The 52,625-nt window shown below is 28.4% G+C and overlaps 1 protein-coding gene across 7 annotated transcripts; it reads left to right on the top strand.

The window, feature by feature from the left end:
• Window positions 1-905: 905 nt before the first annotated feature.
• Window positions 906-42,272, top strand: LOC147817057 (uncharacterized). 7 transcript variants are annotated; one of them, XM_087154310.1, is made up of 8 exons: window positions 1,129-1,249; window positions 2,660-2,769; window positions 18,908-18,996; window positions 24,059-24,192; window positions 28,028-28,139; window positions 30,513-30,634; window positions 30,800-30,984; window positions 33,040-42,272. In XM_087154310.1, exons 2-5 carry the CDS (start codon window positions 2,707-2,709, stop codon window positions 28,039-28,041), a joined length of 300 nt encoding a protein of 99 aa, XP_087010436.1. In that variant the 5' UTR covers window positions 1,129-1,249; window positions 2,660-2,706; the 3' UTR covers window positions 28,042-28,139; window positions 30,513-30,634; window positions 30,800-30,984; window positions 33,040-42,272. The 7 variants fall into 7 exon arrangements, with proteins under 7 accessions (XP_087010435.1, XP_087010436.1, XP_087010439.1 ...); XM_087154309.1 differs by lacking the exons at window positions 1,129-1,249; window positions 28,028-28,139; window positions 30,800-30,984 and adding an exon at window positions 906-1,087; XM_087154311.1 differs by lacking the exons at window positions 28,028-28,139; window positions 30,513-30,634; window positions 30,800-30,984; window positions 33,040-42,272 and adding exons at window positions 11,094-11,214; window positions 23,902-23,972 and having other exon boundaries at window positions 1,132-1,249; window positions 24,059-24,193.
• The last annotated feature ends 10,353 nt before the right edge of the window (window positions 42,273-52,625 follow it).

Raw genomic sequence — 52,625 nt, forward strand, 5'->3', positions numbered from 1 at the left:
TTCGCTATTTCAGAAAGGAAAAATAGTTATTTCTATATACAGAACACTTGATTCACGTTAAATTGTCGAAAAGTATATTAAAAAACATAATATAAAAAAAAAAAAAAAATAAATAAATTAAAGACGACATTGTGCAGGGTTTCGATCCCAGGACTTCCGGGACTACGTATCAACCTTGCCCACAGCGCTACCAACTGCGTCACGCTTCACATATCTGCCCCGCGTATATTTAGCTTAAAGCACCTCCTCCCAGTAAGTCAACAAAACATATTTTGGCCATGTTTCCCAGACCGTCACCAATTCGCGATCGCTACACTCGAATACGCCATCTGGGGAGAGACCGGATTCATGCCTTTAGCCCTTCTCCCTTCCCTCTCCTCCTCATTTTAGTTGTATAGGAATGTACTACGATAATTTCCCTTTTCTTAATATTTTTCCTTTTTATTTAATAAAAATATATTTTAAAATTTCTATGATACTTTTCTTTAGAACTATGTTTAATGTAGCTTTCAGTTCCATATAGTTTTTCAAGTTAAAAGACTTTAATCTATGTCAGTGTTTCCCAAACTTATTACTTTTGCGTACCCTTTCTAAATTTTTCGTAACGCTGTGTACCACTAATAAAAAAATGAATGTATTTTTTACTATAAAAAATTGCACACATGTTAAAAATCACAGCTGACTGTAGACATCACTAATTATTAACCGTTAATTCTGCAAAAAATATCCAATAGAAAAATACGTAATCTTAAATTTTCATAGCTAGCTTTGCTTTTAAATAAATTTTTTTGAAATTTTCGTTTGTTGCAAGATATTTCGCATAGAAACGTGTACCCCCGCTAAACTGTTCCCGTATCCCTGGGGGTACGCGTACCACAGTTTGGGAAACACTGATCTATGTGAAAATCAAGAGAGAAACTGACGTACTTCCTTCGTCTATGACTTTCCAGACGCTAATGGGGAAAGCATGTGAAGTGTTGCCATAGGAAAAGAGTTCTGCTCTACGCCACCTGCAGCCCATTGTGCAACTCTACTGCGACGTAAATGCGACTACACCCAAAAAATCTAAAAACGTCATAGAAAGCAAGTAAGCTAAGAGCGTAAAAATATTTTCACACAATCTTTCGAAATTAATTCAAAGCCAACAATTTTTTTTTTATTTGCAGCATTTGAATTGGCTTTTAGCGTTGGTTGATATAATTACCAAAAGAGTATTTTTAAATCAAAAATTTGACTAAAATTAAGAAAGGTATTTGAAACTTAACTAAATTGTAATAGCTCTGCTGATGTTGACCCGTGTTAAAGTTCTTGTGCTTGTCCTGCTGGATGTTTCTTGTGACTGCATTGTTGATCATGAATTTTTAATACGCTAATGAATTTAATTTATGTGAATGTTCGTGAAATTATGTAAACATGTCATTTAAGCCCAGCAAAATTAGTTTTTAAGTAAAAGTGCTATTTTATATTTCATCATTTCGGTTGTTTCAAGTAGCAGTTTAAATTATGCAGGGATATATTCGTAATCTGACCTGTGAAGCCAACTAAATTTGCCAAGACCCAGGTTATCCAGGAAATACATCCAGAAATAAAAGTATATGCTGGGATAGGGCGTATATGGATATCATCAGATCGAAATAGTATTTCGATTTTTTCTTTATTTAGGTCGATAGTATTTTTAAGCTAGTTTTAGTTTAAATTTATTATAACTGCTCTCTTTTATTTTGAAGTTTTATTTGGGGGTAAATTACCGAATTGTGTAGAATATTATAAATGGTGTAAACCTATTTAGTGTGATCTTGGCAAACAATAATATAATACCTTAATTCTGGTGGCCAAGGGTGTGATAAATATGTATTATATTCTGTAACGATGTAAACAAGAAATTTACTCAATCCGGAAGGATAACAAAACTCAAATAATTCATTTGCTAGTTTAAGACAGTGCTAAACATTCAAGGAACTAGCTCATTTGTTTATTTTTTTTCTGAATAAATTTGTGTGTATTCTGTAATACTTAGCTTTGTTAATCTGAAATGTTCTGATGTTTTTAAACATTATTATTTCTCAGAATTCCAATTGCTATTTTTAATTGAAAGATAATCTATATTTCATTGTTCTGTAACTTTTAGGGACCTATATTAAGATACTAAGAAAATGTTCATTCTAGACCTTAAAAAGGGCAGGGCACAAGAAGCTTGAAAGAGCCCCTAAAAAAGGGCTCACATCATAAAAAAGAGCATTATTTAAAAATATTTACTTTACTTTTAGGACACCCAAAATATAAAAAGTTTTTAATTTTATCACTAAAAAAATTTTTTGTTGTTGAGGTAATTAGTTTAAAATAATTCCTTTAATTCAATTGGTACATTCTATAAGTTGATTTTAAAGTGAGCGTAATTATGAAATTTTGAAGCGCATGATAAAATATCTATATGGTTCGAGAGTTGGTGCGAAATTTACATTTTTGTAAAATCCTAATATTGTTTTTCTTTTCATGTTGCTTATTTATACACTATTATACTATGCTTCTTTATACACTTAATTTAAAATATATTTTTCCTTCCTATCTAGATGATGAAAATCAGATTTTTTTTCTTTTCATGTTTATAATTATGCTTATTCATGCTTTCAATTGAATGTATTTTTTCTTTCTTATCTAGAAGATGAAAATGTTGGACATCCTTTTTGGAAGCTGAAGATTGTAAGCATGAAAAAATTGATGGTGGTATCCTTGGTTGTCAAAAACAAGAAGCTATCAGCTGATATAATGGTTAGTCAGTAATTAACAATAAATTTAATTTTTACATTCATTTTGGAGTACTTACCCATTGCAAGAGTAAATACCCTACCCACTGGATATTTACCTGACCCTGATTTATAGTTGCAATCTCAATAAATCGAACCTCATCTTAACTATAAGAGTTTTTGTTGAAGATTTTTCTTTCAAAGTTTTTACTACAAAATCAAAAGATTTACCCATTGTTATAAATTTAAGAAAAATTTATTAGTTACAAATTTTATGAATAAAAAACTATAAATTAGTTAATTTGAAAGAAATAATGTAATTTTTTTTTACTGAAACGAGACAAATTTTTTTTTTTTGGTGTTTTCTTTCTTTTTTGAATTTATTTGAGACATTATTTTATTTCGTATAAAAATTTTTTTAGGTCCTTATTTTTAAGTACTAGTTCCCTAAACACTCATTATTTTAGTTCAAATTTACTTACTACCCTGTCATTAAGGTTGGTAAATTTAAGCAAGGAAAAATTAAAAATATTATTACAATCAAACGAATCACTATAAAGGAAACTTGGACTGAAAACATTAAAACACATTCGATTGCTGGAGCTAGAGAAAAAAAGATTTAACATTATGAAAAAAACAACTCGATTATTATTTCTGCTAGCAATCATACAGATCTTTTTGTACATCTTTAAGCACAATTTAAGAGTGCTTTTTGTTTCCTTTTTCCTTAAATATTAAGTTGAAATTCCTAATGCGTACTTTTTAGCATTATGTTTGATAAGCGTTACAAAATGGCTAATTAAGAAAAAAATGTATGGTTAATCTTGCTAAATTTTTGTGATACAGTAGAGAACCATTTATACGGTATCCAGATAACCGGGAAACCAGAAAACCGGGAAAAATTTTGCTCGATTTTCCCGCCATTTTAAACTAGAACAATTTTAAACTAGAACGAAAAAAGCGGAAATTGGACTCATCCTCGAAGTTGAGTAGAGGAAAATGTAAGGAAGGGGAAATTTTTTTCCCCCGTTTACCCAGAGAAACGTCATTTCCTCCGTGACCTTGAAGGCAGGGAAGGGAGGAATGTTTTATTTTTTCTTTTAGGCCGTCAATCAAACTCAAGGGTGTGGCATGCTGATTTCGTTTTCTGCTTGATTTACGAGGGGGGTGGGGAAAATGCATTGCATGCATATCAGTGAACAGAAAAAGAAAAGAGAAAAATATATTTATTGGACTTCGACTAATAAAAATGAAATCTTTTTCTTTTGAATAAATTGTCATTCTTTGGAAGTGCGGTATGAATTGAAGTTTTTCTTGGTGTGGAATCACATCTGCTGTAATTAAAAATCTTGTTTTTATCAACAACAAAAAAAAATAAAATAAAAGGAGAATTGTTTATTAATTTAAACATAGAATTATTTTATGAAACAGATTGCAGTTTTGTTTTTCTGATTCCACTATGTTTGACTTTTTTTCTTTTCGCACTCAATAAATTAATTCCTTTTATTCATAAATTTTATCATTAGGTTATTATTTTTTTTTAATTCCGTTGATCTTGCCTTGTTCCGGGTTTTAATATTTATGCTAGTGCCTTTTTTAACTATCGTTTCGGTTCGATAATTTTCAAGTGTTTTTATTTAGATTAATAAGTTTTCCTTTTATTTTATTGTTTCCCCCCGTATAATTAGGTATGAAATATATTGCGTTATTTAATCATTGGTTTTGTTTATATTATTTAATTTAGGAATTGTAATTATTTTAAAAAAAATAAATATGAGAATTTTGTATTTTTTAAACTTGATTTTCTTGTCTAAACTTGCAAATTTTTTTATTCTTTTAAATGTTGTATTTCTACCATTCTTTTTTTTCTTTTTTCTCTTACTTTATGCATTACACTTTTTCCTTGTACTTCGCGTTCGATAAAACATCGATTAACGACACTTTTTGGTCGATCCAGAAAACCGGGAAATTCAGATATCCGAGATAGCGATGGTCCCGAGCATCCCGGATAATTGGTTCTCTACTGTACCACTTTTAATTGTGTAAGAATACTTTTTTTAATTCCTTATTTTCATATAAATTTTTTTTTGTCATGGAAAATTTCTTCATTAGAAGCATTCTTTTTATAAGGGTAAGCTAAGTAAGATCCAAATTGGAGTAAAGGTGTAGGAAAATACATAAAGGTGTACAAACTAGAGTATATTGTGAATGTACAAAAATAGTGTCTTATCGCTGTTAGGATGCAAGGTATGTTATTTTTAAAAGTTAAACCCTATTCTAAATTTATAAATTTCACAATTGTTTCAAATAAATTTCAAAGGACAACATCAGGCAAGACTTATAGCTAGCTTACATTGCAGCATTTATGATCAGTATAAGAAAAAATGTACCCTAAGCATTAACATCTTGTTTCTATTCATTATTTTTGAAATAACTTGCGAATAATTACCTTTTCTATTATGAGACAATATCTATAGTAACTGAAAGCAAGTAACTAAATATACTGACATTATTCGCATGATTTTGAAATTTTATGTAATTTTTTTATTTCAATAGAATGAAATACATAAGATGACTATACTCTTATGTTTTTCTCGACATAGAATAATATAATTTTTCGGTATTTCTCGGTGAAGTTATTTTTTTAAGAAAAAGTGAAATATTTGTGCCAGATTCTTGCTCTTTTTCTGATTTTCTGAAGTCATTTTTCAAATTTTAATAAATTTTTTTTCCTAGATGGAGAGAATGCTTTGAAAAAACTACTCACAAGAATTTACAGTAGATAGTTAAAGGTATTTACATAGGAAAATATTTACATAATTGAAAAATACAGTACCGCTCAAAATTTATCAGTACACCTAGAAACTTATAAAAAAATGGCAAAATTCAAAGTTTCATAACTTCTTTAAAAATGATCAAAAATGCTTATGCTTTAGCTCATTTTGAAGCTTAAAATCTCTACTTTTATGTATTCTAATTGTTTTTGATTAATATATTTTGCAACTATGTACAATTACACACTAAACAATCATAGAAAATTGTATTAATTTTTTGTGAAGTTTGACGCGATGTACGGGTACAAAGAGGTTAGATATTGTTAATTTTTATTATACCATTGAAAAATTTGGACTTTTAGCTTTCATTAAAAAAAAAAAAAAATTCCAAAAGAACATGTTTTTTGACGAAGTTATTGTCAAATAAAAAAAAAAGTTTTTTTTTCGGAATTTAATGATTTTTCAGCTGTTATAATGAATTTTAGTGTAATTATAATATGATATGAAAATTTTTTAATTAAAATAAATTAAAATTTAATATTTCTCAATAATATTATTTCATAATTTATTATAACAATTTTAACTTTTTTTTTTGGAAAATATAATAATGAAATAAGAATCAACGTTTACAATTTAATATTTTGAAATTTATTTTTTCGTATTTTTCTCAGAAAAAATTTGAAAACAAAAATGTAATAATGAAAAAATATTTTACATCATATTTTGCTTTCTTTAAAATATCCTCCCCATGTTTTTATAATTGCAGCACACAACGTTGTAAACGTTGATTCTTATTTAATTATTATATTTTCCGAAAAAAAAAGTTAAAATTGTTATAATAAATTATGAAATAATATTATCGAGAAATATTAAATTTTAATTTATTTTAATTAAAAAATTTTCATATCATATTATAATTACACTAAAATTCATTATAATTGCTGAAAAATCATTAAATTCTGAAAAAAAACCTTTTTTTTTATTTGACAATAACTTCGTCAAAAAACATGTTTTTTCGGAATTTTTTTTTTTAAATGAAAGCTAAAAGTTCAAATTTTTCAATGGTATAATAAAAATTAATGATATCTAACCCCTTTGTGCCCGTACATCGCGTCAAACTTCACAAAAAATTAATACAATTTTCTATGATTGTTTAGAGTGTAATTGTACATAGTTGCAAAATATATTAATTAAAAACAATTAAAGTACATAAAAGTAGAGATTTTAAGCTTCAAAATGAGCTAAAGCAGAAGCAGTTTTGATCATTTTTAAAGAAGTTATGACACTTTGAATTTTGCCATTTTTTTATAAGTTTCTAGGTGTACTGATACTTTTGAGCGGTACTGTAACTTAAGCCAATAATTCTCTTTCGTGTGTGTATTTATAACAACTACTGAAATCAAACTTTAAATTTTTTAATTGATAAAGAACGAGTTCATGTGCCAACAATATGAATTTTTAACATGTGGGTAATTTATTTTTGTAACATAATAGACCTGCTAAATGTAACTAAGGTGCTGGTTTTCAGTTTTGCTATCTAAATTTATTAATTTAATATTACCTTCATTACTACTTACCTTTAACTACCTTAAATAACCTTTTATATATTTAACATTCTATTATGTAAACACTTTTTGAATGGTATAGTTACATATTGATCAATTATTTTGTTAAAAGTTTAAAATCATCCTATCATTAATTTTACTTAGTGTTAAATTTTTCTAGTCTATTTCTTATAATTGGAATATGAAAAATACTATGAATATTGTTGTAAGTAGGGTGTCAGCTCTGTGAAATGCATATTTATCAACAATCTTAATTTAATAGAATATAAAGTCATATCTGTAAAATAGGCTACAGCAGATAAAATACTGTAAAATTTATATTTCAAAATTGGTTGCTTATAAGTTATATTTTCTTACATTATTTAGATTTTATATTTTTTTCAAAAACATAAATATTTAATATGCATATAATGAATATTTATTAACTAGCTTAAATAATTAAGTAATTTCAGGTCAGATCTGTGTACTGTAAAATTTCTATTTTAACCCACTGACGGTTCTGCACGTAAAAAATCGCATTTTAACCTGCAGTCTTCTCTGCATAGCAAAACCGGTTTTCCCATGTTAACTGATAGGGGAACTGTGTGTAGGGGAGAAACATTCTCCCAATTTTGCCCATTTCCTTAACTGCCAGTGGGTTAAAATTAGTTGCTTATAAGTTATATTTTCCTGCATTATTTAGATATTATATTTTCTTCTATAACACAACAATTAAAATGTATAGTTAGTTACTAAATTTGCCGCAGATATAACAGTCTTAACTTTTTTTTATGTGTATTTTTTCAATCCTTTTTTTCATTCAATTATTTTTTCTTTTTCTTCTTTTTTACTATCCCATGCTTTTAGATTTTGTATTTTGACAAATACCCTGGGTATTTACCCAGGTGAATACTTAAAATTCATAAGTGCCTGGGTATTTATGAATTTTATTGAAAATTCTATTATCATGTTCTTTTGGGTGTTAAAAAATTATATATATATTTAAGGTACAATTAAGTTTTACTTACATTGTTTGAAGTTAATTAGTTCTTAACTAAGAAAAAAAATTCCTTCATAAATTATTGGAATCATTGTATTTTAGTTTTTATTTGAGAGTGACTATGGTTTAATCATCCTGAAGTTCACAGTTTGATTCATAATTCCCAATGTTTCTCAGCTCAGAAATATATTTTTAAAATATAAAGGAACGCTTAAGGAAAACTCAACATACATATATTTACATATTGATATAAATATATATCACATAACACCACCTAAAAAGTGCATCCACCACCCTCCAAAATATTCCTTGTCCATCCCTGACTTCCATAATTCTATAAACAAATATTGAAGTATTTTATTATAAGCACTACAATTCATTTATAAAAGGAGAAAAAAAATTACTTATTTTTTAACATCACCTTTAGCTTTGATCACTGCATATAAACAATTACATGGAATAAACAAGTGTTTGACAATTTTCTTTCAAGTCTTAGTAGTCCTAATGCTTTTCGCTTTTTGTTAATTAGAGCAACTTCTTATAGTTCTTTCTTTATTATCCATAAACTATCAGTTGGGTAAGATCTGGGGAATTAACTGGCTATGGTGCCGTTGTGATTTTGTATTAAGCAAGATCTTGAAATATTTTAGTGTATGGTGTGAGGCTAGTTGAGAAATAAAATCATCTTCATTTGTGCTCATGCAATTCCATACTATCACACCAGCTTCACGCACTTTTTCCGATACTATTGTATAAATGCATATCCAAACTCAAATGCCTTGATTTTCATAAGAGGCACAGTACATAGTTTCGTCACTAATATTTTCTTTCAGTCTTTCAATCCTCATAACAAACTTGATTTGTATCATCACTTTCTTTTAAGGTTTTGTTTTATGGTCTAAAGTAGTTTTGTTTGAGAGAAATATGAAATTGAAGGTGCTGAATTGATTTTTTTTTAACTTCACCATTCAGTTTTTTTTTTTTTTTTTCAATTTATGTTTGATTTTTGGTAACCATTAAAATTATTATTTCTTTTTCTTCTACTGATACTGCTATATGATTTTTGGTGAGAATAATCTGAACTGTTAGCTATATATATTTGAATTTTACTTGTTTGATATGAGTTATTAACTCTAAGTTTTTTATTGATTCTGAAATATCAGGAAAAACGTTCCCTTTTGAAACAAGCATAAAACACAGAAAATCAAAATAATCGTTTAACAAATCAATAAATTAGTTTTTTTCTTGGATATTTAATATATATTTCAGTAAAACAAATTTTTTTTTTTTTAGTTTGCCCTTTGTCTTTTTTAAACGTAGTCTGGCATATATCTGCTGTTATAAAAAATTTCCTTATTTTTTTCTTTAATTTTTCCTTAGCCCATTATAAAGCCTGTATTGTATGACATATTCTGTTTTTCTATGTTTTAATTTATTTTTTCTCGAGTGCAGTCTCACTTTTCAAGTCAAGATCATTATAAATAAAATACATCGTTCATATCGTTATAAATAAAATATTAAGAAACTATTCCAACATAAAATTATAATAACTATGTATTTGACTAGTAAAATAAGCTTATTTCGCAAAAAATATCGACCTTTAAAAGAAAAGTTTATTTGAAAATTGACTAACCCTGAATTTTTATTATAAAAACTTTTTGTTCAACTTCTAAACTTATAAGTCCATATTCAAATACTAACTAAATGTATAACTTTAAATTTATAATTTTTATTCAGTAAGGGTCAGATATTCCATTTAAATGTTTGACTTATGTTTATTTTGTCCTAAATTGAAGTACATCAAAATCAGAGGAGCTTCATTATAAAGTAATAAACTAATGCAGTATATATACCTGAAACTCAGTAAAGTTGAAGTCTCTATGCACTCTTTTAACTTTCAAACAGCTGCAGCTATTTTAAAATGTCTGTGGCTATTATTGTGTCTAGGTATTGTAAAATAGCTAGTACTGCATGATTATATTATTTAGAATGCCAACCCGAAGAAAGTTGGGGATTTGTCTCGACAAGATATTAGCTCTATCCTTAAGAGATTAGGGGAAAAGTAATGATAATGTAAAGTCTTTGAAAATTATTTCTCATTTTGATAACATATATAGTGCTTAAAAATATTTTTTAAGTGCTTAAAAATTACTTTTACTTATTTTTGTGTGATTACGCTACACACTCTGGAAAAGCTCTTTGAGTACTTAAACTGATCATAGTACAATAAAAATTGCTAAATCCCAACTCTTTCATAAAAAGTAAATATGTTCAGTTAAACCTATTTGCACATAAAAACCCTTATAACTTCCAAACTATGAAACTTTCAAACTTCATTATCTTTGCTTGTCTTTATGTCTGACTTTACTTGTCTGCTGCAGAAACTCACTTTAAACTTAAAATATCTGCATTTTGCTTTAAACTATAACTTTTGAAACATTTAACAGCTTTGTTCTAAATATTTTTATGTTCACTTATTTTGGTAGAATGATTCTAGAATTTATTTTTCTTCCAATTTTAAGTAATAAAGTCTCCTAGTTTTACTAGTTCCTTAGCTTTGTGATTACATATTTGAGATTAAAGGAGTAAATATGATGTAAGTACTCATTTTTCCAAACATAGAAGTTATTTAAAATTTTAATAATGTCACTGGGAAATAAAATTATATATATATAGGAATGAATGTTTGTATGTCTTTGTGCTAAGTCTGTGTTCCAAAAATAATGAAATTTGGCATATTTATAACTCGCAGCACTAAGAAGGTCAGTGTCATAGCATTCTATGACGAACTGTTCAAGCGGGATAAGCCAGCGACAAATTTCGTAGTTAATTTGTCTTGCAAGGCACAAGAAACGTTACTGTTATAAATGTTAAACTGGCTAATAATGAAACCCAAAAACCATAAGATAGTGTGATTCTCCAAAAATGCCTTTTATTTAAAAGTATTCTTGTTCTGAAGGTTATATTTTTCTTCAAATTGTATTTTCATGTATCTGACATTCATTGCTTGAAAATATTTTACGTTTTTCAGCAGGCGAGCTACACTGATTCGCTTCTAACAGATCAGCATTTGAATCCCAGCCCTCCTTCTACCAGTTCCTCTTGCTGGTCAATGTCTTCTTCTGTATCCTTACCTCCAGGCAGAGTCAGAAGTAAGTTAGTTATTTGTCTATTTTTTTTTTAAATTTAATTCTAAAGGCTTTTTCTTATTCCATTATAGAAAAAAAAAATTTCATACGATTTTTTTTTTCTTATTGTAATTTAAACAATAGCTTTCTTGATTTTTTTGGTGGTCAGCCAACAATTATCTAATCCGAATTCAACTAAATTAAAGAGCATTTTTACGCTAAATTAATTTATGCATTTTATAAGGTATTAATCATAAACTTTTGTAGAGAAGAAAAGGAAATTCTTACTTTTACGTATTTCACCATCAGTCTTAGAATTTTTTAAGCGAATTCAAAAGTTTTTGCTTATAATTATGTTAAAAAAAAATTATGAAGATTCTATACAAAATACAACTTTTAGTATATGTAACTTTTTTTTAAAATTTAATAGTAATAGTCAAAAAACTATTGGATTGTAAGGTATATAAGTTTTTAGATAATTTTAAAGAATGCAGTTGTAAATTGCGAAATGCAAAAATTTAGCAAAATTGTTCGATTAGTTTTTGGGAAATCAATTGCATTACTGTTAAGTAATATTATATATTATTTGTGCAATTTAGAGTTCAGATTCTTAATAGTTAAAATAATTTAAAATAAAAAATCTTATTGAAGTAAAATTTATAATATTTAATATATATATCTTTCTTTTAAACAAAATCTGATTTTTATGTACCCTGATAAATTTGTCCTCCGATGTTTCGTTCAAGGCTGCTACAACCCTAAACACGAAATCACCTGGTATATTTCTTTGCTTAGCAAGTTAATAATTTGTTTGCTAAAACTACTTCGGCAGAGAGACCTTATAAAAAAAAGTTCTTTATATATCATTGTTAATAAGTCAGGTTGATTTTGGTTAATTAGTTTTAAATGGTTTGCATTAATTAAATAATATTAACCTTTTTTTTATTACTAATATTAAGAATTTTAGTGTAGTTTTATAGTTAAATGGTATTTAGTATTTAAGATTTTATAGTTAAATGATATTTAGTATAAGTTAATTATTATTTTCTTTTTTTTTACTAAAATTACTAATGCAGAAAAATCTTAAATACTAATTTTGTTAATTTGTATAACAGAACAGGAAAACTTAAAAGATAGTTTATGTTTTCTCAGAATTAAGAAGAAACTTCGAAAAACCATTTTTTTCAAAATAGATTAAAATAAATGTAAAATCTGCCTCATTGATTTAGATTTTTTTTAAAACTCAAAAGAAAATGTTTTTGTTCATTATATATTTGATTACTTGATTATTTATTTCGTTATTTATTTGATTTGCTGATTAAACAAAGTATTTTTAGTCATCAAAATTTAATTTTTGAATGATCAAAATGTAAAAATAAAAATTTAAAATGTAAAATGTCAAAGTGAAGTGTACATTGATGTACAGTCCGCAAAAAAAAAAAAAAAAACGAATCACCCTGAATAACTTTCGTTCTAATGATTGGATTTTCACAAACTAAGTGTCAATCTTAAAGGTTCCGGGGGGTGACCTCAAATATGCTAATTAATTAGTGCTAATCAATTAAGTTACGAAATCAGACACAAAAACGTACTTTCTCTGACTAAACATAAATTTTTTTTTACATATTTGGATTCTTAACCTTCGAAATATAGAGGGTAGCCGCAATCTGGGAAACATGGTCCCCATAGTTTGATCAGGAGAGCGATTCAAAGTTCGTACCCCTTAATGTTAATTTCACTTTTTACGTTTTTAGTCATATTTTTAAAACTAATGAAGCAATTCAAAGAAAATTACACCCACTCATAAAACTCACTTACCCAAAGATAATTTCATGAAAAAAATAATTTTTAATAATTATTAATTATTTTTTATTATTTAATTAAATTGAGGATGAAAAAAATTTTGAATTATAAGGTATGAATTTTTTTATGCCATATTAATCTACATATTTTTCAATTGAAAAATCTAAAGTTTCAACTGTTTTTATTTATTAGAAGCTGAGAAAGATTAAAATTAATTATTTTTAAAAAAACAATTTGGCGACGATAAAGAAATGATTAAATGAGGCGATTAATATTAAAATGTGATAAACTTGCGAGGAACTTGACTTCGCGCGCATAGCGTAAAATTTCATTCATATTTTTTTCCCTAATAATCGTTTGCTAATCTTTTTATTTTAATTTCTTTCAAACCATAAGATATAATGTTTCTTTTTTATTCGTTTAATAATTTATTTACAATTTAGTAAAGAAATTTGAATGAAGCATTTTGAATAAAAAACACTTTATTCAACGAATGCCTAGGTTTATAAAAGCGTGCATCTGATAGAATATGATTTTACATCAGATTGTGCTTATTTAATGTGATTATTTTTTATTTTTTGATTTTGTTTTTCAAACACTGATACAATTTCAATAATATACATACGTATGCATAGATTTGGAATAATATATTTATCAATATCTTGAATATATATTTCATAAATACTAATAAAAATACACAGTCAACATTTTTAAGCATCTCTCACATCACAAATTTCTCAACATCTTATAGGGTAAACTAACCAATGAAGGAACATTTAAGCTTAGCTTGCCTTTAAAAAAAATCATGAACATTTCAAAATTTTTAATTTTAGCTAAATGATGTTGTCGACATATTTGTTATTAAATGAGAATTAGGTAAAAAAAAATTTTATAACTTACATAATATTGTTTTAAGCTTTTGGTGGTTTAAATAATAAGTAGTAAGATAACCAAGTGAAGGAACAGTTCTTACCAGTGAATAAACACTAAATTTTCCAGTGAATGAACACTTAATTTTGAGATTGTTTGATGCTCGTTAGGAATTCATAGGCCACACAAGTGTCTAAAAACAAGATTTTACTTGGAATTACAACATGTAACCACAGTTAACGTGGAAAATGTTACTTTTTTTTTCAGTCATGGAATGGAAAGTAAAATATGTTTGAATACATAATTTAAAAAAAAAATATTTCATTTTTTTTTTCTCACAGTTTAATAGTCTATTCTAAATTATGAATGTTTATTTTTTTGTTTACTCTTTTCCCCATATTTTTTGAAGCTTTTTTTTAAATCTTTTTAAGTATTTTTTTTCTCTTTGTCATACTTTCTGCTTGAACTTTTTTTCAGCTCTTTCAATCTCTTTAAATTTTCGTTCTTTTTCTGAAGTTAATGCAAAAAAGTAATTTATTTCTTTTTCTTTTGATTTAACCTTCCTCTTTTTTCAAAATTTTTGGCTAATGTAAATGTATCCTCGAAATTTCTTTTGATTTTTCAGTACCATTTCTAGAATTCCTCACTGGATAATAAATGAGAAAAAGGAGTTTCGAAGTTTGAGTAAAATCCATCTCTCATTGACTTATATCTAGTAGGTCTTCAGCAGTACTTACCATTTACTTATGGAACCAATTGTTTTTGCAACTAACAATGCCTTAAGAGGACTTATCTCAAAATCAGTTTTCAAGATACTTTCATTATCAATGCTAGTTGTATCAGCTTCAGTGCCAAAATTTAATTAACCAAATGTTCTTTTTGAAATAAATTGTTCCATATGGAGAAAAGCACAGGCTATTGGATATTTGGGAGATTAAACTTTTCTGTCAATGTTCTTTTAAAAATTTGCAACAGAACTTGTGAGATTTCCTTCTCAAGCTCCTGAAGAAATAGTGCATCGTTACTCTCGAAGCACGTGTTTTGTTGATAAGCTGTCTTGCTCATTAAATCTTGGTGTCTGTTTTGCATGCATTTGTTAAAGTCAAAGTTTTCTACATCGAATGGAAAAATATCGCATTTCATAAAAGCATTTTAACTTCATCAGTTGATGCCTCAAAATCTTATTTAAAAATGGATGTAAAACTTTCTCGACATATTGTTTTACAATTCTTTTGTTTTCAAGATCTAACGGGAAATTTCCATGAATTAGGTAGAAAACTAAACCAGAAAATTTGTTTTGATGAACGAAACTTGCTCAGTTTCAAATTGATATTAGTTTTATACCTAGGGAATAGGGAATTTAATAGCATTTTTAATTACCCATGGGTAATAACATTTGCAATATATTTGTAAAATGTTGCTTCAGTCATCGTTTTATTTCATGAATCGCTTTTTCCAATGAAATATTTAGCAGGGACTGATTCTGTAATATCTCAAAGGATTCTTCAGTAATTCTTTTATTCTTTTGAATTCTTTTCTGAAGTTATTCAAGCCTGACAAGTCTTGAGAATGGGTGATTATATTTGAACTCTCGAAACATGTTGACTTTTACTTCCCTCTTCATATTCTAATGCACATTCGTAAGGTTTTCTATAATCTACGATATTTCTATAACTCAAAGAATTGCTGAATGCTTAGTGGCATTTTAAAAGCATTGAAATATGTTATGTTTAAGAATAAGATATTGAAATATACGATAAAAGCCAGATGAGTTTTTATCGTCAATTATACTGTTTTACATTTGGATCTTGATCATTATTTTGATAAGGATTTTACACTCGTTAAAGTAAACATATGCATTTCAATATTTTAACAGGATTCATGTGGTCTTTGAAAACGTAAGAGCACCAATATTGTAAAAGTTATATTTAACTTAAAAATTAAAGTTTTGAGACCAGATACTTTGAGTTAATGAAATTAAATATTTTAACTTTTAAGTTTTTGTGCCCCCATTTCAGTATCTTAAGGATCTTACGAGCTCTGTTTAAAAAGAGAGTATCAGATATATACAGGGTGATTCTAAAAAGATGGGCAAAATTTTAGTAAGTGATAGTACACACCCAAGCAAACAATTTTCATCAAAGGATGCATGGTCGAAAACAAAACGCAAAACTGCTAAAGGGCGTCAAAGTTCATGTTCTTATATGAGGCAAAAACACACAAAGAACGATAAAATTAAGTTATAAAAGCAAATTTAATGGCATGTGATTACAATAAATGTTCAAAACAGTGGCCGGCAGCGACTATGCACGCAGTACAACAGCGAAGAAAAGATAGGTGAACATTCTGAAACACACCAGGCATATCACGAACTTTCCCTGCAGCGGCCGAAAGCTTGGCGACAAGTTCTTCTGCAGTTTCAATGGGAGTCTTATACATAAGACGTTTGCATCAAACAACTTTCCAAATGCGCCAGCACCTTTGCGTTTTGTTTTCGACCATGCATTCTTTGATAAAAATTGTTTGTTTGGGTGTGTACTATCACTTCCTAAAATTTTGCCCATCTTTTTAGAATCACCCTGTATAAGAAAACGAAAATAATCATAGTAGCAGTATTTGGTGGTAAATGTAGCTTATCGTAATTGAAGAATATGCTGTGGACATTTTATGGTGAATTTACAAACGTAAGTTTTGGAATGTAGCGAAACATGAGGATGCTATTTGCTAATCATCTTTATCCAAAGAAAACCATGTAACCTAAATATCTAGCAGAATGAAGCGATTTTTTAAACAATGAATCTTACAATATGCAACATTATTTCAATATCTTATTCTTAAACATAACATATTTCAATGTTTTTAAAATGCCGCTAAACATTCAGCAATTCCTTGAGTTATAGAAAAAAGAAATATCGTAAATTATGGAAAACCTTGTTAATGTGCATTAGAATTACTATACAATCTACATTTAATTTTCAAGCACTTTTTTCCTTCAAACTTTCTTGCCTCGAAGACTCTATTAAAGCTGTAAAAATGATTATCCCTAAAATTTTGTATATAGCTATAATAAGTTATGTTAATTTGATTTTAGTATGAGATCCTCTAATAAATATAGCAAAAGCAGCATAATCTAAATAATATCAGATAAAAAGTTCATGTATTTAAATTCTAAAAACTTAGAAAATCATAAATAATTTATAAATCAATTCAAATTTTCTTTTCAAATAGGATTAAAAAATTATTTTTTTTGCATTTTGGACAGAAATCAGCTTAAAAATTGTCTATTGCCTAGAAACTACGAGATATTTACTATTAACAACTAATTAAACCTCTCCGAGCAATCACGAAACATTATTTCATTTTTTTACAGTCAGGGATTGGTTGCCTAGCAATCTAGTAAAATTAAGCATTCCTCTTTTGAATTAGTCAATGGGTTATCTTAAAATAATCATTTGCGCAGGCGACTTTTTTTGGCGGTTTTCTGGACTATCGCCAAATATATAAACCTTTATTGCGACCCAATTTACTACTCAATTTTTTTTAAATTTTATCTACCCCCCCTAATTTACATGTCTAGATTCCAAATATGTAAAAAAAAATATATGTTTATTCAGAGAAAGTACGTTTTTGTGTCCGATTTCGAAACTTAATTAATAGTTAGCACTAATTAATTAGCATGTTTGAGGTCACCCCCAGAAACCATTAAGATTGACACTTAGTTCGTGAAAATCCGATCATTAGAACGAAAGTTATTCAGGGTGATTCTTCTTTTTTTTTTGCGGACTGTACACTTCCATGCAATTGTAAAGTTAGACTGAATATTTTTGTTTAAATTTGTAAAAGAGGGTTTTTAAGGTGCAAAAGAAACTTTTATATTTTCTCTTTTATAGCATATTTTATTTTCATTATTTCAAAAGAGGTGCCAATAAGTTTAAAATTATACATTTTTGCCTATTTTGATATTACCTTTTGCTCTGTATATTTTCAATTAATCAGTATTAAGCTTAAACAAATACAACATGTCTTCATGGTACTAGTGTAGACAAATGGTGGTATGGGTAGTGTGGACAATGACTCTGTTCAACTTCCAATGGAATAAATGTTTATTGGTTAAATATATAATTCATTTGATATTGGTTAAATATATAATTCATTTGATATTGATTAAATATATAATTCATTCATTTCCTAAATCAAAATGATTTTGCAAAATAATATACCTTTACAATTAATGATTTCAATATTTAGCACAAAACCTTTAGATTAATTCATCCCTTAAAAGTTTTAAGAAAATTTAAAGGTGGTGTTTTATCAAGTTTGATAAAAGAATACCATTCAATATAGATAACTTAAAGAATTTTTGCCATACGTTAAATTAAAACAACAAATGGTTCTCTTTTGCCAGTGGTTTTCATTATCCCAGTGAGGGAAATATCACTAAACCATGCTCTCCTCGTGTTATCCATTCAAACCATTACATCATCAAGTTAAAATTATGGTTATTAAAACTGATTCAATTTTAAGTTGATTCAATGCTATCAAATAAATCGAATTAAGTAGTAATTTTTAATGTATTGATTTTGTTTAAAATGTCTTTTTTAGTTAAGTGAAATGCCCTCCAATAAGGCTTAGATTGTAATTGATTTCATTTTTGCTTTAGATATACCATTCTGAGTCATGATAAATGACTACTTAATAAATTATCAAATTCGTAACTAGCACCTTAACTTGTCCACATTAGTCCGGTGTAGTAAAGATAGCGAGGGGGGAAATTACTACAGAAAACTTAAACAACTTTGTAATTCTAGATATAAACCAGAATACAGGTTCAGATTATTATTGAAAAAAATTCTTGACTAGTTAAAAACTATATTTAATTAGATTTTTAGACAAATTTGTAGGAAATGTATCTCTCCAAAACTAACCACCAGAAGGGTGTATGTTAACACACATAACCAAACCCTCACCTCCTATAAAATATTTCACCTTAAAAAGTTCATTAATAATGTTTGAATTGTAAACTAAAAAATTTTTATGTTTTCAGCACAATTTGGACACTCCTCTGACACTCCTTCTGGCGTTCTCTTCCCTTTTTATGATCACGATACTTAAAAGGTGTATCTTGCTGGAAAGGTCAAATATTTGCTTGATTTTCTTTCTTTTAAAGTCTTAAACAAAATAATGCTTTTTAATGAATAATATGCTATTTTTATAACTATTAAGAGTTTGGAACATCTCAGGGTTCTTAGTTGTCCTGATATTCTTGATATTTTTGATCATATATTGTCCTGATTTTTATCTGCTTTGTCATGATATTCCTGATTTTTGTGTGTTCAGAACATTCCATTTTCTACAATTCAAGATAGATTCAAGTTAACAAGTCTTATATACTAGTGCTTTGGTATTTAATATTTGTAGTGGTAGTTACGCCACATTATTCCCCTTCCAAAATTTTATCTGTGATAGAATTCTATTAATGGATAATACTAGTTGATTCATGCTTTTTTTTATTTTTATCAATTTGCATTGATAAAAATATTCTTAATTTTTTTTTGTTTATAGCATTTCGCTCATTCAAAGATTTAATAGGCATTTTAATTCGTAATACAATAATTTATTGACGATCTTAAAATAAATTGGTATTAATTTAGAAGTTTAAAAAAAGTAGCTGAGTATTGTTCCCTGCAGTATATTATTCGGCTTAACCTAATATTCGATTTGTACTTTGAATACCGAAAACTATCCTAAAATTTTTTATATCACACTTAGGAAAAAAAATTACATTGTATATTGCATGATTGACATTATTTAAAAATTGTAATATGAAATTTAAGATTGAAATTGTCTGTAAAAATTGTAAAAAAATTAAAAATTTTATGTAAAAGAAAAAATATTTTTTACTCCATAACATTGGTACACATTACAAATGAGAAAAATATGCTTCATATATTACATATTTGTTTATTCAAGAAATAGGTTTACAGAACTGTTTGTTAACAGAATGTCATTATACTTTCAATCAGAGGCTTGATAAATTTATTTAATTACTATTATTTATATGTTTCCCATTTTATGAAGAAAGGATTTAGTACAATATAGTAATAAGTAACTTTTTGTTCCAAATGTGATATTTTTGCTGTTTTTGTTAACTGTTTAAAAGATATTTTCAACATGCTTCCCGAAGTTCCAATAAATGACAATAAATGTTAAATATATTTTTTTACCTAAACAGAAAACCTTATATGATTAGCCCAACGATTTTAACCCTTGACCCATTAACAGTGATAATCTTACACTTAACTTTCTGGTCGGTGCAAACCGGGAGAAAAACCCACATAGACCAATCATTGAACCCGGGACACCTCATTGCGAGGGGAATTTCTTTTCCGCTGCGCCATCGTGATTCCTCCTTGACAATTTTATTTTATATTGTCATTTGATACAGTCATGAAACAGCAGATCCAGTCTTGGATTTACGACTATCAATGTTCAACTACGTAGATTTGTAATTTTGCGCCCAATCCAGAAAACAAGATATCAAGTATAGGGGGAAATTGCCTCCATCGAGGACTTTTTTTGATAAAACTAAACCGCATTTGCGTTACACGGCGAAGAAAACCACTAAAACCTCCCACTGTTAATCTGGCCGCAATGGGACTCAAACCAGAGTGACCACCCACCTCGAAAACCTGGAATTATGAGGGAATTTTTTTATACTGGAAAAAAACTGGAAAAGTCAGGGAAATTTGGATTAAGACCTGGAAAAATCAGGGAATTCCAAAGAAAAGCTGGAATTTTTCTCTTAATTAAAATTATTTTACCATCCATTACATCCACGCTTATTTAGACGTAAATTTATCGTAAAAAAGTTGAAATATCATCAACTCAGTAATACTTTTCTTGCATTAAAATTCCCTTCATTAAAATTCCTGCGAAACTGGAATACCATTGCAAACTCTTTTGTGTTGGGAAATGAATGGAGAAATCTTTTTCCTCTTTGGAGATTATGGGACTATGCAGTTTAAGAAAGGCAAAAATGTGGAAGAAAGGATTAGGATATTTGCTTCTGTTTATAAAAGTAGCGTTTAATTTTTTTTTCTTTAAATCTTCTTTTAATCTGTGGGCTGAATTCATTAATTGTTCAAGTTTGTTCCGATACTTTGGGAGTATATTTTTCTTTTAACAAAATTATTCAAAATGTTTTAGTATTTTTAACTTTATAAAATTCTCCAAAAAATAATTGTTCATAATTTAATTAGAGATTTTATCTTGAAAATTTGAAAAGTTAAAAAAGATGAAATTGAAATCTTGAAAAGATTTTAATCTTTTTTTGAAAGCTTTTGTCCATTGAATTATTTTTTTCTGGATTTCATGATAAATTTTATTTTGATATTTCCGAAATTGTTTCTCCTTTTACCCTGTAAAGCTGCCAAAACCAAGGAATGTATGGAAAACATGTTAAATGACATATAAACTTAGAATGGAATTTTTATTTATTTATATTATATTTATTTATTTATTTATATTATTTATATTATATAGGAAAACAAGACTTTGCTTTTTTGTTCTGCACTGTACAGGGACAGGTTTCAAGTTGGGCAACCAGATGACTAAAATTTTAAACTTAATATTAAGTGAACTAAGTATTATTTCCAAGGTAAAAAGTCGAAGATTTAGAAATAAAGATTTTTAACTTATAAATATCAGTTTTCAATAAGTCATAGGCTGTTAAATGAAGGGCAACATCATTTGAAATTTTCATCCATGGTAAGAGAATCTGTAACAAAGTACAGTTTTTTTTAAAAGAATTCACACTAATAGGAGAAAATAGGGACGCCCGGTGGCTGAGCGGTAGCGCTTCGCGCTGTCGTGCCACAGGTCCCTGGTTCGATCCTCGGGTCGGGCAAGGTTGACTCAGCCTTTCATCCCTTCAGTGGGTCGATAAATGAGTACCAAGCATGCTTGGGAACTAAACACTGGGGGTTCCGCGTTCGGTTGACCACCTGACCGGAACATCTGCTCATGCACCCCAGAGCCCAAGGTCAAGAAAACTGAGATGGGCACAGTAGGCCTTGGCCCTCTATGGGCTGTCGCGCCGCTGAGTTTTAGGAGAAAATAGGAATAATAATAATTAAAGTAAACTATAACAAAACAGGTTATCTTGCACAAATATGTAGAAACATTTCTTATTTTGATTTACAAAAAAATTTCTCAAGACATACTTTTGATGTTTTTCGTGTTATACCAAAACACATCATTAATTGTACTGTAGCACTAGGATTTAATATAATAAAATTATTTTTTCTGTTTAAAGCAAGATTTGATAATAATATATATGTTTATTTTAAATTAATAGTTAATTATTTTTACGCACCACTCAGACACCACTGTTTTTTTTTTTCATTACATTTGTTTTTTATTTATTTTCATCTTTTATTTCACCTTTTCTTTATAAAATGAAGTAAAATATGAAGAGAAACAATATAAATATTCCTTAAGGTTAATTTAAAATAATGTATTTCACCTCAGTAACCTAATTTTTGCAACTATGTTGTACTTTGAGTTATTTATGTTATAGCTTAAAATTGATCAATGAAGTTTTAATATATTTTTTTAATTTAATTTAATTTATTTATTTAAGGTAACTATCTCAGTTTTAATTTAATTTTATTTATTTATTTAAGATAAGCATCTCGGTTTTAATTTTTTTAGTAACAATTTAATTTCATTTAGAACATTTTTAATCAATCATTTTGCTTAGAGCTTGAATAATGTGTGTATTGAGAGAAAAAATAATTTCTGAACATTCTATAGTTATTTATTTATTTATTTTAAGTAAAGAAGAGAAATAATTTTATGGGGGGGGGAAATATTAAACCTACTTGCATAGCAAACTACAACAATAACTCATATCCTATTCAATCTTTAGGTAAATGGGGTAAAAATTATTAGTTATTTATTGGGCCTGTAATTGGTCAACAAAACTGGAGAAGGGGTATTAAAAAGAGACAAAAATTTATTCGGGAATTCATATAAAAATTTATTCCAAAAATTTGACCCATCTTTTATTCTACAGCCGGACATATGTTCTTTCTTGTTCAATGCTAGCTATGCCACTAAATGGAAGTAAAAGCCATATCGGTTAATATTGTCTGCTACAAAAAGATTATTTAATTTTATGCAGGCAATAAATAAAGCTATGATTATAATTTTTCCTGTGCCCAGAAAAATTTGTTATAGGCTAACAATACAGTAAAAAAATTGTCGTTTTTTTTCCTTTTAATGTACAGTGATTTTTTTTTTCTTCAATATAATTATTTTTATTCCAATATAAAACTAATGAATTTTTTCAACTTTTTTTCCCATATTTAAAAAAAAAGTTTTTTATTCCATGTTTTTTAAAATGATATTGCTTAAATATGAGTTTTATTTATATTGCTGTTAATATATTACATTGATGTTAATATATTACATTGATGTTAATATATTACATTGTTGTTAATATATGTTGCATAGCTAAAATGAGTGATTTTTCAACTAACTTTTATAAGGTGGAAAATGTTATAAAACATATTAATCTGACCATTCCAACAGGAAATAGAAGACAATTTAAGGAAGCTATTTAATTAAAAAATAATATTTGTAGCATTAAGATTAAAATTAAAGTAATTTTCAGTCATTATAATGGTTAGCATTGATTTAAATTTCTATCCAATTTGAGTAATTTACGTCTGGCACAGAAGTAAAAAATTTCAAATTAATTATGTATCCTATTTCACAAACAACTGCATAAAATTTTTTATTCAAATGTCAGTTTCAAAATTCAGACAAGTTTACATTTAAATTACAAACAAATTCAGAGTTTTGCAAATTAGTAATAATTTTTGCTTTTGCTCGATTCACATCTGACAGCAACAATTTAATCCATTTAATTTGAACTGTTAATAATCAGTTTTTATAAAACAAATTGTTTTTTGATAAGTTATGATATACTAAATATTTAATGTAAAAGTTTGATTATAAACTTTTGTTTTATAGGATAGTTTTTCTAAGAAATTTATGTAAATTTTTTTCTGACACCATGGAATTGCCCAGATTCCTTGCCACCGGTAACATTCAGAATTAATTATCTTCTTGCTTTTATAATTGTGAACATACATTGTTTATATGATAAACTTTATTATATTTCGATTAGCTTTGAATGTGATTGGAAAGAAGCAGCAAAATGTTCTGATATATTGAGATTAGAGTGGTCTCCGGTGGTTTATACTTATGTTCATGCTTCAATTCTCTCTATGATGGTAGAAGAAGGAAAAACAGAATTACAAGGTACTATTTCAGAAATCATGGAGTAAGATTTATTTTAGTAATGATTATAGAAATGCTTGTCTTTATCTGTAAATGTAATCTATTAAGAATTCTTGCATCTTACATAGTTTCTTAGATATCTTTAGTTAATAAATGAATAATATTTTCAAATTTTCTTGAAACTGCTTAATCTTTGTTTTTTTTTTTAAAGAATTAAAAAATTAAAAAAATTTCTAACTATACAAACATAATTAAAAATGTTAAAATAATTAAAAATGTTTTCTAATTATACAAACAGGTTCTTAGGACACTCTTAATGACATACATAATTTAGAGGAGCATGATTCTGATGATCTTTTTTTATTTAAAAAATCATTTTTGTTCTCAAATATTGTTTGTTAACATGCGTTCAGTGATTATTTGAAATTTGAATAATTTAAACTGAAAAAAACATTAAAATATTTTTAGAATTTAATTTTTTTCTGTTTGTTTTTTATGTTCATAAATTACCAGGCTGATATGCCTTCCAATTATACCTTTATAGCTGTGTTATAAATAAAAGAAGTTTGAGGAAAAGTAAACTACTACTGCTGTGTATATTTTATGTATTTGCAATGTTGTTTATTTCGTCATATCCTTACTTGTTCATCATTTATTATGTGGTCATCAACAATTTATAATTGATAGTAAAGTTTAAAAACACTATTATTTAAGTTGGTTAGGGCTATTGTTTAAGAACTGAAATATATATTATGAAGCAATTATTCAGGCAGTTACAAAAATAAGTGCTTATGTTAATTATTTTTTTAATTTCCATTCTATGTTAGGTTATTCTTATTTTCCATTAAAGGTCTTGCTTATAAAACAAGACTACATTTAAATATCATTGCGGAAAACTTTTTATGATCATAAGTTTTTAAAGTAATATAATTTTATCTCATTTTGGAACTTTAGCTCTTTTTTTCTGCAACGTAGCATTTAAATTATTTTTCTTGAATTTTAAAAATATTAAGCAGTTTATTTTATGTGCTGTTTTAGGAAAGTTCCAAGCTTAAAACAGCGATTAGCTGGTAAATCAATACCTTTAGAAAAGTATGTAGTATGAAAATCTGTCAAGTTTGTGTCCCAGAAAGGTCGTCTGATTGTTCCAGCATTATTAAGTTTAATGACTTAAAACATTATTTTCATTGGTAAATCCAAAACCAGTATTTGATACACATGATGATATTAATATCTGATGCACATGATATTTGTATTTATAATTTAATAATAAATCAAAATTATAAATAAAAAATAAATAATTATAAGTGTATAAATAATTATGAAGTATTCTACTTCATTATTTGAAAGAAAAAAATTTTTGAAAAAAATTGAAGTTTAGTTTTTATATTAAATTTTTGAAAATAAAAGAATATAATCTTTGACCCAGTTTTTTTTAAATTCTTTTTTCTAAATATCATTTAACCATATTCCTTTGTTATAAACTCTTTATTTCTTTATATTGGCTATTAAATTACTAGTCAAAAATATTCAATGAGTCTGTTTATATTCAGTTTCAGTATTTTTTTAACATATATTCTTCATGTGATGTCAATTTATATGAAAATGTAACAATTATCTTATGTTTATTTTTAGCTTTTATTTTAATTATACCATATTTCATAAATTAAATTTTTTTGTTAAAATCAAATTGAAATATCAAAATTAAAATCTGTTAGTTATTAATTGTAATTGTTAAGATTTTATTGAATTAGATTTAAAAAAAACTTGTTTTGTTTAGTGAAAGCTTATTTATTATTACTTTAGTTACAATCTAATTTTTTATTTTAATATTTGGTACCTTTCAAATAATGGCAAATTATTTTGTTTTTAAAAATGAAATTGATTGCTTAAGAAAAAAGTGAAAATTAAATATTTTAAAATTAAGTGTAGTATAATGAATTTCTTTGAAAGTATATTTGCCTAAGTTAAAATAATTTTTTGTTTACAAACATTATTTTTAAACTTTTAAGTTTAGCCTAATTAAACTTTGATTATTTTCTGTTACATTCTTAAAATATCAAACAATTTTAAAAAGTTTACATTTTACACGTTCTACTCTCTTTATTTTCTACTATCATTATTTAAATAAAGATTCTTGATATCAATTTTTTTTTTTAAATAAATTGATTATTTACTTATGAGCTCATTGTTGTAAAAAAATTTGTAAATTGAATATTTTACACACATTCTTTCTTTTAAACTAAGTCATTTATCTAAATGTTGTAAATATTTTCAATTTTCGTTTAATAACAAGTTTTTATTTCTAAACACAAATAAATATTAAAATGAAAATGTAAAGAAATATTTATTGCATTTCTAAATTTTTAGTATATCATGAGTTTTGTTAGTATACCATAGGTATCACAAGTTTTTCATATCATCTTTGAATTATATCACTTATTTTTTTTAAAAGAAAAGAATCTGTGTTCTTAAGCTTTATAATTAGTTTTTTTAAAAAAATTTTATTACCTACTACTTGTTAGTTTCTAAAATTATTTTCATAATTTGTTTTTCAATGAGAAGTTTCATATTCTGTATTTTGTAAATTTGGTGTTTATTCATACGTGAAGAAGATGGCGTTTTGGCTAAAGTTTTCAGTTTTTCACCTGCCTAATATTATACCCAACTACAATTTTTGTGTTGATGAATTTTTTAACAAAATATAATTATAATTTAAATGTAAGTATAATTTTTAAAGATAAGTTTTAATTATGGAAATAATTACTTTAAACCTCAGTGATTTTAAAACAATATTTAAATTGCAATTTTTATTCTGGTCATATGATTCATTTTTTATGATTGGCCATGAGAAACATGAAGAAAATATTAGGTGTTACAACTTTAGAAAATTGAAGGAAAAGAAATTTATGTTAGGAAATTTGTTAATAAAGACTTTTTAAACTATAATCTAAATTAGCTTTCAGATTTATTTTTGATGTATCTAGAAAAAAAAAATCTGAAGTCTGTACTTTGAAGGGAAATTTATTTCAAAAAACAGTAATTATTTTGACACATTAGTTCACTGAGTTCACTTCATTGCTCACTGAGATCTGTATTATTTATTTTAATGAATTCATGAATTAAGTATAAATAATTACCTTATTTTTATTCAATATGTGATTTAAAACTATCCATTTTTTTGTTGTAAATGTTTTACATAATGAATGTAAATGTTTAGTATTATTTTAGTTATAAATGAGAAAACAAGATAACAAAGAGTATTATGAAAATATTTCTAAATTTAATATACTTCTATTTTTTATGAGATAATGGCAAAGTTGATATTTCCAAAAAAAAAATGTTCATTTACGTAAAAAAAAAACTTCTGGGGGGAACTTTTTCAGAAAAAAAAAAAAACATTATTTGGCGAAATTTTTTGCATGCTTTATGTGTATTTTTAATAGGTTATTTGTCTTAATTAAGGACAATTGCTTGTTACCTAATCTTTCCCCCGGTGGGTCAATATTATTTTTGAGCTATTTTTTGTTAAATTGAATATGATTTTTTTTGTGCAGAATTTATTTTTATTATTGTACTTTTTTTTATTTAAAAATGTTTAGCAAAAATCTGCATTACACACAAAAAGAAATCTTAATGTGTCTAGAGCTGCCGTTTTTACTAAATATTCAAATTGCATTTTTAATCTCTAGAATGCAATTGTTATATATATATATATATATATATATATATATTGCTGATTAAATGTGTTAAACTGTTTTATTCATTACACTATAAATTATTTTAACATTTATTCATAACATTATAATTTTGTAACTTGTAATATTTCATTACAGCTATATATTGTTTCTTTTAGGAATTGGTGTATAATTGGAACAGTTTTCCAATGATAGCAAAATATCGCGAACTTACTGAAAATATTCTTTGTAAAATCAAAACTATATTTTCTAGTCTTTGAGATGCCAAAGGTATGTTTTTTTTAAGATAAATTCATTGCAGTTTTGAATGTAAACAGTAAGGGCTAATAATGTATAGGTAGAATCCTTTTTATTTATCTACTATTAATTTTTTAATATATTTGACTTATTCAATTTGATTTTTAAAATTCATTTTAAATTGGGATTATTTGGAATTTTTGTTCTTATTAGGCATGTGTTTCTTCTGTTAATTTGCAGAATTCCGCGAATCTCAAGATTATTGATTCACGGACTTTCGTAAATCAATAATTTATATTTCAACAAAATTTTCTCGGAATTTCGCTAATCAAAAACTTAAATTTTACCACTTACACAAAATCTAGTTAACATGAAATTTATATCTCCTTTACAAGCACCTCTTTTTTTCTTTTTGAGTACTTAATGAGATCCAAAAGAACTTTTTTTCAGCAGATTTGTTTGAGTTTCTATGCTTTATATCTGTAATAACTAACTCTTGTAATAACTAAAACTTTGCATCTGTAATAACTTCTTCGGTAAAAATTAATGAACCACGGAGGCGAATAGAAAAATAATTAAGTTGACGGTCTTCAAAGTAATTCTGAAATAGAAACATTTCAACTATCGTTCCCTAGAAAAAAAAATGGTGTTTTTTTTTCCATTTCTTTTAAACTTTGATTTTAAATATGTAATAAATTCCGATTTGTAATAAAGGAATTATTTAGTCAATATTATATATTTGCTCTCATTTTTTAATTGGATGCAATTAGATTGAATTTTTCATATGATAACTGTAGATGGAGATTTCAACTCGCTGGATATCATTATAATTCCTGATTTCGATGTTTTATTTTTTCTTTTGCAGTTACTGCTACTGATTTTCTCATGGTTTTTAAAATTCCAATATTATTGTGACATGCAAAATTCAATTAATGTATTTATTATTATCGTTTGTTTTACGAGGACACTACCAAGTTTTAGTTGAGGTTTTTAAAGTTTTTGCTACTTGATATCGTCAGGATTTTGTGAATCGTGATATTTTCATACAATATTATTAAGAAGCGAGAAATTCTAATCACGTATTTATTTGTGTAATTGATTTTTCGCAGACTTGATTTACGTTTTTTTTTTTTTTTTGAGTTATTGCTGTTGATTTTCACATGATATCTTAAAACACAGATATTACTATGATACAGAAAATTCAAATTGCACAACTGAATATTATTAATTTTATACGATAATTCTACTGTTGTTTTTCTATCAATTTTTCAGCAGTTGTCACTGCTAAATTTTGAATATTTTTAAAGTCTCAATATTTTTAGTACAGTATTATTAGTTATATATGTGAATCTTGAAACATACATTTGATTAACTTCTTTTTCACCTGCTCAATTTGTGCGATTTCGTAGTAAATACTTGAGGTTTTTATCATCAATCTTTTTTCAGTTATTGCAATAGATTTTACAAACTTTAATATCTTTTCTTCTTTTTTTTAAAGCCACACTTAGTTCAACTATGGAGGAATTTGTTTGTTTTAATGTTTCTTTTGTCTGTAAGTCTTTTATTTATTTTTTATATAAGAAAAGAAAAAAAATTAAGCACTAAAAGAAAAAAACATTGAAGAAAATTCAGATAATTTCTTCTTTCAGGAATCATTTGTCTATCTTATAAATAAAAAGAAATACACTAACATTTATCATGTCTGAGATTGATACTTTGGTTCCTCAGTGAAAAATACAGTATTGTTATCAAGTACTAATTTCCATTCTTTGGAGTCTGGTGTGGGACTCATTTTTTTTAAAGTTCTTATTCCTTAAAATCTTTCTTCATGCATTCTTTTTAATTTCTTAAAACATTTTTCCTCCTTGATTCTTATTTTTATTAATTTTTTAAGTACTAAAATTGTTTTATTATTTTTAATTTTCAAAAATATTTATGTGTAGTCTATTGTACTGTCACTTAGTTTTTGTGCATCGGAAATTTTGCCCCAATAGGCATATATTTTGCATTCGCTCTCATAACTCAGCCTGATTGTGATAAAAAATAGTTTTTAAACTTATATCAAAAACGTTGAATATCGAAGTGAAATTTTCCCTAAGAAATTATATATATATATATATATATATATATATATATATATATATATATATATAAAAGCACTAATTTTATCACAGTTGAAAACTTGTTGCATCTTGACTCATTGTGTAACACTTAGCTGGCAAAATCAGTTTTAGATAAAATTTATTTAAAACTTCATCTTGTAAAATACTCATAAATCAAGTTTCTTGTGAAGTTTCAAAATTAATGACATTGCACTTTTTAAAATGTTCTTACTTAACCAATTCAGTGAATTTTGTGTGTTTTTAGTTATTGTCTCTAATTTTTTTCGTAATCATATTTATCTAGATATAGCGGGCACACGACATGATTAATATTACTGAGAGGTGTATATAATTTGGTCGAGTCAGCGGTACTAATTTGGGTCGCATCAATCAAGTTGAAGATTGTTTCCGTGGAGTCATTTCTTGGTACGATTTTATTTAAACGACTGTATTTTATAATAATTTGAATGAAGTAATTTTTGGTAATTAGCTTTATTTGCTATTGTGTTTTTTTTTTATTTGCACATGCAATATTATAGAATGACTCATTTCATTTGCGTTTTTATAAATAGCTTACATTCTTTTTTGTAGGCTTCCCTATTGCATAGACCTCTTCATTAAAATGTAAGATACGAAAGTCCCATTTGATGCATGCAATGTTATTTTACTGTTCATTATACTTGCTGTCAGAAAAATGACCTAGAATTTGAAATATTAACTAAAGAAAAAATGAAGGTGATAGAATTACTTGCTTTTCTACTGTTCTAAGAAACTAGGTAATTTTTTAGTTTCAAAATTAGTTGTATATAATTGAACAAAAGTTCTGATAATATTAAAAGACAACAGAAGGAAATTTTTCTAAATGACTACCATATGCAGCAAAACCTGGCCAAGTTTAAGGACATTAATTTAGACATGACATTCTTGCAAATACTTTTTTAGTTGGAACAATGGTGTTTGTAGCCATAGATTCCATCTGCTGACAATCTTAGTATCTAATTTTGAAATTAAACAAGAAAAATGTTTTAGTAAATATCCACCGTTCTTTGCTTGATTTTTCAAATCATACGTAATTTTTGGCACACCTGGTTCCATGAAACTTTCCATTTGAAATAAAATGTCTTCATTCCTAAAAGAAGTATTTAAAGAGAAGTGTTTTATCTATTTTTTAAATTACAGAAAAAAATGTATCTACCTCGCAAGAATTATTAACAATTAAATTTTTAGAACCTTTATTTTATATATGTTACCTCACTATACTATAATTTAAGTGCTCTGTTTAAGTCAGCAAGAGTCCTTATATTGATTGTTGGCTGTTTGGGTTTAAATAAAAACTCGGATTAAAATACTGTATAAAACTACTTCAGTATTATAGTCTTTAGTTAACATGCACGTAATTTACCGCTGAATACTAGAGTGATTTACAAATTAACGAATAAAAATAAAAGCACAAATACAGTTCAATTAATATAATCTAGAAACAATGTACAGGTGCTTATTTCTATAACTTGGCTAAAAACTAAATCTGTAGATCATATTGCAAAATTTTAAAATCTTTAATACAAGTTGATCAATTTCTAACAATAACAATTTCTGCAATAACAATTTAATTACAAGAGAATGTATCTTTAAAAATATTCACTCTAAAATATAGTTCAATCAGTAGACCAGAGTCCATCAGTAGTCTACTGATCTTGACTGATAATTGTCTCAATTAAATTACAATTATTACAATAATGAAAACCAGTGTTTGTTTTTTTGTTAATTTAATTTGTATATTAAAATAAAATACGTTGAATGAAATTTATTTTAAAATTATTGATAGCTAATTTATAATTGGTGTGACTAATTCATCAATCCCATTTGTTTTATTAGATTCTGACGCCTATGTAATTACTGGCAGTTTTTAATTTGTGATTAATTACTTAAATTAGTTCATATTAGCTTTCTTATAAATTTTAATCGAAGTGTTTTCCACAATTTACATTTTATTAAGAATTGTGCACAGCTTTCTCCCAGCTTCTTGATATAAAGATTTATATTAGTAAAATTAATGTTGATAAAAGTTTAAAAATGGTTGTTGCATTATTTAAAAATATCTTGTTGAAATAGACTTTATTAATTTTCATGCTTTGAAAATTTAATTTCTATTTTTGTAATATTTTTTCTATGTTTTTAAGCTATATTTAATGTTCATTATTTTTTCAAACTTTTGTTATACTCTAAAAAAGATGATAATAAGCATAAACATATGAATCACAAAGTAGTTGGTTGATTTTGATTTACTTATTAACATAAAGTTTTAAGAAATTTTGTTTTAAAAGAAAATTTTTACTTCCTTTCCAAATAATAGTTTTTCCCTAGATAAGAAAAAGAATGTTGGATATTTTTCTACAAAAGGTAACCATTAATATTTACTGAGTTTATTTAACTGGAGACAAGAAAGTTTATGGAAGTGGAGAAAAATTTCTAATTTCTAATGAAGTATTATGATTAAGCGAAAATTTGATTCAGAAAAAGAGGAAGAAAAAAACTATTTAGTGAAGGATTAACATTATACATTATAAGACTTATATTACATGTTATTATTTAAAAACTTTTTTTTATGAATTTTTATGAATATTTTCAAACAAAATATAAATTTGCTGCATTTTGACCTCAAAAGAATAATAAAAATACTAAAATATAAGAAATAATTATTTCGTGCTATATGTGAATGAATAAAGCTAAACAATACAGAAAAACTTATGATTTCATTTCAAAAGTCCTTTAGGATTTTTTGGTTGTTTAATTATATTTTTTGTGATCCTAAACAATTGGAAATATTTCAGTGAAAAGTGAGTTAAAGATGATATGTATTTGATACCTTTCACTATGACTGAATTGGCATTGATCAAGTTAAAGCAGGGAGATGGTGTAACTGCTAAAAAACTCTTGGAACCAGCTCGGTATGTTGCTTAACATGTTAAATTTATTGTTGTAACTTTCATACCTGTTTGTTCTTATTATTATTATCTGACTCTAAATAATTTTCTTTAATAAATTTATGTCTATATGCATAAATTTATGGATATTTTTTAAAAATAACGCTAACCCATTATTTTTGTGTGTTATTCAGGATCTCCTAGTGCTTAAAAAATTTCAGCATTTTAATACATGCCCTGCTTAGCATGTTGGATTAAAGAATACATGTCTGAATGAGACTTTTGCATGCACCAACATCTTTTCTTATCGCCTATTTAAAATATATGAATGTACCAGTTATTAATATGTTAAAAAGATAACATTATTGTATTTATTTCGGTATGAATCAGAAATATCAAGCATTGTTAACAAGGAATTATTTAACATGAATAGGTATTGAAAGAGGAAAAATCATAATTTAAACCACTTGGATTTTTTTTTTAAATGTCACTGATTTAAATTTAAAAATTTTTTTTAATCTAATTTGTAGCTAGTTATCATTTTTGAGTAAAATTTAATGCTACTTAAACCTATTTATCATTTATATAAAATCTGTATTTATAAGTTTATATATTTTTGGAAGGTAGGGGAAACCATTTTCAAATTCTTTTATGTTCAACGGCAACAAAATACCTTTCTCTTCATGTGTTCTATTCCAGCGGCGGTGCCAGAATTGTTCCTTTTCATTTGTTGTTATCATACCAGAACTGCTCTTCACTACAAATAAAAAAGAAAAAGTGATAGAACTTCTATTTCTTAGCCTTTTATTATAATTATTATAATTAGTTTACATTTCAGAGTTAAAAGGAAAAAAAATTTTTTTAAGTAAGTTCACAAGAAATATTTTAGTAATTTCATGACATTAATTATGAAATCACAATAACATTTATTATGCAGATCTTTTCTATGAATATTTTTGAGGATGTTGTTGCATCTCAAATGCTTCCAATTTAATGATGAACCATATATTTAGCCATCTAATATTGAACAGATAACAGAAGAAAAGCTTACTTATGTCTCTGTGAGAGGCTTGCTTTTTTAATTTTGGTAAATGTCCTAGTATACTCAAATGAAAAATAAAGTGGAAAATGAAAAAGCCAGGAAGATAATATTTTTAATTTAAAGTCCACTCCTTAATTATTTTTAGAATAAACTAAATACATCTGAATTATTTGATTTGCTATGAAATTTTTATTAGTTTTTATCAATATTGCAAATGACATATTGGACAATAATTACTATTATCAAATAGTTAACTTTATAATGTGATATTTAAATTATTTTAATACATGTATATTTAAAAGAAATATTATTTCTAAGACCTTTGAGTAATACTTGACATTTTAGTCAAATATTTCAATCACATGCTTTATGTCTGCAAAAAAATTAAATATTTTTAAGAGGTCACAGTACCCAAAAAATGACCAAAGTATCGAATTTTTTTTATTGCTTATAATAAAACTTTAAACTATTTCAAATTCACTGAAAAAAAATCATCTATCTATCTACATTTTTAAAAAAGTTATGACTGATTTTAGATTGTCCTAATACAGAAACTTGCACAGCAGACAGATTTTAGAATGCTTTTCCACATTGATGATAATTTTGTGTTTTTATCTTAATTAAATCCCTAAGGAATTTTTTCTATTTAAGTATTATTACTTTTTTATCTTGAGTATAATACACTTATTTAAACTGTGCATGGAATAAGCATTTTATGAGGTATTAAAATTTTTACAGCATGTTATATATACCTAACAGGAATTTTTAACCTTTTTTTCTACATTTTTACAATATAATCTATCAAAAATATTCTAATTGATTAATCAACAAATGAATGCACAAAATTGTTAAGATGAATATTGTAAGCACCAAGGAAAAAAAATTTTTTTTGAAAATATGTTCAAATAAAAAAGCCTTAGGGATTTAAAATTTTTGAATTTTTTCAAAATTTTTTAAAATGTTAAAAAAATTGAACAGTTTAATTACTTTTTGAAAATAAATTATTGATTATAAGTTAAATGAGCGTGTAAAGCATCCACAAAATGAATGATTATATCTTTATTTAAAAGAATTGTTGCAAAGGTACTGTGACCCCTTAAAAACATACTAGACATCTAATAGAAATTAACTTAATTAATGCCTGGGTGATTGTAAATAGCATAATTAGAAAATATCTCACTTTCTCCCTAAAAGATTTTAAATCATAAATTATTTAAAATCCTATTATAGAGTAATGCTTTACATACATAATTTTGAATGAATTTCATGTATTATTTACTCAACAGCTAGCAATATTTTGTTACATAGCTTAATTATACTTAATTATTTCAATTAAAGTAATAAATGTATTATGAATTATTAACTCGTATAATCAGACTGAAAAGTTTTTTTTCCAATGGCAGGCACTGAATTTGAATCTAGACTGAAAAGTAGAATAGGCAAAATTTAAATAATAGTTAAATCACTTAAATGTTGCGTCCCGCAGTGGACTGATCGTTAAGACACGGTTCCCAGCAGATCACCGAAGTCAAGCATCACTGGCTGCGGTCAGTGTGCGGGTGGGTGACCACTTGGATCAGCCTGCGTAGGGACCGAGGATGCGCCGTATTGGTCCGCGTTAAGCTATTCTACCATATAGTACTTGACTTCGTGCGCAGGTCGTCGGGCTACGGAAGCGGGGGGTGCCATCCCCTCCGCAGAGGATCAAAATTGTGATGGCATGTCTTCGGATCATCCTCCGGAATGTTTCCCAGACCGTCGCCAATAGCCCATTGTGCAGCTCTAGTGCGACGTAAATTAACAACAACAACACTTAAATGTTGCAATTTCTTTTTATGTACTTTCTATCAGTAAGCTATTTTTACAAGAATTTAAATGACTTATGGAAGATAGCGTATTATCCTTCTGAACAATGACTTTAAGTTCATGCAATCGCTTTATAGCCTTTCTTGCATACTTCACATCCTCTTCCCTTACGATAACAAAGCTTTCCTTATCGTAATATAGTTTTCTATACTGATGCGCTCGACTTGAAATTCTAAAATTTTTGTTTAGAATAAACTTTGTGCAACTCGACCAAGTGAGCTTAACAATGTTCGGATGAATGTTGTTTTCCTTTCCCAGAATAAGATCAACTTGTTTAGGTGCAAGTTGATTCAACACTATTTTGACTGTGATTCTACATTCCAATTTGAATTTCTCTCTAATCGACCGATAACACATCTAGGTCAGTCTCTCCCTGACCCTCGTCCTAAATTCGGTTTCAGAGAGTGACGTGAAATCACTTTTCAAGACTTGAAAGATTTCACTTAAATCGAATCTGACATTGTGCGATTGAATATTATTAACGGTGGCATTTTACCTTAAGTGTTTTTTTTTAAAACTCTATTGTTATAGTGTTCTGTTTGTAAATTAAAATTTTAATAAAATAATTAAGTTCAGAATAAATATCTTTTGATGTTTCCCAGTATTTGTCTTTAATCAAATGCAGGCTAAGAAAAAGACATTAAGCTGGTTGGTTAGAAAGAAAGGCTGGTTAGTAACTTCCTCCTTTATTAATAAACAATAAATGTATTATATTGATTATTTAAAAAAAATTATTTCTTTATCAATTTTTAAAAATTTATTATTTTAGCATTCAATTTCTAAAAATAGGGAGAAATAAAATTAATTAATGTCATTTTTAAAAGTATTTAAATCTTACTTCATAATAAATGATGAATTGTCATGTATCAATATTCAGTAGGATTGATTTTGACTTATAAAACATTCAAAATAATATAAGGTCTCTCTTTTTCACCCTAAATCAAATGCGGGCTGAAGAAGAGAGGAAGAAAAAAAACTATGTCTGGAAGTTAATAAACTTTTATTACACAGGCCTTCGATGAAAAAAATTCAAGGGGTCTGATAACTGAACTTAATGTATCTTTTGGTGCTGAAATGGAAAATAATAATGAAAACTTTCTATCACGTTGCGTTTTTTTGAAAAATTCAGTTTTACTGGAATTTTTATGAACATTTACCATAAAAAAATTTCGTTTTTGAATTGCTTAACTTCTTGACAGACCAGCATTCTACTTAGGTTAAATCTACAAAAGCAGCCCTCTAGGACTACTCTGTCACAATCTCTCTCTAACAATAGCGTCGCGAGAATTTTTACCTAGGTTCGCTGACCTCTCAGAAACACTAGCAAACGTAATAGGGAGTGACTTTAACATCTGCTTTTTTTCTGTGTGTTTCGTGAAACATGACTTCGAGTTCGAGACATTGTAAAACTTTCCCATGTGGCTTTTGTTATGTATGCGGCGAGTATAGTGTTGTTAAAAATTGCATGAGGAGCATTACAGACTATGTAAGACAACTAATGGGGCATATTTTGGCATGAAATTAGGAGACCAGGACAAATCGTGGGCTCTCTATAAAGTTTGTGTGCAGTGTTTCATTTGGAATTCCTATGACATGGAGGGAGCCCGAAAACCACTTTGATGATTGTTATTTTTGTTCCTGCTATGTTCGTGGGTATAACCAGAAAAATCAAAGGCTAATATCTTATCCTGATAGTATTAAATCGGCTATATGCCTTGTTCCTTATGTACCTGGTGAGCCTGCGCCTCCAACTGAATTGCCAATCATCTCTTCAGACTTGAAACATCCAGAAGTTCAAGACTCCGATATTGAATATAAGCCACCTGTAGCCAGTTCACCTCAGCCCTTCTCTCAGGTTGAACTTAATTATCTGAGCAGTGATCTTGGCCTTTTGAAAGAGGCAGATGAATTGTTAGGCTCCAAAAAGGAAAAAAAAACTTATTGGCCAAAGGAACATCATTTTATTAGTACAGGAATCGTGAAAAGGAATTTATTAAGTACTTTGATGAAGAGGAGAACTTTGTATATTGTTCTGATGTTCCTGGATTGATGAGCAAATTTAATGTCATCTACAAAAAAGATGAGTGGAGGCTGTTTATAGATTCATCTAAAAGAAGCCTCAAAGCTGTTCATCATGGGAGCCAGTATGCATCTGTACCAGTTGGACACTCAGTATATTTAAAAGAATGCTATGAAAACCTGGTATTCGTCCTAGACAAACTAAAATACATCGATCACAGTTGGACCATCTCCTGTGATTTGAAAGTTATCTCCATGCTTCTTGGTCAACAAGGTGGATTTACAAAGTTCCCATGTTTCATTTGTGAATGGGACAGCCGTGACAAGACTCAACATTGGGTAAAAAAAAGAATGACTGAAAAGACAAAATCTTGACCCAGGCACCAAGAAAGTTATTCGAAACAGCTAAGTTGATTCGAAAAAAGTATTGTTACTTCCGCTACATATAAAATTAGGTGTAATGAAGCAGTTTGTCAAGGCTGTTCCAAAATATGGCGATTGTTTCAAATACCCGTTCGAAAAGTTTTCAGGTTTATCCCAAGCCAAGTTGAACGGAGGAATCTTTGTTGGTCCAGATATCCGCAAACTCATGAAGGATAAAGAATTTGAGACACGGCAGCAACGGAAAAAGAAACTTGGGTTGCTTTCAAAGATGTCGTCAGTAAATTTCTGGGTAATTACAAGGATCCTGATTATTAGGAAATTGTAATGAAAATGCTGGACAAATTTAAAACTTTGGGTAGCTTCATGGGTGTAAAAATGCATTTCCTTTGCTCACATGTGAACTTTTTACCCGATAATTTAGGAGCAGTCAGCGAAGAACAAGAAGAAAGGTTCCATCAAGATATCAGATATATGGAGCGTAAATATCAAGGAAGATGGAACAAGAACATGCTCGCCGACTACTGTTCGATGATAGCTCGGGATAGATCTGAGATTTAGCATAAAAGAAGATCATCAAAAATAAGTTTCAGAGGAAAACGAGTATATCCTTAAATAGAAACTTTTCTCTTTTTTACGTTACCTTTAAATTACCAATAAGTTTTTTGCTTGTTTTGTATTTGTTTCAAACTTTCATGTACACATACACAATATTTGCTATTTTTTGTCAATCGTCAATTTTACGTAAGCTATCTTAATAAAAAAAAATTAATTAAAATTGTATGTTGGTGATTTTTTCCAGAAACTGATATAAAAAGTTTAAATGCAAGGAACTTATTGTTTTTCTCTCGACCAGAGGTGACTTGTGCGGTCTGGTAACAGTATTTTTTATTCATTTTGACCTATAAAAAATTAGCTGATAGCTCAAAAATCAATTTTCTTTCACAAGATTAAATTTTACATAGATCAAAATGAATGAAGAGAGCAGTTACTGGATAGTACTTGAAAAATTGTTTGAGAAAATTCCTTTCCAAATAGGATTTTAGTAAAAACATTAATATCGATTTTACAAAAAATCCTAATGTGATTAGGAAAAATGAAGATCATTTTCGAAATCAGCACATCAAATAACATATAAATCAACAATAACTTCTCTTGTATTTTTCAAAAACTTCAATTTCGCAGGCTTGTGTTATTAAACCATATTTTTGTTAATATTGGTGTAATGCTTTAGTTATTTTTTGAAGATTTATTTTTTCTCCTTTAAGGTTAACATTGTTCTTGTATCAGAAAGTTAAGTTAGTTGCTTATGTTAATTTTTTAAAAAGTTAGTTATTTCTGCCATCAGTCTGTAAATGTGTCTGTTCTAAAAGATCAAAATAAAGAATTAAGTTTGCAAGTTGTGAGATATAAGAGCAGTCTAAAAGAAATATGGGTTTTCTTGTTTAATGTTCTATTTAAGTTTTACTTGATGATGTAGTAAAGTCTCTTTAGCTTAATTCATAACACAAATATTTATCATATTTTTAGATAAACTTCAGTTACAGAGTTTTGACATAGTTATCCAGTTGCACATTTTATTACTAGCAGTTTAGATGCAGAAACCATTAAGTATTTCTTTCTCTTAAATCTAAAATTCCAAACCTAAATTGTTATTGTATAATGACTGATCCATTCAATACGATTTTTGAAAAGTTTTCACGTTTGCTATGTAAATGGCACATTCACAGGACCTGGCAAAGACAATTATCAGCTAAGGTTAAAGATGTATATTTACAAAATGAACTATACACAGACTTATTATCTCTTACAAAAGCGAAATCTTTTATCATTTTTAAATAAACTTCAGTTGTTTATACAAAAGCACGAAATTGTTGCTCTGCTGTTTACCTCTTATTTTGTACAAAATTATTGTTCACCACAGTTCTGCAACTAAGTTCTACCGTAGGCAGTGCACCCGCCGATCAAGCAGTTGGCCGTGAGCTCATTTATGTCATATGCAAAGAAAATAAATTTTAAAAAAATCTGTGCTGTGACTAACTATTAAATGTTGTGATGTAATATCCTGTGATTGTCTTGTTCTTTAAATGCTGTTATTTATGTCTAAACTCTGATGGATTCTGCAATAGAAATATTAAATAAGATTAATCAGACACTACCCCTCTCTTTCAGACGTAAATAACCTGATTAAATTGAAAACCTGCAAAAGAATTGAAAATAAGAAACCGAGCATCAAACCTCTCGTAACAATAATTTATTTAATTTTAACAATTTAACTCTCAATGTAACTTTGTAACCCAGTAACCTATCAATACTTAGACATAACTTAAAATTGTAACAATGAGAACTATCTTCCTTTAGTTTTTACTTCTTTTACTAGACTGTAACTATGTGATTCAAAAATTCATTTTTGCAAAACCCATTATAACTATAATACTTGAGTGAACACCTGAATGCTAGAAGATTGAGTTGAGAGAATTAGTTCAACCGCATGACAAGTTAAACATGCATGGAGGAAGTGGGCCAATTTTTTATTGTTAATAAAAGCTTTTTGGTCGACTAGCAAAGCACGAGAGCGATTTCCTAATTGTGGATGTGTGCTCCAATGTTCTGTTAACTGCGTCAACATGCCTTCAGATATTAACACCCTTTTCAACTCCTTTTTTATGTTTAGATTTTTTAAGTGACGAATGCACCAAATCCCAAAGTATGAGTTGGAGTAGCACTTCCACCCAAAAGTGTAGTGAAACTACTCTGACGGTGTCGCAAGTAGTCCCGGAAGATGTTGGATGAGCCAGGTTTAATAAATCGTGGGCATTTTTTATTTTATATATATATAATTGTATGTGTGCATGCTTATAATACTTTCCTGGTTATTAAAAATTTTCTCTTAAAATGTATACTTTTGTGTTAAATGTCCCCTTTCACTCTGTTACTCAAGTTGATTCAAAGTAATGTTTTCAATCTTTTTTAGATTTACAATTTAAAAAGCTGTGCTTTAAGTTATATACTTAGCCATCCATTGAAATTTTCACAAGGTATCTTGAGTGCAATACTAATTTGAAGCAACTTGTTCTCTTCTAGCTTTTACCTAGATTTTTTAAGGAATTATTCTTTAAATATTTAATATAATTTGTTTTTAATAACAATTTTTTTTTAGTATTTACATTGCTGTTTGTTTTACTGATGATTTACATTTGTCCCGGAGAATAATCTCACAGCATTGTCTGCTTAAAGCTTTTCTGTGAGATATGTTTACCAGGACTTCATGTTTCTACTATGATTTATGCAGATACTCATTCGCTTTGAAGAATATCTCTGTGCCATAACAAGTCAAAATTTAGTCATTAATTTTGTTATATGTAATAGATATAATTGTAAATTTTTTAAATTCATAAAAAATAATTAAGCTCTTTATTATTTAGCATAGTTGTCTGATATTAATATAATGTATGTCTTAGATTAGATTCTGACCCACTGCAGAACTTTAAGGTAACATGATTTCAATTTTTTTTATCAAGAAAAATGCTTCTATTTTACAGCTGAATAAGCAGACAAGACTTTTAGCTGCTCCTTTTCTCAGGATGTTGCCACTAGTAGCTGTCATAAACCTTACGTGATTGCACCATCATAGAGTCAAGCTGTCTACCAATACTCTTTCTCTATTGTATAAGAACAAAAAAAAAATAGACATGCTTCAAATTTTCTGATCCAACTTACATATTTTTTTTTTTGTGTGTCCTATTTTGTACTTTTTACATATATGCTGTGCTCTTACTTACCACTAAAAAATAATTAAAAGGGTAAAAATAAAAATTATCAAAATAAAATGTATCTCATTTATTTATCATTTCTTGAGGATACATATTATGTATCTTACATTTCACATGCCAATTCATCTTCACATCACATGCCAATTCTATACATGTAATTATATTCTTCTCAACAAAGATTACAAATTCAATAGTATACAAATCTTACTTTCTGTCTTAAATTAATTATAATAAAAAAAAAAAGTTGTGTTACCTGCCATAGTAGGCAAAAAAGAAACGAAACTTGATTTGCAGCATTTTTGAAAACAATGTACCATAACAGCTCCTTTTTTTAAATTAACTTTTATTGAGTACACACTTAAGTACATTAATATTGATCAAAATGATTCAGAAATTAAGCATTCAATGTACTTTTTATTCCCATTTAAAATATAATTGATTTATTCTAAGAAGAAAGAATACTGTTTTCCACTTTATTAAAAAAACAAAGCATTATTAATTCAGGCTATAAAGTAGCAGTAAAGCATAAGCAAACACAAATAATTCATATAATGAGTATTAAACTCTATTTAAGTTGATTTGAAATGAGGTCAGTATTTGGCCCCTTTTAATCAAATAGTAATGGAATAGAATATAAATGCCCTTTTAACACAGAAAAGACAGTCTTACAGTAACAATATTTTACGAAATCAGACACAAAAATGCACTTTCTCTGAATAAGCCAGCTTTTTTTTTTTTTATTAGTGATGTAGATGTCTGGCCCCCAAGATATTGGGAGCAACCGAAACTCCGGAGATACGGTTCCAATAGTTTGGACAGAAGAGAATTCCAAAATTTGGATCCCTTCATGTTAATTTTTTTTTTTGACTACTTTATACTTTTGACATAACTGAGAACAAAAATGTTTCAAATTCTTTTTATAATTTTTTGAGATATAGTGAAATATACAGAAAGTAAAATTAACATTAATTGTTTTAAACTTTGGACTGCTCTCTTGACGAAACTATTGGGACATTACCTCCCAAAACTACAACGTACTGCTGTGCTAGTTTTGGAGCTCCGTCTTTCGATAGCGCTATGCATACTCTCCAGAAAAACTTTAGTTATATTGCAGATAAATGAGAACGATAAAGTGTAAGCTCGGTCACATTTTCATTATTTATTCATTTTGTACACGAAACTAGCGTTAAGGTAATATATAAAACTTTTTAAATTGAAAATGTATAATCCAAAAAGCAGAACCGTTTTGGGGGCCCTCGGGCTCTTTATGAGTAATTTCAAAGAAAAAATTTTACTTTTGAATAATTTTTGGTTTAAGAAAATAAAACATTGATACATTATTATAAAAGTTTTAATTACATTTTTTTCACCAAAAGTTTAAGGTAGCAATACTTTTTACGCGTTTTGAGAGGTGAAGCCTTCTATTACATTGCTAAAATCTATTTCCTGCACATCATTTTCAATGCTCATGATGATTCATTCTTTCTTAAGTCATTTTTTAGTTCATTTTTTATCAAGTTCAGTATGGAGAATGAACGTGCGCCACTACATCTAGTTATCATGAGTGACAATTGTCCAATGTCACGCTTGAAAAAAATAAGACAAACGTCAATGTATGGAAAAGTGTCTCTGAGAGAGTTGTTTTTTACTATTTTATGCATCTCTTCCAAATTAATCTAACTTATTCTCCGAGGCCAAATCATGCTTGAAATGTTCTAATTATAGCTCTAGCTCTTTTTCATTTATATCACTGGCATAAAATGTTCAAAATTTATAACGGTGAAACGTTAGTTCCATGGACTTTATTTTTTATTCCATGATACGATCTTTCACTAAGAAAGACATTTGATTTTAAACACAGAACACATTTCGCATGCTAAACTATCGTGAAAATATTGCAAAAGAAGTTTAAAAAAATAATATGATAAAAATAAACTAATTTTTCGAGTTTTTAAGCATTGTTTGAAATTGCACGATTAAAAAAAATATTTTTTACATATAGGATCCTATAATATATCGAAAAACACATGAAATAAATAATAAAATGCGAAAAAAAACAAATGAAAAGTTTTTAAAAAAAAATTGACTACAGCCGGGGTTCGAACTCGCGTCCCCTCGCTTAAGGCGTAAGTCACTCGCATGCGGTCTTAGCCGTTGAACCACGTTTATACGGGGATCGTGCTACTACATAGATTCAAGTACCCTCTCCCGGTTAGCTAAACAAAGAACTTAAGGGGCATTTTCTGCCCCCCTATATGATCTATAAAAAGTTTTCTTGGTAGTGTGGTTTGGCCCATAGAGGCAAACTCTCCGCCCGAGTTTTAAAATTATAGCTTTCAATTGAAGGGAGTTAGACGGACTGTAAATTTGAACTTTTTCCCGCCATTTTATTTTATTTTTTATTCCATTATGGGTTCTTTCACTAAAAAGACACTTGATTTCACACACGGAATACATTTCGCATGCTAAACTATCGTGAAAATATTGTAAAAGAAGTTTAAAAAAAATAATATGATAAAAATAAACTAATTTTTCGAGTTTTTAAGCATTATTTGAAATTGCAAGAATAAAAAAAATATTTTTTACATATAGGATCCTGTAATATATCGAAAAACACATTAAATAAATAATATAATGTAAAAAAAAACCAAAAGAAAAAAATGTAAACAATTTTAAAAATTGACCTCTGCCTGGGTTCGAACCTGCACCCCCTCTCTTAAGGCGTAAGTCACTAGCACGTGGTCTTAGCCGTTGAACCACGTTTATACGGGGATCAGGCTACTACATAGCTTCAAGCACCCTCTCCCGGTTAGCTAAACAAAAAACTTAAGGGGCATTTTCTGCCCCCCCCCTATATGGTGTATAAAAAATTTTCTTGGTAGGTTGGTTTGGCTCATAGAGGCCAACTTTCCGCCCGAGATTTAAATTTATAACTTTAAATTAAAGGGAGTTAGATGGACTTGAAATTTGAATCTTTCTCCCACCATTTTATTTTATTTTTTATTCCATTATGCGTTCTTTCACCAAGAAAGACACTTGATTTAATTCAAAGAACACATTTCGCATGCTAAACAATCGTGAAAAGATTGTAAAAGAAATTTTAAAAAATAATATCATGAAAATAAATTAATTTTCCGGGATTTTTCGAGTTTTTGAGCATTATTTGAAATTTCCAGGAAAAAAAAATTATTTTTTACTTATAGGATCCTTTAATATATCGAAAAACACATTAAATAAATAATATAAAGTAAAAAAAAGACAAAAGAAAAAAATATAAGAAATTTTAAAAATTGCCCTCTGCCGGGGTTCGAACCTGCACCACCTCGCTTAAGGCGTAAGTCACTAGCAAGCGGTCTTAGCCGTTGAACCACGTTTACACGGCCATCGAGCTACTACATAGATTCAAGTACCTTCCCTCGGTTAGCTAAACAAAAGACTTGCGGTGCCTTTCTGGCCCCTCTAATTGGTCTATAAAAATTTCCAATGGTAGGGTTATTCGGCTCATCGAGGCCAACTTTCGATCCGAGTTTGAAATTTATAGCTTAATATTAAAGAGAGTTAGATGGACTTGAAATTTGAATCTTTTTCCCGCCATTTTATTTTATTTTTTATTCCATTATGCGTTCTTTCACCAAGAAAGACACTTTATTTTAAGCATGGAACACATTTCGAATGCTAAACTATCGTGAAAATATTTTACAAGGAGTTTTAAAAAAAAATATAATAAAAATAAACTAATTTTCCAGGAATTTTCGAGTTTCTAAGCATTATTTGAAATTTACCGAATAAAAAAAATTATTTTTTTGTATAGAATTCTTTAATATATCGAAAAACACAATAAATAAATAATATAATGTAAAAAAAAAATATATATATATATAAAAAATTTTAAAATTTATCCTCAGATGTGGTTCGAACCCGCACCCCATCGCTTAAGGCGCAAGTCACTAGCATGCAGTCTTAGCCGTTGAAATACGTTTATACGGAGATCAGACTACTTCATAGCTTCAAGTACTCTCTCCCGGTGAGCTAAAGAAAAGACTTAAGGGGCGTTTGCTGCCCCTCCCCTAATAGGTCTATAAATATTTTCCATTGTAGGGTGGTTCGGCTCATAGAGGCCAAATTTCCGCCAGAGTTTGAAATTTATAGCTTAATATTAGAGGGAGTTAGACGGACTTGAAATTTGAACCTATCTCCCGTCATTTTATTTTATTTTATTTTTTATTCCATTATGCGTTCTTTAACCAAGAAAGACATTTGATTTCAAACACAGAACACATTTCGCAATGTATAATTTTCAAACTCTGCCAGAAAATAGAGTTTTATATACCAAACAATCGTACCAAAGGGGATTTTTATACACTAATTAGGGGGCACATAGAGGGCCAAAATAGAGTTTGTCAATTAACCGGAAGGAAGTTTTTTTAAGCTATATATTCGAGGAAGCATCGTGTGAGTCGTGGTGTGGTTGTTACCGCTATGGGTAAAGAAGTTTGTAGACGCGGTGGTCAGGGGTTCGGTCCAGGTCACGGATTAATTTTTAAATTTTTTTTTCTTTTTACTTTATTTTATTTTTTGAAATTTATTTTTCGATACTTCAACGTGAATAAAGTGTTATATAGATAAAAATAATTATTTTTCTTATGGAAAGTGGGATTAATAGCTGAAAAAGGGATAAATTTCGTCTCCGGAGCTACGCACACCACTCACTCCGTAACTCCCTTTAACATTAACTTATAATTTTCAAACTCTGCCAGAAAATAGAGTTTTATATACCAAACAATCGTACCAAAGGGGATTTTTATACACTAATTAGGGGGCACACAAAGGGCAAAAATAGAGTTTATCAATTAACCGGAAGGAAGTTTTTTTAAGCTATTTATTCGAGGAAGCATCGTGTGAGTCGTGGTGTGGTTGTTACCGCTATGGGTAAAGAAGTTTGTAGCCGCTGTGGTCAGGGGTTCGGTCCAGGTCACGGATTAATTTTTAAATTTTTTTTTTCTTTTTACTTTATTTTATTTTTTGAAATTTATTTTTCGATATTTCAACGTGAATAAAGTGTTATATAGATAAAAATAATGTTTTTTCTTAGGGAAAATGGGATTAATAGCTGAAAAAGGGATAAATTTTGTCTCCGGAGCTACGCACACCACTCACTTCGTAACTCCCTTTAATATTAACTTATAATTTTCAAACTCTGCCAGAAAATAGAGTTTTATATACCAAACAATCGTAAAAAAGGGGATTTTATACACTAATTAGGGGGCACATAAAGGGCCAAAATAGAGTTTGTCATTTAACCGGAAGTAAGTTTCTTTAAGCTATATATTCGTGGAAGCATCGTGTGAGTCGTGGTGTGGTTGTTACCGCTATGGGTAAAGAAGTTTGTAGACGCGGTGGTCAGGCGTTCGGTCCAGGTCACGGATTAATTTTTAATTTTTTTTTTCTATTTACCTTATTTTATTTTTTGAAATTTATTCTTCGATATTTCAATGTGAATAAAGTGTTATATAGATAAAAATAATTATTTCTCCTTGGAAAAGTGGGATTAATAGCTGAAAAAGGGATAAATTTCGTCTCCGGAGCTACGCACACCACTCACTCCGTAACTCCCTTTAATATTAACTTATAATTTTCAAACTCTGCCAGAAAATAGAGTTTCATATACCAAACAATCGTAAAAAAGGGGATTTTTATACACTAATTTGGGGGCACATAAAGGGCCGAAATAGAGTTTGTCAATTAACCGGAAGGAAGTTTTTTTAAGCTATATATTCGTGGAAGCATCGTGTGAGTCGTGGAGTGGTTGTTACCGCTATGGGTAAAGAAGTTTGTAGACGCAGTGGTCAGGGGTTCGGTCCAGGTCACGGATTAATTTTTAATTTTTTTCTTCTATTTGGCTTATTTTATTTTTTGAAATTTATTTTTCGATATTTCAACGTGAATAAAGTGTTATATAGATAAAAATAATTATTTTTCTTTGGGAAAGTGGGATTAATAGCTGAAAAAGGGATAAATTTTGTCTCCGGAGCTACGCACACCACTCACTTCGTAACTCCCTTTAATATTAACTTATAATTTTCAAACTCTGCCAGAAAATGGAGTTTTATATACCAAACGATCGTACCAAAGGGGATTTTTATACACTAATTAGGGGGCACATAAAGGGCCAAAATAGAGTTTGTCATTTAACCTGAAGTAAGTTTTTTTAAGCTATATATTCGTGGAAGCATCGTGTGAGTCGTGGTGTGGTTGTTACCGCTATGGGTAAAGAAGTTTGTAGACGCGGTGGTCAGGGGTTCGGTCCAGGTCACGGATTAATTTTTAATTTTTTTTTTCTATTTACCTTATTTTATTTTTTGAAATTTTTTCTTCGATATTTTAACGTGAATAAAGTGTTATATAGATAAAAATAATTATTTCTCTTTGGAAAAGTGGGATTAATAGCTGAAAAATGGATAAATTTCGTCTCCGGAGCTACGCACACCACTCACTCCGTAACTCCCTTTAATATTAACTTATAATTTTCAAACTCTGCCAGAAAATAGAGTTTTATATACCAAACAATCGTACCGAAGGGGACTTTTATACACTAATTAGGGGGCACATAAAGGGCCAAAATAGAGTTTGTCAATTAACCGGAAGGAAGTTTTTTTAAGCTATATATTCGAGGAAGCATCGTGTGAGTCGTGGTGTGGTTGTTGCCGCTATTGGTAAAGAAGTTTGTAGACGCGGTGGTCAGGGGTTCGGATCAGGTCACGGATTAATTTTTAGATTTTTTTTTCTTTTTACTTTATTTTATTTTTTGAAATTTATTCTTCGATATTTCAATGTGAATAAAGTGTTATATAGATAAAAATAATTATTTTTCTTTGGGAAAGGGGGATTAATAGCTGAAAAAGGGATAAATTTCGTCTCCGGAGCTACGCACACCACTCACTCCGTAACTCCCTTTAACATTAACTTATAATTTTCAAACTCTGCCAGAAAATAGAGTTTTATATACCAAACAATCGTACCAAAGGGGATTTTTATACACTAATTAGGGGGCACATAAAGGGCCAAAATAGAGTTTGTCAATTAACCGGAAGGAAGTTTTTTTAAGCTATATATTCGTGGAAGCATCGTGTGAGTCGTGGTGTGGTTGTTACCGCTATGGGTGAAGAAGTTTGTAGACGCGGTGGTCAGGGGTTCGGTCCAGGTCACGGATTAAGTTTAAATTTTTTTTTTCTATTTACCTTATTTTATTTTTTGAAAATTATTCTTCGATATTTTAACGAGAATAAAGTGTTATATAGATAAATATAAATATTTTTCTTTGGAAAAGTAGGATTAATAGCAGAAAAAGGGATAAATTTCGTCTCCGGAGCTACGCACACCACTCACTCCGTAACTCCCTTTAATATTAACTTATAATTTTCAAACTCTGCCAGAAAATAGAGTTTCATATACCAAACAATCGTAAAAAAGGGGATTTTTATACACTAATTTGGGGGCACATAAAGGGCCGAAATAGAGTTTGTCAATTAACCGGAAGGAAGTTTTTTTAAGCTATATGTTCATGGAAGCATCGTGTGAGTCGTGGTGTGGTTGTTACCGCTATGGGTAAAGAAGTTTGTAGACGCAGTGGTCAGGGGTTCGGTCCAGGTCACGGATTAATTTTTAAATTTTTTTTTCTTTTTACTTTATTTTATTTTTTGAAATTTATTTTTCGATATTTCAACGTGAATAAAGTGTTATATAGATAAAAATAATTTTTTTCTTAGGGAAAGTGGGATTAATAGCTGAAAAAGGGATAAATTTTGTCTCCGGAGCTACGCACACCACTCACTTCGTAACTCCCTTTAATATTAACTTATAATTTTCAAACTCTGCCAGAAAATAGAGTTTTATATACCAAACAATTGTACCAAGAGGGAATTTTATACACTAATTAGGGGGCACATAAAGGGCCAAAATAGAGTTTGTCATTTAACCGGAAGTAAGTTTTTTTAAGCTATATATTCGTGGAAGCATCGTGTGAGTCGTGGTGTAGTTGTTACCGTTATGGGTAAAGAAGTTTGTAGACGCGGTGGTCAGGGGTTCGGTCCAGGTCACGGATTAATTTTTAATTTTTTTTTTCTATTTACCTTATTTTATTTTTAGAAATTTATTCTTCGATATTTCAATGTGAATAAAGTGTTATATAGATAAAAATAATTATTTCTCCTTGGAAAAGTGGGATTAATAGCTGAAAAAGGGATAAATTTCGTCTCCGGAGCTATGCACACCACTCAGTCCGTGACTCCCCTTAATATTAACTTATAATTTTCAAACTCTGCCAGAAAATAGAGTTTCATATACCAAACAATCGTACCAAAGGGGATTTTTATACACTAATTAGGGGGCACATAAAGGGTCAAAATAGAGTTTGTCAATTAACCGGAAGGAAGTTTTTTCAAGCTATATATTCGTGGAAGCATCGTGTGAGTCGTGGTGTGGTTGTTACCGTTATGGGTAAAGAAGTCTGTAGACGCGGTGGTCAGGAGTTCGGCCCAGGTCACGGATAAATTTTTAATTTTTTTTTTCTATTTACCTTATTTTATTTTTTAAAATAAATTCTTCGATATTTCAACGTGAATAAAGTGTTATATACATAAAAATAATTATTTTTCTTTGGGAAAGTGGTATTAATAGCTGAAAAAGGGATAAATTTCGTCTCCGGAGCTACGCACACCACTCATTCCGTAACTCCCTTTAATATTAACTTATAATTTGCAAACTCTGCCAGAAAATAGAGTTTTATATACCAAACAATCGTACCGAAGGGGATTTTTATACACTAATTAGGGGGCACATAAAGGGTCAAAATAGAGTTTGTCAATTAACCGGAAGGAAGTTTTTTCAAGCTATATATTCGTGGAAGCATCGTGTGAGTCGTGGTGTGGTTGTTACCGTTAAGGGCAAAGAAGTCTGTAGACGCGGTGGTCAGGAGTTCGGCCCAGGTCACGGATAAATTTTTAATTTTTTTTTTCTATTTACCTTATTTTATTTTTTGAAATAAATTCTTCGATATTTCAACGTGAATAAAGTGTTATATACATAAAAATAAATATTTTTCTTTGGGAAAGTGGGATTAATAGCTGAAAAAGAGATAAATTTCATCTCCGGAGCTACGCACATCACTCACTCCGTAACTCCCTTTAATATTAACTTATAATTTTCAAACTCTGCCAGAAAATAGAGTTTTATATACCAAACAATCATACGAAAGGGGATTTTTATACACTAATTGGGGGGAACATAAAGGGCCAAAATAGAGTTTGTCAATTAACCGGAAGGAAGTTTTTTTAAGCTATATATTCGTGGAAGCATCGTGTGAGTCGTGGTGTGGTTGTTACCGCTATGGGTAAAGAAGTTTGTAGAAGCGGTGGTCAGGGGTTCGGTCCAGGTCTCGGATTAATTTGTATTTTTTTTTTTTCTCTTTGCCTTATTTTATTTTTTGAAATTTATTTTTCCATATTTCATCGTGAATAAAGTGTTATATAGATAAAAATAATTATTTTTCTTTGGGAAAGTGGGATTAATAGCTGAAAAAGGGATAAATTTCGTCTCCGGAGCTACGCACATCACTCACTCCGTAACTCCTTTTAATATTAACTTATAATTTTCAAACTCTGCCAGAAAATAGAGTTTTATATACTAAACAATCGTACCAAAGGGGATTTTTATACACTAATTAGGGGGCACATAAAGGGCCAAAATAGAGTTTGTCAATTAACCGGAAGGAAGTTTTTTTAAGCTATATATTCGTGGAAGCATCGTGTGAGTAGTGGTGTGGTTGTTACCGCTATGGGTAAAGAAGTTTGTAGACGCGGTGGTCAGGGGTTCGGTCCAGGTCACGGATTAATTTGTATTTTTTTTTCTCTTTGCCTTATTTTATTTTTTGAAATTTATTTTTCGATATTTCAACGTGAATAAAGTGTTATATAGATAAAAATAATTATTTTTCTTTGGGAAAGTGGGATTAATAGCTGAAAAAGGGATAAATTTCGTCTCCGGAGCTACGCACATCACTCACTCCGTAACTCCTTTTAATATTAACTTATAATTTTCAAACTCTGCCAGAAAATAGAGTTTTATATACTAAACAATCGTACCAAAGGGGATTTTTATACACTAATTAGGGGGCACATAAAGGGCCAAAATAGAGTTTGTCAATTAACCGGAAGGAAGTTTTTTTAAGCTATATATTCGTGGAAGCATCGTGTGAGTCGTGGTGTGGTTGTTACCGCTATGGGTAAAGAAGTTTGTAGACGCGGTGGTCAGGGGTTCGGTCCAGGTCACGGATTAATTTGTATTTTTTTTTTCTCTTTGCCTTATTTTATTTTTTGAAATTTATTTTTCGATATTTCATCGTGAATAAAGTGTTA

This window comes from Parasteatoda tepidariorum, chromosome 1, assembly GCF_982258835.1.
Source record: "Parasteatoda tepidariorum strain Cologne lab strain chromosome 1, Ptep-v5.0, whole genome shotgun sequence".
NCBI classification, from domain to species: domain Eukaryota; kingdom Metazoa; phylum Arthropoda; class Arachnida; order Araneae; family Theridiidae; genus Parasteatoda; species Parasteatoda tepidariorum.

Excerpts from the sequence above, each read along its gene's own strand:
- LOC147817057 (XM_087154309.1), top strand. The coding sequence starts at position 2,707 with ATGAAAAAATTGATGGTGGTATCCTTGGTTGTCAAAAACAAGAAGCTA. Across the intron at positions 2,770-18,907 it reads AGCTATCAGCTGATATAATG|CACAATTTGGACACTCCTCT; the intron begins GTTAGTCAGTAA and ends TTATGTTTTCAG. Across the intron at positions 24,193-30,512 it reads AGGAAAAACAGAATTACAAG|ATATAGCGGGCACACGACAT; the intron begins GTACTATTTCAG and ends ATATTTATCTAG.